Genomic DNA, 72,089 nt, shown 5'->3' on the forward strand with positions numbered 1-72,089 from the left:
CTTTGTGTATTTCCCCCTCTCAGTTCCAATTCTGTTTAACTCTTATAAATCTGCATTTCAATGAGTGCCTGTTGAGGTACAAATATGGACACCAGGAAAAGAAATAATCAAAGGATGAAGAAACAAACCTGGAATTGTATCTAGAAAAATACTTTCAAAAGGTTCTCACACATGCATACACCACACCCACAGGAAAACCTTTCAATACGCACGGCAAGACTGCCAGATTAAACATGCATATAGGATGCACTCAAACAAAACCACAAAGATGGCACGGTCACGGGTATAGTTACCAAGATGTGCAAATTGCAACAGAGATCTCACCTCGCTTTGTTTTTACTTAAATTTCTTCACCTCTAGTTGCTAACTTAGGTTTAATGTGTTCACCTTAACCAACAAGCTCTCTCCTGTTTACATGATGCCTTTAATGGAAACCTTAAACATTTGAAATGGCCACTGAAACCATGAGATTCAGATGTTTAGATTCAGTACAATTCAAGTGGGAAAATCCTATCACTTGTCATCCTGCCATTCAAACCTGGTATGCATGTTTTTGCTTGTGTGTCCTGCTATGATATATATATATATATATATATATATATATATATATATATATATATATATGAGAGATTGGCACATTAAGTGCACATCTGCTGGTGACACTAGCATTGTTCCCTAAACTTGTAAGTAATCTAAAACTATCTTACTTTTACTAGTGCTCTTTACTTACATGAAACTGTTAGAGGCAGAGGCAATGATTACATTTATTACACTGAGCCAAGGTTTCTGAACTTCACATCAAAAGAAAATGTAATGATATATCCACCTCTGCACCTATAGCACCAGATTCAAAGATGACCTGGACAGCAACTACAGGCTGCCGATACCTAAGGTGCCATTTTTCCCCATAATATGCCTAAGACCATGGTCAGGATAAGTTAATATATTTGCTATGTCTTCATCCTTTGCCATACATGTTATCTGGCATTGGTTCAATTATTCTGTTCATTTTCAGAAGAATGCAAGGTTGTCCTTTGGAATAGCCAAAATCAGTATCATTCACACCACTATAATTTTGAAGCAAGGAAACTGGAAACTGACACTCTTGATAAACTGGACCATTCTGTTTAAAAGGGGCTCCATCAGGACAGTTTGTGAGATTCTTCTGTTCTTCTACAGAATATGGCTCTAGGAAGCTCTTCAGGTCTTCAGTGAATTTTTCATAAGTAGGTGGCTTATACATGCTGTATATATATTCTGAGGCAGTCAGTAGTTTTGGAAAAACCATAAGTCCTGGACTAGGAATCTGGTCTCAGTATTTTGGAACATCATCATTCAGGGTCTGTAGCACGATCCACATTGTGAATGTGATTAGTGCAGCCAAGAACCCATAAACAACTAGGTAGAAAAGCAAGATCAGACCCCAGCTCTTGGTGGTGCACCCGAGGAACTCTCCACTGGTCAGGTTGTAGATGAACAGCTTCCACTCGGCCAGGCTCTGATGGAAGAGCTTCTCAGTCTTTGTCATGGTGGGCATGCAGAAGGCCAGGAGATGGAGGCCGCAGGACTGGAGATGAAGAGGAGCTAGAGAAGAAGGGCTGGGTGGTGCATTTCAGGGGCTGCAGTGGAGGACCGTAGGGCCAGGAGCAACTCTCTGTTACCAGCAAATTGTGTCTATGAAGAACTTGTGTAACTGTGATCCTGATTATTAGTGGATTACTTATATGTTATAGGCTTGTGCTCCCTGAATATGTACCCTTTCTAACAGCAAGACTTAGAGAGCACTTGTCTAGTTTCCTCTAAGATAAAATTGTTGGTCATGCATCATACTTCCAAGCTCATATTTGGTGCTCATAAATGAAGAATAACTCATATTTGAAGAAAGATAATTTAACATCCATAATGCTAGATATCCATGAAATATGACTCTGACATTTCAAAGATTTGAGCATTGGTGGTTCAGGAAGTATAACTGTGAAGAAATATATTCTAACAAAACAACAAAATCTGCCTTGTTTTTGAAGAACTTGTTTTATTTTTATGATGAAAAAGTGAAAACATAATGGCACACTGAGATTGGTAGCATTTATGTCCTTTAATATTTTGCATCTGAATAAAATAAATTTACTATGGGTGGCAATATACTGAAAATTCATCTATTCTTTACTGTAGGTGGAGATTTACATAATTTTGGAGAGACAACAAGATTTTGATGTTTTAAAATTTCATGATCAAGATATACCATATGAAATTTTATTGCAATTAAAAAAGAAAATAATTGAAAATCTGAGAACATTTACCATAATTTGAGAATAATTTTGCCATTTAGTCTGCAAAGGAAATATATGATGTCTATTGGATGTTTGACTCATGTTTCAGTGTGCCATTTTTTCCTGAAGGTGTAACCATCCTTTAGGACTGAAAATATTTTAAAGAGACACTTAAACCCATTCTTTGGACATTAGGCTATTTAAGCAATAGATTCAAAAAGCGCTGAAATTTCTCTAGATATCTTATACTAGAAGAAAAGGCTGAGGACCTGCATACTGAAGGGATAGCTCAGTGCAAAGAGTACCTAATACTCTTGCAGAAAATCTGACTTTTATTACCAGTACACACATCAGGTAGTTTACAACTGACAATATTCCAGTTCTAGGAGACTGATTCTCTTTGACTTCTGCAGGAACTTGCATATATGTAGTACACATAAATAGGCATATACATGTGCACATGGATTAAATTCTTTTTTCAAAAAATTAAAGAATGTTGTTGCATTTATCAATATTTTATTTCTGCTTAGTATAACCTTAGATGTATGTGAAAGAAACACTACCAGCTGACACATTTATATGTCAATGCATAATTTTTCCAAGAATTTGTTTACTTTAAATTAAGTCAATATGGGCACTGTGGCTTCTGGCAGGAGTCAACCCACCCAGAGACTGCCAGCATCCTAGTCTCTTTCTCTGCCCACAGGACTAGATAGTCCTAGGCCGGTCTCTAGCCTGCTTTCCAGCATCCTGCAGGCAACCAGCTGTGACCTGGGGACTGTACACTGCGCATCCCATCCCGACAGGAGTCAGCCCACCCAGAGACTGCCAGCATCCAAGTCCAATTCTCCACCCACAGGACAGGAAAGATAAGCATGGACCTGGTTCTGGCCTGCCTTCTGGTGCCCTGAGCAGAACCACCAGAGACCTGGGGACTGCACACTGCGGATCCCATCCATACAGGATCCAGCCAAACCAAAGACTGCCAGAGCCCTGGTACTAGGACAGTCTCCATCCACGAAAGAGGAGAGCCACCAGAGCATTAGACCTGCTTGCACCCACCGAAAGGGAACCCTGGTCATATACCCACCAGGAGAGGAAGAGACTCCTTCTGCACCCACTGGAAGAAGCGATGGGAAACAGACAATATAAAAACACACTCAGTAACAGAAAAACCTATATGATATGCCAGAGTCTAGGGACTCTATAACAGCAATAACTGAACAGCCCATTGCAGATGAAGCATAAGAAAATAACCTTAAAAACAACTTCATGAAAATGGTAGAGGCCCTCAAAGAGGATGTGAGAAAATCCCTTAAAGCAATGGAAGAGAAAACAAACCAAAAAAAAATGTAAGAAATGGAAGAAAAAGAAAAACGATGCAAGAAAGGGCAGAAAAGACAAAGCGACATTTGCAGTAAACAATTCAAACAGGTCAAGGGTTGAAAGCTGAAATAGAGACAATAAAAAAAAAACACAGACTGAAGGAATGCTGAAATAGAAAAGCTGGACAAATGGCCAGGTACTACAGATGCAAGCATAAAAAAACAGAATACAAGAGATAGAAGAGAGAATTTTAGGTGTTGAAGATATACTAGGAGAAATAAATTTATCAACCAAAGAAAATCTTAAGTCTAACAAATCCCTAACACAAAATATCCAGGAAATATGGGACACTGTGAAAAGACTAAACCTAAGAATAATAGGTATAGAAGAAGCTGAAGAAAACCACCTCAAAGGGGAAGAAAACATATTCAACAAAATCATTGAAGAAAACTTTCCCAACCTAAAGAAAGACATGCCAATGAAGGTACAAGAAGCTTACAGAACACCAAATAGAGTAGAGCACAAAAGTAAATCCCCTTGCCACATAATAATCAAGACCCCAAACATATAGAATAAATAAAGAATATTAAGAGCAGCTAAGGAAAAAGGTCAAGTAACATACAAAGACAAACCTATCAGAATCACATCTGACTTCACCATGGAAACTCTGAAAGCCAGAAAATCCTGGATAGATGTTCTACAAACACTAAGAGACCACAGATGCAGGACCAGACGACTATACCCAGAAAAGCTTTCAATTACTATAGATGGAGAAAACTAGAAATTCCATGACAAAACCAGATTTAAACAATACATATCCACTAATCCAGCCCTACAGAAAATTCTGGAAGAAAAACTCCAACCCAAGGAAGTTAACTACAACCAGAAAAACACAGGCAGTAGATAATCCCACTTTACCAACAGCCAAAAGTAAAAAGGGGTAATAATCCACACAAAATTTCACCACCAACAACAACTCCAAAGCAAACAAAAATGAGCAATCAATAGTCATTAATATCCCTCAATATTAATGGTCTTACTTCACCCATAAAAAGACACAGGCTAACAGAATGGATTCGAGGACAAAATCCATCCTTCCACTGCATAAGAAATACACCTCAGCTTCAAAGACAGACATTACCGTCAAAGTTAAGGGTTGGGAAAAGATTTTCCAATCCAATGGACCCAAGAAACAATCAGGGGTAGCAATCTTAATATCTAACAAATTAGAAACAAGCTTGTTTTACATGTCAATCTCAGCCATACAACCAGCCATGGAGTAGGAAGGAAAAAAATATCTATAGAATAAAGAAAGTTTAAAAACACAGAGTCAAAAATGTAGTCAATGAAACACAGGATAATTTATGTTAGAAAAGCTGGCTAGAAACAAGCCAAGCTAAGACTAGGCCTTCATAAGTTTCATAAGCAAGAATAAGCCTCTATGTATTTCTTTGAGAGTTGAACGACAGGCTCCCAAAGATCAAAAAACAAAAAAGACAAAAAAAACCCTGTTTCAATGTGAGGCCCAAATTTCCACATTGGATCTGGTCTCTTGGTGGTTTTGGGGTTGAGTCTGGACACAACAGTTTCTATATAAATCACTCAGGAATCATTAGAAGTAATCTGGCTACATTCAAAAAATGCTAAAAAGGGGACCTGAGATGAAATAAATAATTTGTATCATTTCTGATTTCTAGATAATAACTCTGATGTCAGCCATCACAGGGCTTTCAGCCATTCTGCATCTACTAATTGCTATTTGCTCTTGCATCATTGTTGCCCTAACTAAATGATAATTCCTGTCTGGGAACTGTTAGGTTTATGGTTATTAGATCCCAATATAATAAGGTACCCATCACAGAGTTAAGTATTTGACTCAGAATACAACTCAAGGGGGAGGGGGTGTGTGAGAACTGAAGTCACATATCAAATTTTATTTACTGTGCTATAGAGATCCATGAAACAAAAAAACCTCTGATCTGCAAGCCCCTTTCCAAGGACAGATAGTTACTGAAATGAAGGAGAGTATTGCTTATGAGATATAACAAGCCATAGATTTTCACTTCCCTACACAAGTTTCTTTGACCCATCTTCACTGGATATGCTTGATCACATGTGGACAGCAGGCTCACAGGCAGGAAACAAGCCAGGATGTTTCCTGGCTTGATCACATGTGGACAGCAGGCTCACAGGCAGGAAACAAGCTTGCTCATCATTAAATGTAGGCTGGAGAAACATCAGGATGTATGCTTGCCCATGACTGGACTTAGTGGGAAATACTTAAGCCCCTGCAAAACTTGACTAGGGCCATTTCCTGGGAAACTGGGTACAGTCCTGGCCAGAGTCCATCAACCTGGCCAGTATTTAATTAAAGCTGGCTTCAAATCTGACTTTAAATTGTGGTAGCAGTCTTATTCTCAACCAGTGGGATTAACATAAGCAGGCACTTGGCTCTCACCAGAGAAAATACCTTGCTCCATGCTTCTAACCAGTATTCTAACCAGCACAGCTGCTATCTAAAGAAGTCTTTAGGACCCAGCTCACTCTGGGATAGATGGAGTACAGAACTTTTTCCTTTAATGCTGGCTCTAAATACATAGCATGCCAGCCTCCACAAAAAATAGTGTTGAGGACTAGGTAAGCTTCCACAACACTTAAATATAACAGACAATAGACTGAGCTACCAAGTTTTCTTATTTCAGAGCTTCAAATGGAGTATAAGTTTGGGAAGTAATAGCAAAATAAAAGAAACAGGAAAGTATAGAAAAATAGCTTAAAAACAAAACAAAACAACAACAACAAAAATTCTGTTAATCAATAGACATCTATTTGACTGACAACACTACTTTCATTTGTGGTTATGAACAAGCATTTCTGAGAAATGAGCTTTGACTAAGAAATGAAACTTAATGTGTCTGTTCAGTAGAAGGGCATGGGCGACTTAAACGATAAGAGGAACTATTAACTGAAGTTTCTAGTGGAAGGCAGGGTAGGGGGAGGCTGCACCTATATTAAGTTTTCTTCAAGGCAGATTGGTTAGAACTCCAGTTACTTTGGAGAGTTGGAATGCAATATGTCATGTTATCTTGGGCTATCTTAGCCCTTAAACAGTCGTTCATGTCTACCTCTGTGTTTCACCTAGCAATCTTGTAACTATGAGATAAGTATTTCAGAAATTGCAAGCAAACCTCTAGCTTCTATCAACTCAAAGGTTAAAAAATGTCACCAGATAGGATCTGAAGCCCAAGGCAGAGATTTCCTCACTTTGATGTAGTCTGCCAATGTGTTGAAAAGTGAATTGATTCATGATTTTCCTTGTTCTATGACTGTGAAAACTTCATTGAACAGCTACCATATTGGAACACAATATTTGAAAGAAGCTGAATCATCCCTGGGCCATGGTCACTCGTGTTTAGGTACACAATAAATTATCTGCATCCCTTGAGGTAAGAGCGTTTGTTTTGTTTTTAGTGTGGTTCTGTTTTTTGTTTGCTTTGCATCAGCAGAGCTGTACTGTGGAAATAAGTCTTTGTCTGCTTCATAAAGCAGGATACCAGGGTCCCCAGAGAGTGTTGTCTCATTCTCTGAAATCTGAGGCGTATAAAACAGATCCTAACTCTTTTTGGATCATAGTATTTGATGACTAAAGCACAGAAGCACTAATGTAAGACTTGGCAGAAAGCAGAAAGATAAAACATTCAGAAAAGGAAAGAACATGCGATATTTTCTCCTTTATTCTCTGAAGTTTCACTAGAATTATCTGGAAAGTGTAAATAGAAAAAAAAAGCTCTGTGTGTGTGTGTGTGTGTGTGTGTGTGTGTGTGTGTGTGTGTGTGTGTGTGTGCAAATGAATGAATGAACTACAGCCTGGGTTTTAAATGTTGTTCCTTGTCCTGAAAGAGTCCATTTCAAAAGCAACTTTGGATTCCATTTTGATAATGGAAGGTGCTTGCACTACTAGGAGGACTAAACAACACTGGTGTGACTAGTATAAAGTTTCAGACTTCCTGACAAATGGCCAGCTGGGGTGCCTGTTTAACATATCAAAGCAGACATGGCTGCCAGGTTCTCTCAGCATACCCCAGGATCACAACTACCTGCTGCTGAGTCCAGGCTCTTCTCAATCCCATCCCCTACTATGAATCTCTCCAATTCCTGATCTGGGCCTCTGCTTTCCTTTGCCCAGTTTCTCTTCCCTGTCTAATCTAAGCCATTTTGGACAAGCACAGTCTTTTTGCCCTTTGCTCTCTATGTTCACAGATGTGCTCTTTCCTCCCTCTCTCTTCTCTTCCTCTCTTGCCAACCTCCATAGCCCAGTTTAGCATGGACACTTCTTGGTGCTTCTGTCTGTTTTCTCCCTCAAATCTACAATAAACCTTCTCCTCCACGTAATTTGGAGGATCATGTCCTCATTGTTTTTTAATTCAATTTTTTTTTAATTCAATGAGCCATCTGCACATGTTTTCTGGGAGTGGGAAAGGTATCACTATATATATATATATATATATATCAAAATGTAGTTATTAAGAGTTGGGGTATCCTCTTGGGGTTCTTTATCTCTTTAATAAAATAATTTAAGAATGGAATCAAAAAGAAGGTCATTTTATTTGAATTGAAAAGAATAATCACAGGGTAGACAAGCTGTAAATCTTGGAGCAGAGAGGAAAAAAAATCCCTTACAGTTTTGTGGCTTGGAGGTCAGCAACCACATGGTCAATAAACAACCACATGGCAGGAAGGGCAGCTTTAGAAAACAAGGGAAACCAAAAGTATCACGAAAAGCACACAGGTGCACACAGACACACAGACACACACACACACACACACACACACACACACACAGAGAGAGAGAGAGAGAGAGAGAGAGAGAGAGAGAGAGAGAGAGAGAGAGAGAGAGAGAGAGAGAGAGGAAAAAGCAATGGAAGAGTTACAGTAAAGATAACAGACTGGTGGAACTGTATAGCTTTGGATCTGTTATCTACTGCACTAGGAGTTGGAATTCTAGGAAGAAAAGAACATTATCTCACTAAAGGGATAATCAAATTATTCTTATTATCTCTTAAATGTAGCTTAATGTAGCTCCACTTCCCTGGGATGGGGGGAGGGTGCACTGGCCAGGTAGTTGGCTAGCCCCATAGGACTAACCTTTAAATGAGCAAATTGACATGTTTGTACCCATAGGGAGATGTCATTCTTTACTTTTAAGTGGGCACGTGTTTTTATTAAATTCTTACTACAGAAACCAGTCCAAGAACTTTCCAAAGAAAGGAAAGTGTATAACTCTTTCACCGTAAAGCAGCAGAAACTCAGCACTATGATGGCTGTGGCCTCCAAACCAGCTTATCATTCCAACAACTGCTGTGTGCATCAGAGACCAACAAGCAGAGAATTTCTGACTGTTTCTGGTGCTTGAGTTTGGCTTGATCCCCTGCTGCTGATGTTGCCCAATCACATGCCCACCTGATGGGCCTGAACACACCATTTCCTGTTCCTTTCCCCTTGCAGCTGGACTTCTATCCAGAAGCCTGACTCTGGACCATGACTTCCCCTTGGCTTGTTTTGGGTTCCTTGCCTTTTCAGTACAGATGCTGTTTGTAGTTCTCTCAGCTCATTTCTCAAACCTCTTGCTCTCCACTGTAACCTCTTTAACAAAACTTCATTATGTAAGCTGTATATATGTAAGGATATGTATTATGTGCTGTGAGATGTGTGATATAAGAATTAATATTCATTAATTAAAATTCAGATAAAAGAAGCTGCATTTGCAACTACCAGGTGACCAAAATAGGTGACATTATCTGGTAAATTGTAGTCACTGAAATTGGGGAGCCTTATGGATATTTGTTATTAATAAATTCTGACACTATGGAAAAGACACAGATGTGTTTTTCTATTTCTGGCATGGTATGCTCCTGACCTGGAACTTGCTGTCTTCCTGAGAAAGATTGTTAAGTGTTATAGGTTGTTAAGTGTTATACTTAGTCAGGATTCTGTAAAAGAACGGAAAAAACAGAATGAATATATATTAAAGGGTAGTTTACATGATACAGTCTGGCTAGTCCAATAATGGCTGTCTCAGACCAAAGAGGCTGAGTAAATATATCAGTCCATAAGGATGAATGTCTCAAAAGATCCAACCCTGCTGATTTCAGTTTATGTTAGAATCCTGCAAAAGCTGGTTCTCATATAAGCAAAATAATGCTTCAATGACACAAGCAGAAAAGACAAACTTCCAGCTTGAAGACAGGCATCAGAAAGCAAAACTTTACCTCTCCCATGCCTTTTTTTATGCGTGCTGCCATCATAAGGTTGTTGAGCATAGCTAGAGAAGGTCTTAACAGTCCAAATTACCTGTTTAGGAGAGTCCCTCAGGACAGTTCCCAGTGGCTTGCCTTGCAGGTGATCTTACAGGATAAACTGTAGCTGAGACAATGGTAGGCACTGGGCCACACCTTGGCCATACTGCATCTCTTTTGAAAACTTACTTCCTGTAAGGACAACAAAGATGAACATGAGGGAGGGTGAGATGTCTCTGAATCTCTTTATGCTTCTTCCCTATGTGCCCACCTTGAGTAAAATATTTTTCTGTTTTTTGCTATTAATTTGGCCCTTTTATTTGACTTGTCATGGATAGGTGGCAGAACCTGGCTTGTTGGGGCACAGGATGTAACTACAAGACTGTTAACACTATTGGGGAGGTTGTCTTCTTTTTTTTTAAACAAGCTCTGATTCTGAAAGTATGGCCCTCTTCCTCTTACCAAGCCCCCCTCCTCTTGGCAGCTACTAAGATTGACACCCTGAATGCCTTGTTTTTTCGCTAAAACTCCAATAAATCTGTCCTTAAATTTCTTCCTCAGACCATTTTTAAGTTTTCTATTACAAGCTCTTACACAAGGGACCCTGATCTCATGACACAAGTACAAATATAAGCAAGAAAGGAACAAAACCTCTGAACAGGAAGGAAAAGGGAGGTGCCTGGTCCTCAAGGGAATTCAACCCTTGTCCTTCTACAGCCCTATCTGAGCCTCAGCTGATGGTTAGCTGTCTGACAGCCTTGAGAAAGGGGGCACAACCTTTTCTCACTTCTCTCTGGAGTAAAACCTGAAGTCAGGAACTGGGCTTCAAGGAGACAAGTAAGTGGAAAATGGGAATTGGGCAGATAGATAAGTACAATAGACACAGAAACTAGAGTAGAATGACAAATGATGAAAATGGAGGCACACAGGGGATTGTGACATGCTAAAGACATACATGGGCATTTAACATTGCCATGTTACCAGAACCTAAGGCTCATAGCAAAACCAGACATTGGTCCATGGCACCTCTAAGAACTAACAATAAAACAGAAATTGAATCTTTAAACCGTGCTGTACTCAGAAAACTGGGAGTGAAAATCTGCCACCCTTTCTGGCTCTTTCAATTTCTCTTTACAAGTTATGTCACTGGTTGGGATGGGTCATGGTCTCATTGACCATGGTTTTCCTTGGAAGCACTGAAAGTATTTCCTTTTGTGATGGTCCTCATCAAGTGGAGTGTGCACAGGTCACAGCCCACACTTTGAATCTCTCTCCTTGTCCTTTATGATCAGGAAGACAGCTCATTTATTGAAGTTATAAGACACTCTTAGAGGAGCTTCCTCCCCTGCTCCCTTAGTAATCTGTAGACTGGAGCAATGGCCAACATATTGGTTTTCCTTTTAACCTCAATGACCTCATTATTTGAGCCTCTAACTGTGGTTATTGAGTACCCAGACGGTTAATTACAACAGTATTATGGAATGAATATAGTTAGTTGTATAGCATTAAGACAAAGCTTGACAAATAATTTTAAACAAATCTTTATACTTTTCAGACTTAGTTTCTTTACTAGAAAGTGTTCACAGTTATTCTAAGACAACATCTTTTCTCTTTAAGCAAGTTTTTATAAATCAATACTTTCATATTTACTTGTGGTGTGTGTATGTGTGTGTGTGTGTGTGCACATGTGCGTGTGTATGTATTTGTTAGGGTTTTGTGTGCCATAACATACATGTGGAAGTTCATAGGATAACTTGTGAAAGTCCAGTTCTCCTTCTAGCATGTGAATTCTGAGGATCAAACTCAGGTTTTTGGGTGCCTTTACCCACTGAGCCAATTCATTGACACAGTATGCCATTTCCAAATTTTCACTTTTATAAAACATTTTTTGATACATGATAACTTTCAATTTTATCCTGTCTCTTTTTAGTTTTACTTTAGAACAGTCTTCCATCTTACAATAAAATCTACAATAAAACCCTCTCCCATATAAAAATCATGTTTTTAATCTTGTCACTGAGATATGTTTTGCATTCATAACATTTTGCATCTTTCATTCTACATTATATTCCTTATAGTGTTATATATATATTTGAGCAGGCAAAAATTAGAAAACTCTTGATTCTTAACAAGATATCTGTATTTCAAATGGAGGCACAGGAAGGTACATTTGAAACTCAAGCAAAACCCGTTAGCAGTCTTGGAGACTATTTTTTATATCCTTGTGTCTTTATGGTCTTAAAATAACCAAGGAAAGAGAATTGGAGAGAAAGCTGTTTTGTCTAGTTTCTTTTAAGAGGGGAGAGCACAGCAAATAGTTCTTACATATTAATGGCACAATTGTTAGTTAAAATTTATTGCTAATATATTATTTTAGCGTCACTAAATGAATAGCTTTTTAAAAGAAGTGTATGAAGTAAGCTTACCTACATTATTAATGCTAATAATGTCGGGTTGTCTCTGATGAAATTTCAATTATAAAAAAGGAAAGGCAACATAAACATATTTAACAAAAGTTTATGAAGATGTGTTTATCATTTTGCATGTATCTCAACTTTGATGTAAATCTTAGATTTATCATTTGTACATGGGATTATTTTGTAAAACAAATTCATGCCAATTATTTTAAACAAAGGATTTATATGTATATCAAAGATACTGGAATAACATGAAATATTTTGAGTTTTGGTTTTTATTATCCTTGAATATTTTTTAAATTTATTTAATTAATTAATTAATTTATGTATTACTTTTATGAACATGCTTAGGACTATTAAGATTTATGCAGTCTTAAGTTGATAGCTTAATGAAAAATTATTTTATGAATTAAGGATTATTGTGCTAAAGGAACTAATTTTAGATATTTATTAGAGCTTAAAAATTTGCTTTATGGGATCAGATATCATATAAGGTTGTACTTAAGCCGTTTTAGTAATTTGTGAAATAGACTTTAAAATATCCCTTTTCTGGGTTTGTAGATATTAAAAGTACCTAAGGAATATAGAGGTATTAGATTTAGCAGTAGATGTATAGATGTCATCTGTGATTTTTTTAAAATCCCATGTTTTTTCTTTGAGTTCATTGTTTAAAGAAGTAGGTATATATCAAGATTTTTTAAATATGTATGGATGTGGATATGGATATTCCCAGGGCCATATGCTGGTTACAAACTATCTTTTCCTCTGTGATAATGTCTTTGCTCCTTGGTCTAAGGTTTTTTAATTCTATTTATGTGGTACACTTCTGGAGCCTATTGCTTTCAAGTGTTTTTAATAGTCTCCATCAATACCATATGTCATTGATAAATGTATCTTTTTACTAAGCTTTGAGATGTCAGTACTCTTATTTTTCTCCCTTAATATTGTATACTGGTTGTTCTGTACCTTTTGTTACTTCATATAAACTTTTATTGGTTTATTATCAGAAAACAACTTGGGAGGGGTTTGGTTAAGACTATAGTGAATCTATAATGATCAAGCTGTAAAGAGCTAGTCTGATAGTTGACCTGAAGTGACAACATAACTAGGTAGAGGAACTTGTGCAATGCATCTCTATGGCCATGAAGGCATTTTCAGATAGCACTGACATGCCAAGCAGTGAATAGTCATGAAGCACCTGCCCTGTGTAACACAATAAATGAAAAACCCAGAGACTGATATTGGGTTCAAGTTGAAGATCAGAAAAGCAAAGCAGCTTGTCACTAGTTCTTACTCCACCTCAGAATGAAAGATGATCCTGGCTCCATCAAAAATCAACTGTAACCTCTACTCAGCCTGACTGGAGAATCCTGAGACTGTAATATCTTCATATTCTCAATGTGGCTGGAGAATGAATGCCTCCTACTGACTGCTAAAGACCCTGCTCCTAATTCTCTTTGGCACTCCCCATGCTTTCAATGGCATTATGAAGGTCACTGCTTGCCACTCCCTTCCTGGGGCCTCTTTGGATCCACTGTGTCAATAATATACTATCTATGCCCTAAGACATCACCATTTATGCACAATGATGTTCCCAATTTAACTTCCCAGTTCCCATAGACTGAAGAACTAGGCATATTTGTCTGAGCTGTTTCTCTTTAAGACTGAATAAATCTTGTGTAGATCTGGGTGGCCTTAGACACACAGATATCATTCTACTGCTTAATCCTGAGTACTAGGATTAAAGGTGTGTGACCTCAATAGCTCGAGGCTGACTTTGCTTTCTGAATTCTCAGACAAGCTTTAATAAATCATAAATAATATACCACCACAGCCCTGATTAAGGGAAATATTATCTGTAGGGTAAACTTTTCCAATGAAGAAGTGGGATAAAGGCAACATATAGGGTGTCAAGTCTTACTTGTTTCTATTGCTGTTGCCACCTGCTGACATCAGAGTCCAGCTATTCAACCTGGACTCAATTCCAGCAACTCTCCAAGGCTTTCAACATTCTGTTGATTCCCTTCATTTAGGGATCCATAGGGCAATGAGAATTTTAACAGCATCAATTAAGGTGTATGTCCTCATTAATTTACAAACTCTTTAATCTGTTCCATCAGAATTTACAGTCTTCTTCATATGAGTCTGCACATATTGTGTTATGTTTACATTTAAAGGTTTTCCTTGGTATTCATGTAAATAATAATAATATGCTTTTAACTTGAAATACCACTTGCTTATTCTTTATTGATATGAAAAGAACATTTTCTTTTATTTTAACCTTATAATGGGAGATTTTCTTATATTCACATTAGTTTAAGACTGGTTTTTTGTTCGCTCCAGGATTTTCTACATACTAAGTCATAATATCTTTTCATTTACTACTTTCCTGTATATACATTTTATTTACTTTTCTTATCTATTACCTAAGACTTCAGGTTGGCTATTAAATAAGAGTGATGGGAATTTGATCCTTGCTTTGTTCCTGATCATAACTCAAAAGCAGCTGGTATTTCAATATTAAATATGACGTTACCTATATGTTTTTATACATGCTTTTTACAAAATTGAAGTATTTCTCCTCTTTCCCTATATGATGACATGACAATGATTGATTGTAGTTATTTGATCAAAATGACTTTTCTCTCTTTTTTTATTTAGAAACAATCATTTTACCTATCAATTAGCCTTGTTGCCTATAGTTCCCATCGTCCCATGCCCCCTACCAACCCCCAGCCCCCCCCCACCTGCTCCTCAAGGATAGTGGAGCCTTCCATTGTGGATCATCAAATTCTGTCACATCATTTGTGGAAGGGTGTAGACCCTCCATGTATCTGGGCTGAGATAGTATCCCTCCATTGGATACAAAATCCATTTGTGCACTAGGGGATACATACTGGTTCCACTGTTAGAGGTCCCATAGAGTGCCCAGGCCTCCTACCTGGCACTCACATTCATAGGGCTTTTTTTCAGTCCAATGCTGGTTCTCCAACATGACAACTGGGGTGCCTGCGCTCTCACTAGGTCAGGTTAGCAGTTTCTGTAGTTTTTTCCAGAATGTTCTTGACTCTTTTGCTCATCCCTCCTCCCTCTCTACAACTGGATTCCAGGAGTATGACTCAGTGCTTAGTTGTGGGTGCCTGCTTCTGCTTCCATCAGCTACTGGATGAATACTCTACTATGGCAATTAAGGTAGTCATCAATCTCATTAAAGTGGAAGGGCATCAAAGGCTGCCTCTCCACTACTGCCTAGATTCTTAGTTGGGGTCATCATTGTGAATCTCTGAACATTCATTCCCCTAGTGCCAGATTTCTCTTTAAACCTAAACTGGCTCCCTTTATTAAGGTATCTCTTTTCTTGCTCTCCTCTTTTCCTCCCCTGATACAGTCTTCCGATCCCTCTTGTTTTCCTACCCCCTCTTCTTCTACCATTCTCTTTTTCCTAACTCGCTACTGTCTCACACCCCCATTCCCCCCCCTCGCTCCCAATTTGCTCAGGAGTTCTTGTCTCTTTCCCCTTCTTTGGGGAATCATGTATTTCTGTTAGGGTCCTCCTTGTTCCCTAGCTTCTCTGGCAGTGTGGATTTTAGGCTGGCAGTCCATTGCTGTAGGTCTAATATCCATATATGAATGAGTACATACCATGCTTGTCTTTCTGTGACTGGGTAACCTCACTCAGGATGGTTTCTTCTAGTTCCATCCAATTGGTTGCAATTTTCAAAATTTCATTTTTTTCCACTGAGTAATACTCCATTGTGTAAATGTACCACATTTTCTCCATCCATTCTTCAGTTGAGGGGCATCCATTCTTAAGTTTCTGGCTATTACAAACAATGCTGTTATGAACATAGTTGAACACATGTCTCTGTTGTATGAATGTTCATCCTTTGGGTACATGCTCAAGAGTACAATTACTAGATCATGGGATAGACTGATTCCCATTTTTTTTTTGGTTTTACGAGACAGGGTTTCTCTGTATTGTTTTTTTTTTTTTTTTTTTAATCATTTTTTATTTTAATTTTAAATAGCTTGTTTCACATGTCAATCCCAGTTCCCTCTCCCTCCCCTCCTCCCGCACTCCCCTTCCACCCTCCCTCCCACCCTATTGCCAAATCCCTCCACATAGGGGATGTCTAGAGTCTATCATTTCACTCTTGGTAGGGTCAAGGCACTCCCCTAAGAGTCCAGGCTGAGAGAGCATCTCTCTTTGTGCCATAGGCACATGAAGACAGATTGTATACCAGGGATAGACACTGATCCACAGCTTAGAGCCCCATAGGTTGCCCAGGCCTTCTCACTGACACTCACATTTGGGGGGTCCAGATCAGTCCCATTCTGGCCTCCCCACTGTCGGTCTGGGGTCCAAGAGCACTCCCCTGTTCAGATCAGCCGTCTCTGCTGGTTTTGCCAGCCCATTCCTTGCCAATTTGCTCATCACTCCTCTCTCTCTGTCACTGGGTTCCTTGGGTTCAGTTCAGTGCTTAGTTGTGTGTTTGCCTCTGCTTCCATCAGTCCCAGGATGAAGGCTCCCGGATAGTTATAGACATCAAGTTCATTATCAGGAATGGGCATTCGAGGTGGTCCTTCCACTATTGCTTAGCTTGCCAATTGATGTTATACCTTTAGATCACTCGAGGTCACTCTGGTGCCTGATCTGTCTTCGATCCTATGATTCCCTCTTCCCCTATTTTACCCCCACCCCCTCAACTTCCTGTTCCCCCATGACCAACTCCCTTCCTCTTTACCCCCTCTACTCTTCCCAGGTCCCACTACCCCCCCCTCGCCCTGTTCCCCATCCATTCAGAGGATCTTGTCTCCATCCTCTTCTCTTGGGTACTATGCATATATGCATATCTTTTAGGTTCTTTCCTGTTTCCCAGACTCTCTATCTGTGGAAGTGCAGACTGGCACTATCCTGATCCATATTTAAAATCCATATATGAGTGAGTACATACCATGTTTGTCTTTTTGCGACTGGGTTACCTCACTCAGGATGGTTTCTTCCAGTGCTATCCATTTCCCTGCGAATTTCAAGATTCCATTGTTTTTTTCTGCTGAGTAATACTCCATTGTGTAAATGTACCACATTTTCTCTATCCACTCTTCAGTTGAGGGGCATCTAGGTTGCTTCCAGGTTCTGGCTATTACAAACAATGCTGCTATGAACATAGTGGAGCAGATGCCCTTGTTGTATGAACCTGCCTCATTTGGATAAATGCCTAAGAGTGGAATTGCTGGGTCTAGTGGTAGATTAATTCCCATTTTCCTGAGGAATCTCCATACTGATTTCCAAAGAGGCTGTATGAGTCGGCATTCCCACCAGCAATGGAGGAGTGATCCTCTCTCTCCACATCCTCTCCAGCATAAATTGTCTTCGGTGTTTTTGATTCTAGCCATTCTGACAGGAGTAAGATGGTATCTCAGAGTTGTTTTGATTTGCATTTCCCTGATGGCTAAGGATGTTGAGCACTTTCTTAAGTGTCTCTTGGCCATTTTAGCCTCCTCTACTGAGAATTCTCTATTTAGCTCTGTACCCCACCTTTCAAGTGGATCCTTTGGTGTTTTGGAGACTTGTTTCTTGAGTTCTTTGTAAATTTTGGAGATTAGCCCTCTGTCAGATGTAGGGTTAGTGAATATCTTTTCCCATTCTGTGGCCTGCCTTTTTGTCTTTTTGATTGTGTCCTTTGCCTTACAAAAGCTTTTTAGTTTCAGAAGGTCCCATTTGTTAATTGTTGATCTCAGTGCCTGTGCCACTGGTGTTATGTTTAGGAAGTGGTCTCCTGTACCAACTCGTTGAAGAGTATCTCCCACTTTCTCTTCTAAAAGTTTCAGTGTGGCTGGATGTATGTTGAGATCTTTGATCCATTTGGACTTAAGTTTTGTACAAGGCGATAAACATGGATCTATCTGCAGTCTTCTGCATACCATTACCCAGTTATGCCAGCACCATTTGTTGAAGATGCTTTCTTTTTTCCACTGTACAGTTTTAGCTTCTTTGTCAAAAATCAGGTGTTCATAGGTGTGTGGGTTAAAATTAGGGCTTTCGATTCGGTTCCATTGGTCTACCTGCCTATTTTTGTGCCAATACCAAGCTGTTTTCAGGACTATAGCTCTATAATAGAGCTTGAAATCAGGTATGGTGATGCCTCCTGAAGTTCCTTTATTGTATAGGGATGTTTTGGCTATCCTGGGCCTTTTGTTTTTCCATATAAAGTTGATTAATGATCTTTCCAGGTCCTTGAAGAATTGTGATGGAATTTTGATAGGGATTGCATTGAATCTATAGACTGCTTTTGGCAAGATTGCCATTTTTATTATGTTGATCCTACCAATCCAAGAGCATGGGAGATCTTTCCATTTTCTGGTATCTTCTTTGATTTCTTTCTTCAAAGACACAAAGTTTTTGATATACAGGTCTTTCACTTCCTTGGTTAACATTATCCCCAGATATTTGATGCTGTTTTTGGCTATTGTAAAAGGTGATGTTTCTCTGATTTCTTTCTCAGTCACTTCATCATCTGTATATAATAGGGCCACTGATTTTTTTGAGTTTACCTTGTATCCTGCCACTTTGCTGAAGCTGTTTATCAGCTCTAGGAGTAACCTTGCGGAGTTTTTTGGGTCACTTATGTAAACTATCATATCATCTGCAAATAATGAAAGTTTGACTTCTTCTTTTCCTATTTGTATCCCCTTTATCTCCTTTTGTTGTCTTATTGCTGTAGCTAGAACTTCAAGTACAATATTGAAGAGATATGGAGAGAGTGGACAGCCTTGTCTTGTTCCTGATTTTAGAGGAATTGCTTTGAGTTTCTCTCCATTTAGTTTGATGTTAGCTGTTGGTTTACTGTATATTGCTTTTATTATATTCAGGTACGTTCCTGTTATCCCTGATCTCTCTAGGACCTTTATCATGAAGGGGTGCTGGATTTTGTCAAAGGCTTTTTCAGCATCTAGTGAGATGATCATGTGGTTTTTCTTTCGCAGATTGTTAATATGGTGGATTACATTGATAGATTTTCTAATGTTGAACCATCCCTGCATTCCTGGAATGAAGCCTACTTGATCATGGTGGATGATTTTTCTGATGTGTTCTTGAATCCGGTTTGCAAGTATTTTATTGAGTATTTTTGCATCAATGTTCATGAGGGAAATTGGTCTATAGTTCTCTTTCTTAGTTGTGTCTTTGTGTGGCTTGGGTATCAAGGTAATTGTAGCCTCGTAGAAAGAGTTTGGCAGTGAGCCTCCTGCTTCTATAGTGTGGAATACTTTGACGAGTATTGGAATGAGCTCTTCTTTGAATTTCTGGTAGAATTCTGCACTGAAGCCATCTGGGCCTGGGCTTTTTTTGTTTGGGAGACTTTTGATGACTGCTTCTATTTCATTAGGGGTTATAGGTCTGTTTAGATTATTTATCTGTTCTTGATTTAGTTTTGGCAAGTGATATCTATCCAGGAAATTGTCCATTTCCTTTAAATTTTCAAATTTTGTGGAGTACAGATTTTCAAAGTATGCCCTGATGATTCTCTTGATTTCCTCAGAGTCCGTTGTTATGTCCCCTTTCTCATCCCTGATTTTGTTAATTAGCATGTTCTCTCTCTGTCTTTTGGTTAGTTTGGACAGAGGTTTGTCTATTTTGTTGATTTTCTCAAAGAACCAACTCTTTGTTTCATTGATTCTTCTCAATGTTTTCCTGGTTTCTACTTGATTGATTTCAGCCCTCAATTTGATTATTTCCTGGCGTCTGCTCCTCCTGGGGGAGTTTGCTTCTTTTTGTTCTAGAACATTCAGCTGTGCTATTAATTCTCTAGTATGACTGTTCTCCAGTTTTTTCATGTGGGCACTTAGTGCTATAAACTTTCCTCTCAGCACTGCTTTCAAAGTGTCCCATAAGTTTGTGTATGTTGTGTCTTCATTCTCATTGAAATCGAGGAAGTCTTTAATTTCTTTTTTTATTTGTTCCTTTACCCAGGGATGGTGCAATTGTGCATTGTTCAATCTCCATGAGTTTGTAGGGTTTCTGCGATTTGTGTTATTGTTGAATTCTAATGTTAATGCATGGTGGTCTGATAAGATGCAGGGGGTTATTCCAATTTTTTTGTATCTGTGGAGATTTGCTATGTTTCCTATTATGTGGTCAATTTTAGAGAAGGTTCCATGTGGTGCCGAGAAGAAGGTATATCCCTTTGTATTTGGGTGGAATGTTCTATAGATGTCTGTTAAACCCAGTTGGGTCATAACTTCTATTAATTCTTTTGTTTCTTTGTTAAGTTTCTGTCTGGAGGTCCTATCTAGCGGTGAGAGCGGAGTGTTGAAGTCTCCTACTATTAGTGTGTGAGATTTTATGTGCATTTTGAGCTTTAGTAATGTTTCTTTCACGAATGTAGGTGCCTTTGTATTTGGGGCGTAGATATTTAAAATCGAGACTTCGTCTTGATGTATTTTTCCTTTGATGAATATGAAGTGCCCTTCTTCATCTCTTTTGATTGATTTTAATTTGAAGTCTAATTTGTTAGATATTAGGATTGCTACGCCCGCTTGTTTCTTGGGGCCGTTTGATTGGAAGATCTTTTCCCAGCCCTTTACTCTGAGATAACGTCTGTCTTTGGTGTTGAGATGTGTTTCTTGTATGCAGCAGAAGGAAGGGTTCTGTCTTCGTATCCATTCTGCTAGTCTGTGTCTTTTTATAGGTAAGTTGAGGCCATTGACATTGAGGGATATTAATGACCATTGATTGGTGATCCTTGTTTGCGCTTGCGCTTGATTTATTGTTAGTGAAGTTATTTTGTGTAGTTTCTCCTCCCTTTTTCTTTTAGTGTTTTGTAAAGTATGATTCTATATTGCCTGTGTCTTTGTGAATGTAGTTATCTTCCTTGGCTCTAGGTTTTCCTTCTAGCATTTTCTGTAGAGCTGGATTCATGGATACGTATTGTTTAAATCTGGCTTTGTCATGGAATATTTTGTTTTCTCCATCTATGGTAATTGAGAGCTTTGCTGGATATAGTAGTCTGGGCTGGCATCCTTGTTCCCTTAGCGTTTGTAGGACATCTGACCAGGATCTTCTGGCTTTCATCGTTTCCATTGAGAAGTCAGGTGTAATTCGGATAGGTCTGCCTTTGTATGTTACTTGGCCTTTTTCTTTAGCTGCTCTTAATATTTTCTCTTTGCTCTGTAGGTTTGATGTTTTGATTATTATATGGCGAGGTGACTTCTTCTTCTGGTCAAGCCTATTTGGTGTTCTGTAAGATTCTTGTACTTTCATAGGCATATCTTTCTTTAGGTTAGGGAAGTTTTCTTCTATGATTTTGTTGAATATGTTTTCTGTACCTTTAAGTTGAAGTTCTTCACCTTCTTCTATACCTATTATTCTCAGGTTTGGCTTCTTCACGGTGTCCCATATTTCCTGGATATTTTGTGTTAAGGATTTGTTGGTTTTGAGATTTTCTTTGGTTGACGATGCTATGTCCTCTAATGAGTCTTCAACACCTGAGATCTCTCTTCTATCTCTTGTATTCTATTGGTGATGCTTGCATCTGTGATTCCAGACCGTTTACCGAGCTTTTCTATTTCCAGCATCCCTTCATTCTGTGTTTTCTTTATCGTTTCTATTTCAGCTTTCAATCCTTCAACTGTTTGAGCTGTTTCCTTAATTTTCTTGGTTGTTTTTTCTTGGTGCTCTTTGGATTCTTTGAGAGATTTGTTTATTTCTTGAATTTTTCCCCCCATTTCATGGATTTTTTGGTTTGTTTTTTCTTCTATTTCTTTAAGGGATTTCCTCGTTTCTTCCTTGAGGCTCTCCATCATCTTCATGAAATAATTTTTAAGGTCTGTCTCCTCTTCTTCATCTATGTAGTGCTTTTCAGGTCTTGCTGGTGTTGGATCCCTGGATTCTGGTGGGGTCGTGTTGGTGTTTCTATTGCTGAGTGATCTCTTATTCTGTCTTCTTCCCATCTCTTCTTCCAGTGGGTGCTGGTGGGGGCTTTCTGTCTCCACTGGTCTCCTTCTTTACTGCAGCTGAAGCTGAAGCTGGCCTCGCTGGGGTTGGGGTCTTGGAGGGGCTGATCTCTTTCCTGTGTGGGCGGCTCTTCTGAAGCTGGGCTCGCTGGGTTGGGGTCTTGGAGGAGCTGATCTCTTTCCTGTGTGGGCGGCTCTTCTGGAAGCCGGGAGCGGCCCCGAAGATGGAGGGGGATGGGTGATGGGCGGGTGGTCCCAGCCAGAGACCCAATCTCACCTGAAGCTGGGCTCGCTGGGTTGGGGTCTTGGAGGAGCTGATCTCTTTCCTGTGTGGGCGGCTCTTCTGGAAGCCGGGAGCGGCCCCGAAGATGGAGGGGGATGGGTGATGGGCGGGTGGTCCCAGCCGGGGACCCAATCTCACCTGAAGCTGGGCTCGCTGGGTTGGGGTCTTGGAGGAGCTGATCTCTTTCCTGTGTGGGCGGCTCTTCTGGAAGCCGGGAGCGGCCCCGAAGATGGAGGGGGATGGGTGATGGGCGGGTGGTCCCAGCCAGAGACCCAATCTCACCTGAAGCTGGACTCGCTGGGTTGGGGTCTTGGGGAGCTGATCTCTTTCCTGTGTGGGCGGCTCTTCTGGAAGCCGGGAGCGGCCCCGAAGATGGAGGGGATGGGTGATGGGCGGGTGGTCCCAGCCGGGGACCCAATCTCACCTGAAGCTGGGCTCGCTGGGTTGGGGTCTTGGAGGAGCTGATCTCTTTCCTGTGTGGGCGGCTCTTCTGGAAGCCGGGAGCGGCCCCGAAGATGGCGGGGGATGGGTGATGGGCGGGTGGTCCCAGCCAGAGACCCAATCTCACCTGAAGCTGGACTCGCTGGGTTGGGGTCTTGGGGAGCTGATCTCTTTCCTGTGTGGGCGGCTCTTCTGGAAGCCCGGAGCGGCCCCGAAGATGGAGGGGGATGGGTGATGGGCGGGTGGTCCCAGCCAGAGACCCAATCTCACCTGAAGCTGGACTCGCTGGGTTGGGGTCTTGGGGAGCTGATCTCTTTCCTGTGTGGGCGGCTCTTCTGGAAGCCGGGAGCGGCCCCGAAGATGGAGGGGATAGGTGATGGGCGGGTGGTCCCAGCCGGGGACCCAATCTCACCTGAAGATGGGCTCGCTGGGTTGGGGTCTTGGAGGAGCTGATCTCTTTCCTGTGTGGGCGGCTCTTCTGGAAGCCCGGAGCGGCCCCGAAGATGGAGGGGGATGGGTGATGGGCGGGTGGTCCCAGCCGGGGACCCAATCTCACCTGAAGCTGGGCTCGCTGGGTTGGGGTCTTGGAGGAGCTGATCTCTTTCCTGTGTGGGCGGCTCTTCTGGAAGCCGGGAGCGGCCCCGAAGATGGCGGGGGATGGGTGATGGGCGGGTGGTCCCAGCCAGAGACCCAATCTCACCTGAAGCTGGACTCGCTGGGTTGGGGTCTTGGGGAGCTGATCTCTTTCCTGTGTGGGCGGCTCTTCTGGAAGCCCGGAGCGGCCCCGAAGATGGAGGGGGATGGGTGATGGGCGGGTGGTCCCAGCCAGAGACCCAATCTCACCTGAAGCTGGACTCGCTGGGTTGGGGTCTTGGGGAGCTGATCTCTTTCCTGTGTGGGCGGCTCTTCTGGAAGCCGGGAGCGGCCCCGAAGATGGAGGGGGATGGGTGATGGGCGGGTGGTCCCAGCCGGGGACCCAATCTCACCTGAAGCTGGGCTCGCTGGGTTGGGGTCTTGGAGGAGCTGATCTCTTTCCTGTGTGGGCGGCTCTTCTGGAAGCCGGGAGCGGCCCCGAAGATGGCGGGGGATGGGTGATGGGCGGGTGGTCCCAGCCAGAGACCCAATCTCACCTGAAGCTGGACTCGCTGGGTTGGGGTCTTGGGGAGCTGATCTCTTTCCTGTGTGGGCGGCTCTTCTGGAAGCCCGGAGCGGCCCCGAAGATGGAGGGGATGGGTGATGGGCGGGTGGTCCCAGCCAGAGACCCAATCTCACCTGAAGCTGGACTCGCTGGGTTGGGGTCTTGGGGAGCTGATCTCTTTCCTGTGTGGGCGGCTCTTCTGGAAGCCGGGAGCGGCCCCGAAGATGGAGGGGGATAGGTGATGGGCGGGTGGTCCCAGCCGGGGACCCAATCTCACCTGAAGATGGGCTCGCTGGGTTGGGGTCTTGGAGGAGCTGATCTCTTTCCTGTGTGGGCGGCTCTTCTGGAAGCCCGGAGCGGCCCCGAAGATGGAGGGGGATGGGTGATGGGCGGGTGGTCCCAGCCGGGGACCCAATCTCACCTGAAGCTGGGCTCGCTGGGTTGGGGTCTTGGAGGAGCTGATCTCTTTCCTGTGTGGGCGGCTCTTCTGGAAGCCGGGAGCGGCCCCGAAGATGGAGGGGGATGGGTGATGGGCGGGTGGTCCCAGCCAGAGACCCAATCTCACCTGAAGCTGGGCTCGCTGGGTTGGGGTCTTGGAGGAGCTGATCTCTTTCCTCTCTCTGTATTGTTTTTGAGGCTGTCGGTCCAGCCCGGCCTCGAACTCACAGAGATCCGCCTGCCTCTGCCTCCCGAGTGCTGGGATTAAAGGTGCGTGCCACCAACACCCGGCCGACTGATTCCCATTTTTTTGAGGATCACCCATACTGATTTCCAAAGTGGATGTAAGAGTTTGCACTCTGCTACCAGCATGGATGAGTGTTCCCCTTTCTCCACATCCTCTCCAACATAGACTGTCATTGGTGGTTTTTTTTTATTTTGATTTTTCTGGCCGTATAAGATATCTCAGAGTTGTTTGTAGTTGCATTTCCCTGATTGCTAAGGATGTTGAGCACATTCATAAGTGTCTTTCAGCCATTTTAGATTCCTCTATTGAGAATTCTGTATTTATTTCTGAACCCCATTTTTTATTTTTTAATTTAAATTAGAAACAATCTTGTTTTACATATCAATCCCAGTTCCCTCCATCTCCCCACCTCCCCTGTCCCCGATCAACCCCTTATCCTACCCCCTTTCTGCTCCCCAGGGAGGGTGAGGCTTTCCATGGGGGATGTTCAAAGTCTGTCATATCATTTGGAGCAGGGCCCAGGCCCTCCTCCATGTGTCTAGACTGAGAGAGTATCCCTCTATGTGGAGGATTGTGAACCCCACTTTTTAATTGGATTGTTAGGTGTTATGGTGACTAGCTTCTTGAGTTCTTTGTATAATTTGGAAATCAGCCCTCTGTCAGAAGTAAGGTTAGTGAAGATCTTTTCCCATTCTGTGCACTGCCATTTTATCTTGTTGACTGTGTCCTTTGTCTTCCAGAAGCTTCAGTTTCAGGAGGTCCCACTTATTAATTGTCGATCTCAGTGTCTGTGCTAGTAGAGTTATGTTCATGAAGTGACCTCCTATACCAACTCATTCAAGGATACCACCCACTTTCTCTTTTAAGAGGTTCAGTGTGGCTGGATTTATGTTGCAGTCTTTGATCCATTTGTGCTTAAGTTTTTTAAATTAATTAATTTATTTTTATTACATGTAGTGTTTATTTGCATATACACCTGTATGCCAGAAGGGAGCACCAGACCTCATTATAGATGGTTGTGAGCCACCACATGGTTGCTGGGAATTGAACTCAGACCTCTGAAAAAGCAGCCAGTGCTCTTTTTCCAGCCCTGCACTTAAATTTTGTTCATGGTGATAGATAAGGATCTGTTGGCCACCTTCTACATGTCATCATCTAATTAAATCAGCACCATTTGTTGAAGGAAGATGCTTTCCTTTTTCCATTGTATAACTTTAGCTTCTTTGTCAAAAATCAGGGTATCATAGTTGTGGGGGTTAATATATGGATCTTCAATTTGATTCCATTGGTCTACCTGCCTATTTTTTTTTTCATGGATAGTGATGCCTCTGGAAGTTCCTTTATTGTACAGGGTGGTTTTGGCTATCCTGGGTCTTTGTTTTTCCATATAAAGTTGAGTATTATTCTTTCAAGGTCTGTGAAGAATTGTATTTGGATTTTAATGGGGATTGCAGTGAATCTGTAGATTGCTTTTGGCAAGATTGCCATTTTTACTATATTGATCCTACCTATCCAAAGTATGGGAGATCTTTCCACTTTCTGCTACTTTTGTGCCAATACCAAACTGTTTTCAGGACTATTCCTCTAAAATAAAAGTTGAGCCGGGAGTTGGTGGTGCATGCCTTTAATCCCAGCACTCGGGAGGCAGAGGCAGGCGGATCTCTGTGAGTTCAAGACCAGCCTGGACTACCAAGTGAGTTCCAGGACAGCCTCCAAAGCCACAGAGAAACCTTGTCTCGAAAAACCAAAAAAAAAAATTTTTAAAAAAAATAAAAGTTGAAGTCAGGGAAGGTGATGCCTCCTGAAGGTCTTTTATTGTATAATGCTGTTTTCATTACCCTGGATCTATTTTTTTTTAACTAAAGTTGCTGTTATCACTGATATCTCCAAGACCTTTATCATGAAAGGGTGTTGGATTTCGTTAAAGTCTTTTTCAGCATCTAGTGAGATGATAATGTGTTTTTTTCTTTTTCAGTTTGTTTATATGATGAATTACATTGAGGGATTCTCATATATTGAACCATCCCTGCATTCCCTGGGATGAAGTCTACTTGATTGATCATTGTGGATGATTTTTTCTGATGTGTTCATGGATACAATTTGTCACTATTTTATTGAGTATTTTTGCATCAATATTCATGAGGGAGATTGGTCTATAGATCTCTTTCTTAGTTGAGACTTTGTGTGGCTTGGATACCAAGGTAATTGCAGCCTCGTAAAAAGAGTTTGGCAATGTCCTTTCTGCATCTATTGTGTGGAACAGCTTGAGGAGTATTGGTATTAGCTTGTTTTTTAATTTCTGGTAGAATTCTGCCTTGAATCCATCTGGCCCTGGGTTTTTTTTTTTTTTTTTTTTGGTTGGAAGACTTTTGATGATTGTTTCTATTTCATTAGGCGGTTTGGTCTGTTTAAATTGCTTATCTGTTCTTGATTTAATTTGGTAAGTGATATCTATCCAGAAAATTGTCCATTTTCTTTAAATTTTTGAATTTTGTGGAGTACAGGTTTTCAAAGAATGTTATGATGATTCTCTGGCTTTCTTCAGTGTTCATTGTTATGTCCTGCCTTTCATTTCTGGTTTTGTTCACTTGAATGCTCTCTCTATGCCTTTTTGTTAGTTTGGATAAAGGTTTGCCTATCATGTTGATTTTCTTGAAGAACCAACTCTTGTTTCATTGATTCTTTGTATTTTTTCATTGTTTCTACTTTATTGATTTCATCCCTCGATTTGATTATTTCCTGGCTTCTATTCCTGTGGGGTGAGTTTGCTTCTTTTTATTCTAGGGCTTTCAGTTATGCTGTTAATTCTCTAGTGTGACTATTCTCCAGTTTCTTCATGTGGGCACTTAGTGCAATGAACTTTCCTCTTAGCACTGCTTTCAGAGTATACCATAAGTTTGGGTATGTTTTGTTTCATTCTCACTGAATTCTAGGAAGTCTTTAATTTCTTTCTTTATTTCTGCCTTCATCCAGGAACGGTGTAATTGCTCATAGTTCAGTTTCCATGGGTTTGTAGGGTCTGCAATTTGCATTGTTGTTGAATTCTAACTTTAAACCATGGTAATCCAATAAGATACAGGGGGTTATTCCAATTTTTTGTATCTGTTGAGGTTTGCTATATTGCCAAATATGTCGTTGATTTTTAGAGAAGGTTTCATGTGGCGATGAGAAGAAGGTATATTCTTTTTTATTTGGATGGAATGTTCTATAAACGTCTGTGAAACCCAATTGGGACATAACTTCTGTTAGTTCCTTTGTTTCTTTAAGTTTCTGTCTAGTGTTCCTGTCTAGTGTTGATAGTGGGGTGTTGAAGTCTCCCGCTGTGTTTAGGGTTTAATGTATGATTTAAGTTATAGTAATGTTTCTTTTACGTATGTGGGTGGCTTTTTATTTAGAGCATATATATTCAGTATTGAGACTTCATCTTAATGGACTTTTTCTGTGATGAATATGAAAAGGCCTTCTTCATCTCTTTTGATTGATTTTAGTGTGGAGTCTAATTTTTTAGATAATAGGATTGTGACACCAGCTTGTTTTTTGGGTTAATTTAATTGGAAAATCTTTTCCCAACCCTTTACTCTAAGGTAACTTCTGTCTTTGAATTTGAGGTGTGTTTCTTGTATGCAGCAGAAGGTTGGATTCTGTCTTCATATCCATTCTGTTAGCCTGTATCTTTTTATAGGCTATTTAAAACCATTGATATTGAGAGACATTAATGACCATTTATTGTTAATTCTTGTTTGTTTGGATTTGTTAGTGGTGTTGGTATTATGTGTGGATTCCTGCCCAACACATTTTTTGGTGAGAGGTAAAGTGGGATTATCTATTGCCTATGTTTTTGTGAGTGTAGTTTACTTCTTTGGCTTGGAATCTTCCTTCCAGTACTTTCTGTAGGACTTGATTTAGGGATATGTATTGTTTAAATATAGTTTTGCCATGGAATACCTTGTTTTCTCTGTCTATAATGATTGAAAGCTTTCCTGGGTATAGAAGTCTGGGTTGGAATTCATGGTCCCTTAGTGTTATACAACATCTCTTCAGGAACTTCTGGCATTCAGAGTTTCCAATGAGAAGTCAGGTGTGATTCTGATATGTTACTTGATGTTTTTTCCTTTGGTGCTTTTAATATTTTTTCTTTACTCTGTAAGTTTAGTATTTTGATTATTATGTGGCAAGGGGACTTCTTTTTGTGGTCCAGTCTATTTGGTGTTTGGTAAGTTTCTTGTACTCTCATAGGCATGTCCTTCTTTAGGTTGGGAAAGTTTTCTTCCGTAATTTATTGAATATGTTTTCTATATCCTGGAGCTGTATTTCTTTGCCTTCTATACCTATTATTCTTGTGTTTGGTCTTTTCATGGTGTCTCGTATTTCCTGGATATTTTGTGTTAGGGATTTGTTGGGTTTAAGATTTTCTTTGGTTGATGACTCTATTTCTTCTAATGAGTCTTCAATACCTGAAATTCTCTTTTCCATCTCTTTTATTCTTTTGGTTATACTTACATATGTACTTCTTTTTTATATTTTTTGTTTTTGGTTTTTATGAGACAGGGTTTCTCTGTATTGTTTTGGAGGCTGTCGGTCCAGCCTGGCCTTAAACTCACAGAGATCTGCCTGCCTCTGCCTCCCGAGTGCTGGGATTAAAGTCATGTGCCACCACCGCCCAGCCCATATGTACTTCTTGATTGCTTACCCAGCTTTTCTATTTCCAGCATTACCTCATTCTGTGTTTATTGTTTTTATTTCAGATTTCAAATCTTGAACTGTTTGAATTGTTTCTTTCACTTGTTTGGTTGTTTGTTCTTGGCTTTCCTTACTTTCTTTTTTATTTATTTTTATTTTAATTTTATAGCTTGTTTTACATGTCAATCCCAGTTCCCTCTCCCTCACCTCCTCCCGCATCCCCACACCATCCCCCCCATCCTCCCACCTTATTGCCAATTCCTTCCACATAGGGGATATCTAGAGTCTATCATTTCACTCAGGGTAGGGTCCAGGCACTTCCCTAAGAGTCCAGGCAGAGAAAGCAACCCTCTTTGTGTTATGGATACACAATGTCTGTTAGTATTCGACGGATAAACACTGCTCAGGACCCCATAGGTAGCCCAGGCCTCCTCATTGACTCTCACATTCAGGGGGTCTGGATTGGTCCCATGCTGGCCTCCCAGCTGTCGGTCTGGGGTCCAAGAGCTCTCCCCTGTTCGGATTAGCTGTCTCTGCTGGTTTTTCTTACTTTCTTTAAGAAATTTGTTCATTTCTTGAATTTTTGGTTTGTCTTTTCCTCATTTCCTGTATTTGTTGATTTTCCATTTCTTTAAGGGATTTTCTCATTTCCTTTTTGAGGGTCTCTATCATCTTCATAAAGTTGTTTCTAAGATCCTTCTTTTGTGCTTCATCTGCATTGGGATGTTCAGCTCTTGTTGGTAAAGAGTCCCTAGATTCTGGTGGTATCATATTGGTCTTTCTGTTGTCTAATATGTTCTTATACTGTTTTCTTCCCATCCCTTCTTTCAGTGGGTGTAGTTGGGGTCTCTTCCTCTCTTCTTGTCTCCAGGTGGGTGTCGGTGGGCCAAGACTTCAATGTCAGCAACTCTGGATGGTCTGGCCCCTCCTGGTGTTCTCCTAACACAGAGGGCATGGGGGGGGCAAGAATCAAGCAGAGGGCATAGAGGGGCCAAGACAGCAATGTGGGCTGATTCTGGATGGTTTGGCCTGCCAGGGCAGATTTACTACATGCCAAGCAGTCACAGGAAGTTCCAGGAAAAGGATGGGGGGAGTTGGGCCTGGGCAGAACCCCTACTCACCTCAAGCTGAGGGCATAGGTGGTGAAAATGACTTTTTTCTGATGGATATAGTCATGCAGTTTTCATCTTTAGTGATCTATTATGGTGCATCGTCATTGTTCATTGTTACTACTAAGCCAGTTTGCCACATCTAGAAAAATTTCAGTATGCCGTGGTTAATATTCTATTATATGTATTGTTGGATTTCATATAATAACAATTGTTTCTGAGAGATAAGGGATCTTTGTCTGAAGTTCTGTTTTCTTTCTGTAATATCTCAATCAGGATTTGGAAGCAAGGCAATGGTGGCCTCAGAATCAATTAGGGAGTAAGATATGGTTTCATTTTTTAGAAAGAAATCATTTAAAATCTGGGATCATATCTTCTTAAATACTTCACATAATTCACTGCTATAAACTAGGCCAAGTGTTTCCATTTTTGAAAGCTCAGTCATCATTGATTAATATAAAACACCATATTGGTGAATTCAGAGAACAATTTCATATTTTTTCATTTTTGTTTATTATGGGGATTAAACCTGGACCTTCATGCATGGTAAGCACATGCTCTAATGCTTAGCTCATTGCAGACTATATCTAATCTTTCTTGTATGAGTTTTGTCCTATTCATCTATACTGACAATAGAGTGATGTTATTTACCTCTTCATAAGATTGGTCGTACCTCTGACTTCCAACACCTCATTCCTCATTTCTACTTGATGTTTTACAGGGCTGCATACAGAACACATTTGTCTACCAATATTTGAAGCAAGACAACTCACTTTATCTCCTAGAACTTACAGATATTCTCATAGTTCTTTTCTTAGTCAGGGTCCTCACCAAAACTGCCCATAGCATTCTATTTGTTGTAATGTGGGCTTGATCCCCCAAGTTCTTCTAATTTATTTTCAACAGTTATTTACCATGCTGTTTCCACATCATCAAGTGTTTCTCATAACACTTCAGTTCCCTGCAACAATTTTGATCTTCTTCATTTTGATCTATAACAGGCTCCCTGAGACTAAATTTTACAATGTCCACAATCTTGAGCTTATAGTTCTGGATACCGGAAAATCTATGATTAATACACAGGAACCTAGAGTGAGCCTTCCTGCATCTTTACCACACATAGACAGAAGGTTAAAGAGGCAAAATACAGGTGAACTCATCATTTGATAATGATGTTAGTCTCATCTTTTGAGATAAGGATTTATTGGTGAGCAGAGAGAAGTAAGAGACAAAATGTAACTTAAAGCATGCAATCTCTAGGCATGGGATCAGCAATCACAAAACTGAGTCTCATAAGGAAACTAAACCAAAAACATGCCTACCATTCTAAGTTACATTTTGATATGACAAATAAATGGTTTATTTAAATCACCCTAATCAAAAATAACCTACAATCAAATATATAACCTCACTCAGTATCATGTGGAATTGATAAAAAGCACACAATTTAAAAGCCTGTATAATTTAACTCCTCCTCCTTCAGGAGCTCCCAGTCACTCTCTACTATATAACTTTGAGGACAAATCCTGCTTTGCTTGGTGCTCAGTGTTTGTCCCGTATGTCTGAATTCTCTTCTCATGGAGAGGAGAATTAGGAAACACTGGTAGAAGACTCTCTGTCTGGTCTTTCTCTCCTTAATATGTCCAAAGCAGCACATATAGGGACAATATATGGATAAAGCAACTTTACCAAGTATGACATACACATCCTAGTTATGCTGAATTATAATTGATTTTAAAATGAATCTTGAAGGGGACAGAAAAGGAATAAACATCAGATGTGATGCCTGTTTTAGCCATTATAATAATGCATATGAAGGGAAAATATAAGGAAGAAATCATAGGGCTAACAAGAAAACAAGGTTAAAAAGAGATTAGAGAAGTCATTTGAAAGTCACAGGTGTGCATCAGCTGTGTTTGTGGGGCTGTAATTGGAGACCTGCCCTGCCCACAGTTCTTACCTGAAAGGGGGAATATAAACCAAGAAAGGCTAACTATGGGTGTTAAGAGACAGGAATAGTGTTAGGAGGGCCATTCAGTCTGTCTAAACTCTGAGTCAGTTTATTCTTTTTTTTTTTTTTTTTTTTAATCATTTTTTATTTTAATTTTAAATAGCTTGTTTCACATGTCAATCCCAGTTCCCTCTCCCTCCCCTCCTCCCGCACTCCCCTTCCACCCTCCCTCCCACCCTATTGCCAAATCCCTCCACATAGGGGATGTCTAGAGTCTATCATTTCACTCTTGGTAGGGTCAAGGCACTCCCCTAAGAGTCCAGGCTGAGAGAGCATCTCTCTTTGTGCCATAGGCACATGAAGACAGATTGTATACCAGGGATAGACACTGATCCACAGCTTAGAGCCCCATAGGTTGCCCAGGCCTTCTCACTGACACTCACATTTGGGGGGGTCCAGATCAGTCCCATTCTGGCCTCCCCACTGTCGGTCTGGGGTCCAAGAGCACTCCCCTGTTCAGATCAGCCGTCTCTGCTGGTTTTGCCAGCCCATTCCTTGCCAATTTGCTCATCACTCCTCTCTCTCTGTCACTGGGTTCCTTGGGTTCAGTTCAGTGCTTAGTTGTGTGTTTGCCTCTGCTTCCATCAGTCCCAGGATGAAGGCTCCCGGATAGTTATAGACATCAAGTTCATTATCAGGAATGGGCATTCGAGGTGGTCCTTCCACTATTGCTTAGCTTGCCAATTGATGTTATACCTTTAGATCACTCGAGGTCACTCTGGTGCCTGATCTGTCTTCGATCCTATGATTCCCTCTTCCCCCTATTTTACCCCCACCTTATTCTTTCACATACTTAAGTACCCAACCAAGAGTGAGGACAATGGCAGAAGACTTCTATTATCATCTATAAAGGGTAAACAGACTTACTTCCCTTAATCCTACAGGTATTTGGTAGTCACACCTGCCATGCCACCTTCAGGGTCAAGAGTAAACACACCTGAGCCCAAGTCTGTTGTTTAGATAAAGACATCCTCTATCAAGGCCAAAATATCCTGCAGCTGCCAAGCTATAGATTATAGGTATAAGGACAGTTTTGAACTCTCTGACCTTTAGTCAAGATGGAGTGGAGCCATCTTTATGGGTCCCGACATATGGGGTACTAAATTTATATTAAGTAGAAGACAGATAAATATAATTGTTAGACAATATGAGGGTGCCTCTGAATAGGACAGGAGAACCAAGTACAACCTCATTTGTGTAGTGGGTAAAAAGCCTGAGGTGTGTGTGTGTGTGTGTGTGTGTGTGTGTGTGTGTGTGTGTGTGTGTGTGGCTGGCACCAGTTCATTGGAAGGTGTTAGAAGAAAGATACTATATCAAAGAGCAAAATGAGAAGCCACAAATGAACAATCATCAACCAAGGTAGATGTGACTTTGGGAGCATGAGAGGCAAAATCAATATTGAATGATTTAAGATGAAGTGACAAAATTAGGAATGGAAAGAGTATACATAAGTTTCACAAGAACTAATATAGAAAAGCTAAAGAACTGATGGAAAAAGTCTTCTTTTGGAAATGAAAATTAACTAACTTTTTTTTTTGAATTTGAACCATTGCTTTAATCCTTATCATACCCTGGAGTTTATGGAGGAGGAAGTGTTATAAAACAGTCTATTACATTGCACCTCACAATAACAACTAGATACGTAAGCCACGTTTAGTACAAATGTGGATAATAATGTGACAAAGATACTAATGAAAATACAAACTGCACAATTAAATGCAAGAATGAGAAGTTCCTACAGACTTAAATACTTGGAACATTCATTCTATTAGCCAAGAAACTAAAACTTCCAAAGGATCAGACACACACTAACTAAGTGCCTATCCTTCACACAGCCATGAACACAGCAAATAAGTTTCCTGAAAAACCTCAGCCCAGACTCAAAATACAGCAAGATCTCCAGGAGGTGCTGACAGAAGTGGGGCTGTCTGCTGACTACTGGCTGCCTAAGCTTCAGAAAGACCTGGGTGTGACCTGTGCCCAGGCCTTACAACACTTAGACAAAAAAGACCTCCAGAAGCTGAAGTCCCAGACACAACACACATGGGAGAAAAAGGCCCTAGACAAGCTGCTTGACTTCTCACAGCCAGACAATGTTGCACACTTCCAGGAGACTCCAAGACAGATGATAAAGAACAGGCAGAGGCAGGCAGGACAGGCACTGCAGGAACTGAGGGCCTTGCAGTCACAAGGGAAGCACAGACAGGAAGAGGCAGTGAGGAGGAAAGAAGCAGAGCTGAGACAAGCAATGGAGATCCCTGAAGAGTACTGGCCTGGACCCGAAGTGCCCCTAAAAGACGTCACTGAAACAATGGAGAGACATCTCAAGGATGTGGAGCAGAAACTCCCCTACAGTGGAAATCTCTCAGATAGAGAGCTGGTAAGATGGTTATCTGGAGGGTTGGCTCTTCAGGGAATTTATAAGACAAGAAAGCAAAGGGACCTGGTAGCGAGGAGGGAGGAGCTACTCAGGGTCCCCAAAGAATTCTCCCTTTTTGGATCTGAGCAAGGAAAAAGAATAGAAACAAAAGAATTCACATCTTCTGAAGAAGAGTCCATGTTCACTAAAACTGTGGAGAAGCTTGGATTTGGAGCAATGATATCAGCCAAGGGTGGATGCTGGGGATTTTGTCTGGAAGATGGTATAGATCAAAGCAAATATTCAGAATCTAAGGACACTCACCACTCATATTCAGAGGATTCTTATTTCTGTTCAACCAAGTTCAGCTATGTGCCCTGGCCTCCTTCCACTTTCGAACTGATCAGCTGCAACTCTCCACTGCCACTCTCAAGGAACTGAAAATCATTGAAGAGCAACTGGAACACACTGATGGACCAGACAGATTCCTCTTACTGAGGAACAGGACTGAAAACTTCTTCAACAGATTTGGCTCTCATGCTAATCAAGGCCCTCTGCACCTTGGAGGAATCTACTGCTGGAAGGCCATTTCAGAGAGTTTCAGAAGTGGCCAGCTGAACTGTGTGAAGCAGGAGACAGCAGCTGCTTTGCTGAGTTACATAAGAAGGAGCTCCAGTGGTTTTGGGATTGACATTGTTGGAAGGACAGCAGCATCACACTCACATTATGTAAGATCCTGCCAGAATACAACTAATGCAAAACTCCAATTAAGTGTCCAATTATCTGTGGCCCAGATAGGTGGGCCAGCAGAAACAAATGGAATTGTTCACTGGACAGCTGGCCTTCTTGCCAGCAACAAAACCGGGTCAATCATTGACCAGGAATTTCAGTTGGTACCTATTTGGGACATTATCCTCTATAGCCACAAAAGTGATTTTAAGGAGCCACTTCATGTGGCTAACTGCCTGAAAGACAACTACACTGTACTGACTGGCCTTGCTGTTCAAATCCAGGATGAGGAATATTTCCACCGTAGTGGTCAAGACATTAAACTTTTTCAAAAAAATATGAATTTCCAAGAGGTTTCTAATTATGAAGGGAAACTTAAGAGACTGATGGATTCCACGAAATCATTGAGTGAAAAAATTAAAAGTTATGACATTTGGACTCATATGTTTTTCACAGATTGGCAGCTGCAGAATTTTCTAATTAGCACAATCAACTTCCTTAAAGAAGCAGCTACTTATTTAACTCAGTTTATTAATGCTCAGGTGTGGAGACTTCTAGAACCCCATGTCTACAAAGTGTCCAACTTCCTAAGGGCATCATCTCCCATAGAGTGTATCTACCAGTCAGATTCAGAAGAAAAAGTCACAATCACCTCATTTTCTGAATTCCTTAAGACATTACAGGAAATTAAAAGAAAATTAGTAGATGTAAATATGAAAAATAAATCCTTACAAACAGTGGAAGAGATTCAAAGAAAGGCTATATATGACATGACCACAGCTCTGAGCTCCTTCTTGAGCTTCCTCAGAGAGTCTGAGCAGCCAGACATGCAGCTGCTACTACTCTACATTGCAGCTGGTGCAGGCTATCAGCTGGAAAGCAATGTTTTTCAGTCTTTCCTGGGGTGTGCTGAGTTAAATTTCCTCCTGGGTGAAATACAAACAGTTCAACATAAATACCAGCAGCTCAAAAATATTTGTAGTTACAGAGCCCAGGCATTTCTGGTCCTAACAGCACTGACAGCCACAGTTGGAACCACAGATATTTCTATAGGTAAGAAAAGGCAACGTTTGGCATTATTAAGACAACATATAGGACAACTCTTGTCTGAAGAAGTTGTAAGCATTGTCATGAAACATAGAGCACATCCTGATTGGGAAAATCTTGAGAATGATTTGAGATTACTTGTTTCTGGGGACTACATAGCCACTAATGCTTCTTTGCATATGGACATAGTGAAAAAAAAGTTGAAAAGTCTCCGTAACGAAATTAAAGAGTCTTACAAACAACTAAGCATTGAAAACAGCAAAAAGAGAGTGATGGACAAGAACCTTTCACACACTTACTCCAACGTCTAGGCCTGGATCATCACTATCCAAAAAAGATGAGCAGAGCTAATTTCCATCTGATCTACAAGAACTCTGTACACAAATCCCAGCCAAGATGTGAACAGGAACTTCCTTTCTATTTCCTGCAAAAACTACTGATGTTGGATTGCAGGTTGAGACAGCTGACTGTCAAAGATGATGGAAAAACAGAATACCAGGTCTCTGAATGTTCATATAACCAGGTTAATGAGGTTTTGATCCATATGCAGAGTTATTTGAAGAAAGTGAAGATATCTCCAAATCATCAGCCAAAATGTCCCAGCTGCACATTCACCCAATGGACATCCAGATGGCCATTTGTCACTGTGCAGATGATCTTGCCAGGCAATATATTTTGTCCAAACTTTCCATTTGTCAATTTGCACTCCCCCTTGTGGTGCCAAATCCCAACACTTCTCAGATTGAGTTTTCTCTCTGGTCTCTCAGACAAGTTCGGAGAAGTTGGCAAGAGGCAAGTAGATCACCACAGAACAAGAGCTACAGTCACCAGAATCAGCAGATGTGTTGTGTCTCTACCCCCATTGTGTCCTTCATTAGGGTTGGAAATGGCCTCTCTGCTTCCAAATCTCAGATTATGAACTCTCTCCTCAGTAAACGCAAACATGATGTGTTTTTTCATAGACACTGTAGAGGAAGCAGCAAACACTGTCTCCTTATGGAAGGAGTAGTGGAGATCTCCTGGTTCTGTCCTGGGGGCCAAGGTGAGGACACATTTGATAAGTGTGTGGCCTTCACCAATCTTCATGGGGATGCCAAAGAACATAGGCAACAACTCAGCTTCCTGAAGGATATCTCTTCCCTCATCGTGATCCTTATGTCAGCTTCTGAGGACAATAAAGAAAACCAGAATCTTGTCAGACACTTGTGTCAGTCATCAATACCTCTAGTGTGCTTGCTGGATGATAAAAAACATGTCTTGGCTAATAATTCTGGTAGAAGAGTGAGAATTGGTATCAGGAATAGAAACGAAGCAGAGTTAACTGAGGAACTCACAAATGCCATTAAACATTTACTAGAACTGTCTGACACTTCTCTAAGCATAGAAGACTGTTCACATACAGCTGGAAGACAAGGATTCCTGGTTGATGAAGACCAGAGAGGCTGCAAGGATGCCAAAGAAAAGGCTGAGATTATAATGGCCCTACTGGCAAAACAGACATTATCAAAGATAAAGGAAAACTTATTACCTCTTCAGGGACAACTCTGGCATACTTGGTGTAAGAAGGACAAAGAACTCTATCATCTGAGAGAAAAGGGAAATCGGAGCATTGAGCAGCATAAAAGTGACATAAATACTCAGAAACAAAAACTTCGTTATCAACAATTAGAGAAAGCCTTTCCTCTCAATGATGTAATGCATTCTTTCCTTAAAATAATTCAAGAACACAAGGAAGCTGCTTCTAATCATTACATCTTATACTAGTTGAGTCTTTTTTTACACAATTTGACCAAAGGACATTTGGAAAAATTACAGCAGAAGCAAAGATTATTGTGGTCAATGGTACAAACAGAAAAACATAAGAAATATGAAAGCAACTCCCTGACACTCTGGCAGAATCAGATAGAAGCCATCTCCATGGAGATTCATGACTGTACTTTTGGAATTGAGCACCTTCTACGAGAAGTTGGTCAGATCTATGAAGCTCTGGAAGAAACTTCTGCTGCTAGAGATAAAAGTTTTCTCTCTCTCCCTCAGATTGCTGCAGACCTGATGATATCTGGTGTTCCCATTGAGCTGATGGATGGGGATGCCTCATATGTGCCTCTAAAATGGGTGACAGCAGTTTTTGACAAGATCACAGAGAAACTTGGTGACAAAAGGCTGTTTGTTCTCTCCATTCTTGGTCTGCAGAGCTCAGGGAAGTCCACACTGCTGAATGCCCTATTTGGGTTACAGTTTACTGTCAGTGTGGGTCGTTGCACCAGGGGGGTATATATGCAGCTTCTGAAGGTAGATGAGACACTCACAAAAGAACTTGGCTTTGATTATATGCTAACACTAGATACAGAAGGACTTCGGGCTCCAGAACTCAAAGGCAAATGCCAGAATCGGGACAATGAGTTGGCAACATTTGTCATTGGCCTTGGAAACTTGACTCTCATCAATATCTTTGGGGAGAATCCATCAGAGATGCAGGATATCCTACAGATATCTGTCCAGGCCTTTCTGAGAATGAAACAAGTGAAAATCTCTCCCAGTTGCCTGTTTGTCCATCAGAATGTAGGAGAAGTTACAGCAAAAGACCAAACAATGGAAGGACGAAGGAGACTGGAGCAGAGACTGGATGAAATGACTGCATTAGCTGCTGAACAGGAAGAGTGCTCAAATATAAGATGCTTCAGCGATGTCATTAAATTTGATGCCAGTACTCATGTCTGTTGGGGAAGTCCTGTTATTTGTCTGTGCATTTGTCAATAAAGTACTGTCTGGCCAATAGAAAACCTAGATAGGAGGAGCTAGGAATCCAGGAGGATTCTGGGTAGGAGAAACACAGGAGAGTCAACATGTAACGCCATTGGGGGTAGGAAGCCTGGAACTATTCTCCGGTAAGAGACATACTTAGATTAACAATTATGGGGTAATTACTTAAAGCAGAGCTAGCCAGTAAGAGACAAGCAAGGCCAACAGCTTCATAATGAATGTAGCCTCCTGTGTGTTTATTTGGGACTGATGCGGATCTAGAACCAGGCTGGCTCGGCAGAGCCCAGGCGACTGGCGGGGGATAAACCAAAGCAGCTAGCAAAGAAAAAGCTTCTCTTAACACATGTCTATTACTTTGCACACCTCTGGGATGGCAATCCCCCAATGGCCCCCCCTAATCCTCACTATAGCCACAATGTCCAGGAGTTAAAAACTGGGATTCTTAGGACTGTCCAGCAGGAATCCAGGGGAAGGATCATGAAGATCTCAGATGTAAAATTTCGAGTTCAAGATTTGTGGAAAGCCCTGGTCAGTGAGAACTTCATTTTCAGTTTCAGGAACACCAAAGAGGTCATAGCCATGAGTAAACTGGAAACCAAGTATAACCACTGGACCTGGGAGCTGAGGAGTCATGTGCTGGAATTACAGAATCAGCCGAACAATCAGATTCAGAATGGGAAAATCTTCACACTCACAACTAATGCCCTGGAGAGTCCAGTTAACAAGAAATATGAAACCATCAAGCAAGAATTTGACAAGTATTTTGAAGAAGACCAAGACAGTGAAACATTGGTTCAATGGAAAGCAAATTTTGAACATAAACTACTAATTCTTAAAGATGCACTTATTTCAGACACCAGAAGTAAAGGCAATGAACTCATCAGTCTTAAACAAAACCAAGAAAGACTAGATAACCAAATGTCACAATATGAAAATGAATTTTTAGAGAGGAGCCGAAAGTTGGCTTTAAGTGTGAAAGGTAAAGAATTAAATGATGAAAAGTTGCATGAGAAATTCAATCAACTTTGGACAAATTGTATCGACAGTATGTCTTTGACTGTACCTCCTGTCAAGGAGCCTCACATTGATTTGGATTCTGAAAATATCCTTCTGGAGTACTTCAAGAAAGAGAAAAATATTGTGGAAAGACTCAAAGTGAAATCAGGAGACATGTTTGAAATCAATTATTCCAAACATGTCCAAATGAAAAAAATATATATGGTATTTTCAAAGAATTTAGAAACCTGTCATCAGGAGTCCATTAATAGGACCACTAATAACATTTATTCAAGAAATAATGAAATAATAAAAAACATTTGGAAGCAAAAGCGTGATTACAATCAGAATGATTTTCATGAAATCCTGAGGATAATAGAAAATGAACTGAAATCTGTTCCCCCAGAGGAAGACTATACATTTACCAGAGACTACACCATTGACTTATCCTTATGCTTATTCCAAAGAGCATCTAAGAGTTTCAAGGAAATGCACAAGGCATTCAAGAGAGCAAATGATCCACTGAGCTATCTGGAGAGAAAGAAAGATCATTTCTTCTTGAGTTTTAAGATCTCCTGCCAAGGGGCCACCTCCATCACATCCTTTGTCGACTTCCTGTGGCTCAAGCTCACTCCTGCTATCTCTGCCAACATATCGGAAATAAGGGGTCCTAAAGTAGCTGGGGACATGCGTGCTACCTGCCCTGCATTCAGTGGAAATAGGGCTAACCTGGAGAATCATATTCTCCATTCTCTAGCTGAAGAAGAAAACTTTGATAAGTATTGGCAATACATTCATCACCCAGAATCCTTTTTCAGGGATTTCATTAGTGGACACATTAGAAGATACTGTTCAGAAGAAGAAGGTGAAAAAATAAAGACCTCTTTAAAAATAAGTTTAAGTGACATCAAGAATGCAATCCTCATTGCCATTCATGAGTCCACAGCAGAAGATAAAGATAAAGCCGGAACTGTTTCTGGCTGGTTGGATTTGTTCTGTGATCACCTAGGGAGCAACCTGATCTTTCCAAGAAGAGACCTGATAAGCATCGAGCACCAGGAGATAAAGGATAGTGATTTTCTCAAAGAAGCCATGAGTGCAGCTTTGGATCCTGAAATGAGGAAAGTAGAAGAGGACTGCTCAGGAAGGCCCATAGATGAAATGGTTCCTGAAATTGAGAAAATTCTCTCTGAACATCTCTGTGGCTGCTGGAAACAGTGTCCTTTGTGTAATGCAATTTGTACAAACACCATTCTCCAGCATGAAGGAGACCACAGTGTGCCATTCCACCGTCCTCAGGCTGTCAACGGATGGCATAAGCATAAAACAGACTACTTTGTCACTGGGTGCTGTACGACTTCTGTAGCAAGTGATCGTTCATTTATTTTAGATGAATTCCAGAAATTCCCGTACAAGAAATATCGAGAAGCAGGAGGTAATTTTGCCACATGGAGTATCACCCCAGACTCATTTACTCAGCCATATTGGAAGTGGTTTATCTGTCGCTTCAAATCAGAGCTAGAAGAGAAATATGGAAAAAAATTTAAAAAGTGGGGTACTATTCCAGTTTCATGGACCAAAATCACAAAACAAGAAGTACTTGATGACCTGAAAAATACTATTTACAAATAAAACACTACCCATTATAGTTTCAAATTATCCAAAGCAAGTCTCTTATCAATTTACATCATATCTTCATGCTTCTAAATTCAATGAATTGAATAAGTAAAAAATAAATAAACTGAATGAATAACAATAAAACAGTTAGTATTTCAAGATTTGAAGATTTTCTGCTAAAACGACTTCATTTCTCTCAGACCTGATATATCCTGTTTTATACATGATGTACTAAGTATGTTAAGGTTTTGACTTGTTTATTTTGATTTTTATTTTTTGGATTGGGGCTGTTGTGGTTCTCATGTATTTCTTATTTTTCTGTTTTTTATTGCTTGTTTGAGGAGAGAAAAAATTAAAAATTGTGTGGCTAGGGAGATGGTGAGGACCTGCAAAAATTGGGGAAGTTAGAAAAAGTAATACAGTGCATGAACAAGATTTTCAACAAAATAAAGAGTATAAAAATAAAAAATCTGGTGTTGCATGTAGGCCTGAGAAGGAATCATTCCTAGAATTACATTATTGTTATCATGTAATCAAGACTGATGTTTAACAATGATTCTCAGTTTGACTTGATCTAGAATCACCTAGGAGACAAGACTCCAGGTCATTAGTGAAATCTGTTTTTTTAATAATTTAGTCTATGCCTAGAGAAGATGTTAAAGAATAGATTAATGGAAGTGGGAAGACCTTCCCGAAAGCTACCTGAGCACTGACCATTCATTGTTCTCTGTTTGTTGACCAGTGTTGAGGTAAGACCATCTGTCTCAAGTTCTAGCCTGTGTAATTTCCCATACTCTGAACTCAAACTGAGCTGGAAATCTGAGTTGATTTTGTTCCAGTGATGTGTAGTGTTACCTAACTGTATGAGGTTAATTTCCTGCTCTTGGGATAAAAATACCACAACCAAAAACTGCTTGCAGGAGAAAATGATTGTTTTGGCCAAGGTTCCAGAAGTCTAAGTTTCATCACAATGGGGGAGCACAGAAACTAAAAGCAGGAGCAAGAAGCTGAGAGATCACATCTCAACTGCACACAGGAAACAAAAGCAAACTGTGAGCCAATGGGGTTATGAACTCTCAAGCCTGACTCCAGTGCTATCCTTCCTACAGCAAAGGTACATCATAGGTTGATAAGAAATGTGGTATGACTTAGAATTTTCACATCTCTCCCAAACAGTGGCACCAAGTAGGTACCAAATGTTCAAATACATAAGTCTATTGGACATTTCTCATTCAAATCACAGTTTTCTACAACTGATCCTAGAAGCTTATGGCTATGTCATAAATAATGTAAAACCCATTTAGTTCAACCCTAAAATTCCCATAGTATTTAATAGTCTTAACATTGATTAAACTACAAAGTCTAAGTAAATTCCGAGTCTTCAGAAAAACTCTTAACTTTATCCCCAATGAACAATAATAAAAATAAATAAAAATTTATTAAAGAACTATATATATCCAACAGTGACACAGAATGTATGTTCAAAATGAGGTATGAGGGGGTTATAGTGAGGAAAAAGTAGAGGAAAGCAAGACAGAAACCCGTAAGGGAAAAACACCAAATCTTGCAACTCTGACTCTGGTGTATGAAGCTTCAGTCTCAAAGGAATTTCTTGACTCCAGCCCTCTGACTCTACTGCATATAAAAATAGATCACACTTATGCCATTTCTACTCTCTGTATGCCTCATGTCTCGGACATCTCCAACATCTTAGGATCATGTGATATATTTGTTTCTATTGTTTTGAGGAAGATTCACATTAATTCCTATAGTGACTCCAAAAGTTTGTCCTCCCATTCATAACAAAAAAGTGTTGTTTCCCAAATTCTCACCAGCATTTTTTGTGATTTGTATTTTTGAAATTGGCCATTTTGGTTATTTTACAGTGAAATCCAAAGTAGTTTTATTTTGCATTTTCCTGATGGTTAAGGATACTGAACATTTTAATGGTTATTTGCATTTTTTCTTCTGAGAACTCTGTTTTGTTCCATGTCCCATTTATGCTGGGGTTGTTTTCTTGGTGTTCAGTTTTTAAGTGCTTTATATATTCTAGATAGAAATCCTCTGCCAGAAGTATATCTTGTAAAGATTTCCCCCATTCTTCTTCTTTACCATCATGATGGTATTCTTTGCTATATAGAAACTTTTTAGTCTTATATGGTCTCATTTGACAATTTTGGTCTTAATGTGTATGACAACAGAGTCCTTGTTCAGAAAGTTCTGTCTTGTGCCTATAAGTTGAATAGTATTTCCTACTTTCTCCTCTATTAGATTCAGAGTATCAGATTCTACTGGTTAACTATCATCTACTTGACACAAACTTGGGTCTTATTGGAGGAAGGAATCTCAATTTGGGAATTATCTCTATCAGATTGACCTATGGGTGTGTTTTTGTGGGGCAGTTTCTTGAATAATGATTGATATAGAAATGCCAACCCCATGGTTACCTTTGCCACACCTGGACGGGTAACTCTAGGTTGTATAAGAACACAAAATTAGCAAGTCAATTAGCAGCAGTGCTCCATGGTTCTTTCCTCTAGGCTCCTGCTTAATTTGCTCAGTGATGGACTATGAGCAGAAATCAAAAGACAATTTAGTTACTCTCCAGGCTGATTTCATTCAGTGTTTTATCACAGCAAGAGAGAAGAAATTAGGACATAGAATTTATGCTGAGGTTCTTGAACCATGTATGACTGAGTTTTGTGCAGGGGTGAGATAATTAGTTAGTTTCATTCTTCTATATGGAGCTATGACTAGCACCATTTGTTGAAGATGCTATCTTGTCTACAACATTTACTTTTTGTAAATGGAGTTTTAACTGGTCTACATAATAAAAAAACCTGGAGTCATATAGAGAAAAATGCTGAGAGATCAGAGAGAAGGAGAAAGCCACCGCCACACGTTACCTCTTTAGTGACTTAGCAGACAAGAGCATGAGTTCCTGTTTCTCCCTGCTTATATCCTGTTTCTGTCCAGCTACCTCACCTTAGTACACATAGTGATGCAATGTAATCAGGAATTATAAGCCAAATAAATTATTTTTCCCTTAGTTAGTTTTGGTCAGTATTTGGTCTGCTTAATAGACACAGTAATAAACTGATCCAGGACCTCTTATATTTGTACTAATATATTAATACATCTCTCACCCTCAACAGAGAAGATTCTAGTTGATAGATATTAATTTGGAGACCCAGAAACAGTCAATATGCAGTGAATGAAAGAATGAGAAGTGCTCATTTCTAAATGGTGCATTTATATTCACCTCCTGCCCATAAGGCTCAGGAATATTGTGAAAGGAGTGAAAAAGGTACTGTAAGAGCCAGAGAAGGCTGAAGTGTCACAGTATTTGGTGGATACAACAGTGCATTTGCACATATGAAGTCACAATTGCTGGGACTACATGTGCCAGCCCTTGACAAAATCAAGCCGGTCAAACTCTCAGTGTAGACGAGTAGGGGCTGGTGACATCCTACTTCCTTAGAGAAGCTATTAGAACTTGGTGGCTGCTGTGGGAGAGTCACTTTTTGTCAGCTTTGTGAGCTCTGAGAGGGCACCCATGGTCCCACATCAGTGCATATAAAGTCAGAACTAAATGGACTCTGTCTTAAAAAATACACCAATTTTTTATTTATATTTATTTATATTGTTATTATATTAAAAATAAGTCAATACATGAAGGCAAGAGGAAAAGTAAAAAGGGGTTGAGGAATTGGAGAGGAGAGAATGGTGGACTGGGTCTGATCAAAGCATATTATATATACATATGAATATCAATAATATGATTTTAATTGATTATTTCAGCATGTGAGATCTGTCTTTTAGGTTCATTATCTTATTTAACACTTGAAAATTTGGAGTTTGAGGTACTTAATTTTGTAATTTTCCTATATATCATCAATATAAATCATATATATGAAGTATCTCTGACAAGAAGACTTTTCTCAATTCTGTGGGTTGTCTTTCATTCTGGTGTTTATTTTCTTTTCAAAGCAAAAATGTTTTAATTTCATGTTATCTCATTTGTTGGTTTTTCAGGTTATTTCCAGGGTTAACCCAAGTGTTTTTCTAGAGGTTCTTTCTTAAAACATTACCTGCATTTACATGCCTATTTACGTCTATACATGTGTACATTATAGATCATTATCTGCATGTGAGGGAGAGTTTTCTGGTTTCTCTCCCAGAAATGCTTCAGGTTTCTCAGGAAAACAGTCTCATAGCAAAGTCAGACCCTACTGAGACCTTGACCATCTCCCTAAAATATTGCCATCAGCACTGCCATTTGGAGGCTGTGTTGTGAAGAACTAACAACTCTATGTCTACTGCCAAACCTGGACTGAAGCTGAATACTAAGTTATCTTGAAGAGATTTGGAAGAATGCCTTTAACTTTAATATATCAAGGCAAGGACAGACATTTAAGCTTGGAAAATGAAAATAAAGTTAAATAGAAACAAGAATGCTTGGGTGGTGGGAACAGTTTATAAGAACATTCATTAATCAAGTAAAAACCTAGTTTACTCATGGTAAGAATAAACATTCCAGGAGCTGGAATAAGTATAAGTCTTGTAGACAAAACTACAGCATAGAGGTGGGAGTTGGGCACAAAAATCTCATTGTTAGGTGAGAAGCCATTAATTTCTGATAACTTCTGGGAGAGGGAGAGATATGATCCCTACTAGATCTACCACACTCAGTGCAGGCCCTACTCCCAGGAGTAGTTAGGCAACACAAACTAGACTGAATGGGAAAAAAGAAGAACTAGAAGGAAGAGGAACAGGAGCAGGAAGAGGAAGAGGAAATCTAAGTGGGTGGGTTAAGAAGTGAGGATGGAGAAGTTGGACATGAGGGCTATTGGGAGTAGAGAATGTGAACAAAATATATTGTGTTAAATTCTCCAAGAATTAATAAAAATATAAATTTTTGAGTGAAATTTATAGGTATGTAAGAGAATAATTTGTATTGTTTTAAACTACTGTTTATAATAATTCATAACAACAGGAACAAGAAAACAATATATACTTAAGGGAGTTACTCAATTAATGGGAAAGGCAGTGGGGATTGAACCTAGGGCACAAGAACTCCAGGTCATTGATCTACCACTAAGCTTCATCTTCTCCTCCTTTTCTTTTCTTTTTATTTTAAAAATACTTCTCTTTTATGAGCACATAAAAATGAGCCATAAAAATGACTGTCAATCTAAACATTCAATTTGGAAGAGATTAACTTGGAAACTACTCTCTCTAAGCTTTGCATTGAAAGATTGCATATTTGTGGACACAAACACACTTAACATACAAACAAGCCTCTGGTAATTAGGCACACAACTACACTGAGTTCTTTACAAATATCAAGGAGGCTTTTTCTTTGTGTGTAGAATTCAGAAACCTTGGCTTAGTAGGACACATACATTATGTGATTCTGCCTTTAACAAGTACATGGTTGGGACCAGCTGTTGCAGCAGGACTAGGTAAAACAGGCCCTGCATTTGGGCCTGTGTTCCAGTGCCTGGGGATTGCCTGGGAACTGCACGGAGCTTCCAATCCTGGCAGGAGCCAAGCACCCCAGACTCCAGGACTTCTCTTCCACTAACAAGACCAGGGAACCAAAAGATCCAGGAGACCAGGGGACCAGCTGTTCCAGCAGGACCAGGTAAAACAGGCCCTGCATCCAGGCCTGTGTTCCAGTGCCTGGGGATTGCCTGGGAACTGCACAGAGCTTTCAATCCTGGCGGGAGCCAAGCACCCCAGATTCTAAGTCTTCTCTTCCACTAACAAGACCAGGAAACCAGCAGATCCAGCAAAGGGACCAGGGGACCAGGTGGGAGGCCAAGCACCCCAGATTCCTGGTCTTCTTCTCCACCCATGGGACCAGAACGAGGATGAGGAATAGAAGAACTACCAGATTATTGGACTTTCTAGCACCCACCAAAAAGGAACTCTGGTCCCCTAACCACCAGAGCAGTAAGGGGCTCTTTCTGCATCCACTAGTAGAAGGGATGGGAAAGAGACAATACAAAAACACACTCAGCAACAGAAAAATATGACACCACCGGATTCTAGAGACTCCATACCAGCAAGACTCCAACATTCCAATGCAAATGAAGAGAATGACCTTAAAACCACTTTCATGAAAATGATAGAGGCCCTAGAAGAGGATATAGGAAAATCCCTCAAAGAAATGGAAGAAAATACAAACCAAAAAATGCAAGAAATGGAAGAAAAAACAAACCAAAAATGCAAGAAATAGAAGAAAAAACAAAACAAAAAAGGCAGGAAATGGAAGAAAAAACAAACCAAAAAATACAAGAACTGGAAGAAAAGACAAACCAAAAAAATGCAAGAAATGGAATAAAAAGCTAATCAAAAAATGCAAGAAATGGAAGAAAAAGCAAACCAAAAAATTCAAGAAATACAAAAAATGGACAAAAAGATAAACCGAATATTGCAAGAAACAATGCAAACTGTGCAACAGTTGAAAACTAAAATAGAGACAATAAATAAAACACAATCTGAAGAAAGGCTGGAAATAGAAAAGCTAGGCAAACGGCCAGGTACTACCGATACAAGCATTACCAACAGAATACAAGATGGAAGAGAGAATCTCAGGTGTTGAAGATACACTAGGAGAAACGGATTCATCAACCAAAGAAAATCTTAAGTCCAACAAATCCTTAACACAAAACATCCTGGAAATATGGGACACCATGAAAAGACCAAACCTAAGAATAATAGGTATAGAAGAAGGAGAAGAAAACCACCCCAAAGGGGCAGAAAACATATTCAACAAAATCACAGAAGAAAACTTTCCCAACCATAAGAAAGACATGCCAATGAAGGTACAAGAAGCTTACAGAACACCAAATAGAGTGGATCACAAAAACAGTCCCCTCGCCACATAATAATCAAGACCCCAAATATACAGAATAAAGAAAGAATATTAAGAGCAGCTAAGTAAAAAGGCCAAGTAACATATAAAGGCAGACCTATCAGAATTACACCTGACTTCTCTCTCCATGGAAACCAAGAAAACCAGAAGGTCCGGGATAGATATTCTACCAACACTAAGAGACCATGGATGTCAGCCCAGACTACAATACCCGGCAAAGCTCTCAATCACTATAGATGGAGAAAAGAAGATATTCCATGACAAAACTAGATTCAAGCAATACGTATCCACTAACCCAGCCCTACAGAAAGTTTTGGAAGGAAAACTCCAACCAGAGGAAGTTAACTACAACCAGAAAAACATAGGCATTAGAGAATCCCTCTCTACCAACAGCCAAAAGAACACAGGGGTGAAATTCCACACATAATTCCACCAACAACAAACATTGCAAATCGAAGAAGAATGAGCAATCAATGGTCATTAATATCCCTCAACATTAATGGCCTTAACTCACCCATAAAAAGACACAGGCTAGCTGAATGGATTCGATGACCAAACCCTTCCTTCTGCTGCATACAAGAAACACACCTCACCCTCAAAGACAGACATTACCTGAGAGTTAAAGGTTGGGAAAATTTTTTCAATCAAATGGATCCAAGAAACAAGCAGGGGTAGCAATCCTAATATCTAACAAACTAGACTTTAAAATAAAATCAATCAAAAGAGATGAAGGAGGTCATTACATACTCATCACAGGTGAAACCCACCAAGATGAACTGTCTATCCTGAACATCTATGCCCCAAATACAAAGGCATCCACATTCGTAAAAGAAACATTATTAGAACTTAAATCGCATCTAAAGCCCCATACAGTTATAGTGGGAGATTTCAACACACCACTCTCACCACTAGACAGGAATACCAACTGAAACTCAACAAAGAAGCAAAGGGTCTAATAGAAGTAATGACCCAACTGGGATTAACAGACATCTATAGAATATTTCATCCACATAAAAAAGAATATACCTTCTTCTCACCAACACATGGAACCTTCTCAAAAATCAACCACATACTTGGCAACATATCAAACCACAGCAGCTACAAAAAAATTGGAATAACTCCATGCATCTTATCAGACCACCATGCTTTAAAATTAGAATTCAACAACAACACAAATTGCAGAAAACCTACAAACTCATGGAAATTGAATAATGCTCAACTACACCATCACTGGGTCAAAGAAGAAATAAAAAAAGAAATTAAAGACTTCTTCGAATTCAACGAGAATGAAGACACAACATACCCAAACCTATGGGACACTTTGAAAGCAGTGCTACGGGGGAAGTTCATAGCACTAAGTGCCCACATGAAGAAACTGGAGAACACTTATACTAGAGAATTAACAGCACAGCTGAAAGCTCTAGAACACAAAGAAGCAAACTCCCCCAGGAGGAGTAGATGCCAGGAAATAAACAAGTTGAGGGCTGAAATCAATAAAGTAGAAACTAGGAAAACAATACAAAGAATCAATGCAATGAAGAGTTGGTTCTTTGAGAAAATCAACAAGATAGACAAACCTTTGTCCAAAATTACCAAACAGCAGAGAGTGAACATGCAAATTAACAAAATCAGAAATGAAAAGGGGGACATAACAACGGACTCTGAGAAAATCCAGAGATTCATCAGGTCATACTTTGAAAACCTCTACTCCACAAAATTCGAAAATTTAAAGGAAATGGATGACTTCCTGGATAGCTATCACTTGCCAAAACTAAATCAAGAACAGATAAGCAATTTGAATAGACCTATAACCCCTATGGAAATAGAAGCAGTCATCAAAAGTCTCCCAACCAAAAAAAGTCCAGGTCCAGATGGCCTCAGTGCAGAATTCTACCAGAAATTCAAAGAACAGCTTATACCAATTCTTCTCAAAGTATTCCACACAATAGAAGTAAAAGGGTCTTTGCCAAACTCTTTCTATGAGGCTTCAATAACCTTGATCACCAAGCCACACAAAGATACAACTAAGAAAGAACTTCAGACCAATATCCCTCATGAACATTGATGCAAAAATACTCAATAAAATACTGGCAAATCGGATCCAAGAACACATCAAAACAATCATTCACCACGATCAAGTAGGTTTCATCCCAGGGATGCAGGGATGGTTCAACATACAAAAAATCCATCAATGTAATCCACCATATAAACAAGCTGAAAAACAAAAATTACATGATCATCTCACTAGATGCTGAAAAAGCCTTTGACAAATCCAACACCCCTTCATGATAAAGGTCTTGGAGAGATCTGGGATAACAGGAACATACTTAAACGTAATAAAAGCTATATACAGGAAACCAACAGCCAACATCAAACTAAATGGACAGAAACTCAATGCAATTCCTCTAAAATCAGGAACAAAACAAGGCTGTCCACTCTCTCCATACCTTTTCAACATTGTACTTGAAGTTCTAGCCATTGCCATATGACAACAAAAGGGATTAAGGGGATACAAAATGGAAAGGAAGAGGTCAAACTTTCACTGTTTGCAGATGATATGTTAGTTTACATCAATGACCCAAAGAACTCTACCAGGGAACTCTTACAGCTGATTAACACCTTCAGCAAAGTGGCAGGCTACAAGATCAACTCAAGAAAATCAGTAGCTCAACTATATACAGATGATAAAAGGGCTGAGAAAGAAATCAGAGAAACATCACCCTTTACAATTGCCACAAACATCATTAAATACCTTGGGGTAACGCTAACCAACAAGTGAAAGACCTGTATTGCAAGAAAATCTTTAAAGAAAGAAATTAAAGAAGCCCTCAGAAAATGGAAAGATCTCCCATTCTCTTGGATAGGTAGGTCAATGTAGTAAAAATGGCAATCCTACCAAAAGCAATCTACAGATTCAATGCAATCTCCATTAAAATCCCAGCACAATTCTTCACAGACCTTGAAAGAACAATAATCAATTTTGTATGGAAAAACAAAAGACCCAGGATAGCCAAAACAACCCTGTTTAACAAGGCAACGTCCGGAGGCATCACCATCCCTGACTTCAAGCTCTATTATAGAGATATAGTCCTGAAAACAGCTTAGTATTGGCACAAAAACAGACAGGTAGACCAATGGAATCGAATTGAAAACCTGGATATTAACCCACACACATATGAACATCTGATATTTGACAAAGAAGCTAAAAATACACAATGGAATAAAGAAAGCATCTTCAACAAATGATGCTGGCATAACTGGAGGCTGGCATGTAGAAGACTGCGGATCGATCCATGTTTATCACCATGCACAAAACTTAAATCCAAATGGATCAAAGACCTCAACATAAATCCAGCCACACTGAACCTCTTAGAATACAAAGTGGGTGGTACCATTGAATGAATTGGTATAGGAGACAGCTTCCTGAACATATCACCACTAGCACAGACAGTGAGATCAACAATTAATAAATGGGACCTACTGAAACTGAGAAGCTTCTGTAAGGCAAAGGACACAGTCAGCAAGACAAAAAGGCAGCCCACAGAATGGGAAAACATATTCACTAACCCCACATCTGACAGAGGGTTGATCTCCAAAATTTACAAAAAACTCAAGAAGCACGTCTCCAAAACACCAACGGATCCAATTAAAAAGTGGGCTGCAGAACTAAATAGAGAATTTTCAATAGAGGAGTCTAAAATGGCTGAGAGGCACTGAGAAAGTGCTCAACATCCTTAGCCATCCAGGAAATGCAAATCAAAACAACTCTGAGATACCATCTCACTCCTGTCAGAATGGCTAAAATCAAAAACACCTAATACAATTTATGCTGCAGAGGATGCGGTGAAAGGGGAACACTCCTCAATTGCTGGTGGGAGTGCCAACTGGTTCAGCCACTTTGGAAATCAGTATGGAGATTCCTCAAAAAAATGGGAATAAACCTACCACAAGACCCAGCAACTACACTCTTAGGCATATATCCAAACGATGCCCATTTATACAACAAGGATGTCTGTTCTACTATGTTCATAGCAGCATTATTTGTAATAGCCAGAACTTGGAGGCAACCCAGATACCCCTCAACCGAAGAGTGGATAGAGAAAATGTGGTACATTTACACAATGGAGTACTATTTAGCAGAAAATAAAACAATGGAATCCTGAGATTTGCAGGCAAATGGATGGCACTAGAAGAAACCATCCTGCGTGAGGTAACCCAGTCACAAAAAGAGAAACATGGCATGTACTCTCTCATATATGGATTTTAGACATAGATCTGGGGAGTGCCAGCCTATAATCCCATGGCCAGAGAGTCTGGGAAACAGAACCTTCATTCAGTGGCTGATGGAAGAAGAGGCAGACTCCCATGGCTAACCACTGAGCTGAACAAAAAAAAGCCAGTAACAGAAAGGTAGGACTGATGACCAAAGGGATTACGACTGGGCTGGTTTAACCCCCAGCAACAGCTGACCTGACAAGGATTAGCTCTTGAATCCCAGGCTGATGCCTGGGAATCCAGCATGGGACTGATCAAGACCCCCTGAATGTGGGTGTCAGTGAGGAGGCCTAGGTAATCTATTGAGCCTTGGGCAGTAGATCAGTATTTATCCCAGGTATACAAATGGACTTTGGACTCCCATCCAACAATGTGAGTGCACTCTCACCCTGAACTCTTGGGGGAGGGTCTAGCCCCTTCCCTGGATGAAATGGGAGACTATGGACACCCCCATGGAGGGCCTCACTGTAAGCGTTTCAGGATGGGTCAGGACAGGATGGAACAGGCGTGGGTTAGGTGTTCTGGCCCTCGAGAGTCACAGAATACTGAGTGTTACACAGCTCAGGTGGAAAGGTATCCTGGAGCTCGCGAGCCAAGGACTACCACAGGTTGCAGTAAGCTTGGCAGCTTACAGCCTTGCCTCAGAGAAAGGCTTCTCCGGTGTATCAGCTCCGCTCTGGCAGGACAGGGTCTTCCAGCTGGGGATGTTCACCTAGTGTAGCAGTTTTGCTAGGCAGGAGGTTTCTAGGGCGAAGTTGCTACAGTTCACCTCTGCTCCTGGAGAGCAGAGAGCTCTGCCCTGCCCTGCCCTGCCCTGCCCTGCCCTGCCCTGCCCTGCCCTGCCCTGCCCTGCCCTGCCCTGCCCAGGGTCGCCTCTGCTTGCTCTGCTCTGCTCTGCCCAGTGTCACCTCTGTTCTGTCGCCGCAAAAGAAGATCTTCACCCAAAGCTCATCCAAAGGGGTTTATTGGAAGGCAGCTGGACCAGCCAAGCTGAACATACACAGGGTTTATATAATGATTCCTGGGGTTGGGGAAGTTTTTCCAGAGTAGGGATTGGTCCAATTTCAGTGCTGAGCTCAGATTGGCTAGAGCTCTGCTCCGGGATTGGTTACTTTTTTACACAGGATTAGGGTCAGATTTGGATCTGGTTTCAGGGCCAAAGTGTGTTTCTTTCACTGGTCCTTTTTAGCCTTTTGGCTCCATTTTAAGGCCAGGGTACATTTCTTTTCCTGACTCTGATTCCAGGGGCAAAGTGTGTTCCTTTGGCACTGGTTTTAGGGTCAGGGTACATTTCTTTGGTTCTGGTTGCAGGGCCAAAGTGTGTTTCTTTGGCTCTGCTCAGGGTGTGTTTCTTTGACTGGTCCCTTTTCCCTACATTTCCCCCTTTTTTGTTTAATAAAACTGGGGTTTGGAAAAGGGGCAGTGTTATCATTAGACTACTTCCTGCTGAATGGAGGCTTCGAGGTTCATGGGGTAATCTTCATCTTTGTCCAGATATGTCCAGGTGTTGTAGCTTTCTGGTTCCTCAGCTAGGGGCTGATAACCCTGTAATAACAACTGGTTGAAAGTTTGGTTAGAAATTTTTTGAACTTGTTGTTGAAGGAATCTAGACAAAAAATTTATAAGACAGGGTGCCACTAGTAGAATTAAGAAAACAGAGAGAAGAGGAGTTAGAAAAGGTAGCATCCAGTTCCATATTGGATTATTAGTGATCCACTGGCCAGAGCTATCAAGTTGTTCTTTATATTTTTAAAGGTCTATTTGAAGTTGTTGAATTTTATCCTTTACTATTCCTGACTGGTTAACATAAAAGCAACATTCTTCCCTGAGAAAGAGGCAAAGTACACCTCTTTCTGCTGTTAGTAAATCCAGTCCTCTCCGATTTTGTAGTACTACAGCAGATAGGGAGTCTATCTGACCCTGAAGAGTGAGGATGGTTTGAGCTACCTGTTGGAAATCCTGGATGAATTGTGAGGAAAGCCTATGGTACATCGTTAGGGAAATAGTTAATCCTGCTGTTCCTGTGGCCACACCTGCAGTTATGCCCAGAGCTGCCAGGAGGGGTATGATTTGAATTGCTCGCTTGTCATGTCGTCCTGCTATAAACTTAGTGATGGGAATTGGTAGGGGCTCTTCACCAGGTATCACTCCTAATTTAGGGAAGAGGAACACCAGGGTACATGTCCCAGACCAACTGGCAGGCAGGCAGTGGTATACCTGTGTGCCACAGAGAATTGACGCATTGTGAATGTTTGGACATAGGGGCTGTGTGGTAGTATTAAGCGTTATGGTATTGTTGCAGTCTTTAGAATCTAGAATGCCCACAAGGTGTGTTCCTGCTGGGCTAAAGCAGTCTGAGATACCGAAGAGAGAGATGTGGGAGAGATAAGGGGTGGTAGTAATGTTTGGCTCAGAGTAGTTTAGAAGTGGCAAAGTGGGAAAATCTGTTAAGACAATGGGTGAGACCACAAAGGGTGGTTGTGAATTTGACCCAGGAGGGACACACAACCAGCATTCTTCAAAGCGGTTAGGCAAGACATTATTTAATAGCTGGTATGTAGAGATTAAGGTTTGAAATAAGAGATGGTGTGACAGGTGTAGGAAGGAGCTGCCATCTGTATACCATGTATAGGTGGCCTGGAGTAGAGCTCCCTCATGTATATGTGTAGGATGAGGTAGTAACTCTTCTAGGGTCTCAGTGCAAGAGTGAGATGGGGAGTATTTTGAGACTGGTTGGGGGAGAAGATTTGAAATATTAAGAGGTGGGCATGGCTGAAAGGTAAGTGTTGTATCCTATACTAATGCTACCTGAAGTGAGAGAACTCTGGAGGAGGGTAATGTTCGGAGACCCTTGTATGTTAGAAGATGGGACAGGTGGTGAGGAGAGAGGGCAGTAATAGGAGACCCAAAGGTTAATTTCTTTGATTCTCGTATGAGGAGTTCAGCTGCAACCAGAGCCTGCAGACAAGGTGCCCAACCTTGGATAGTGTGGTCTAATTTTTTTGATAAGTATGCGACTGGTGCAAAGGAAGGTCCCAGCTGGTGACCCAGGACCCCGAGGGCATATCCCTCTTTCTCAGTAACATAGAGAGAGAAGGGACGTGTTAAGTCTGGAAGGTGTAAGGCTGGAGCCTGTAGGAGGGCCTGTTGAAGCTGACGAAATGGCTTGGTAACAGGTGCAAGGAGAGGTTCATGTGATGGGTCAAGGGCTGCCTGAAATAGTGGGCGAGCAAGAAGGGAGAAGGAAGGAATCCAAGAACATAAGAAGCTGGCCATTCCTAGGAAGGATAAGATTTCATCCTTTGTGGTGGGGACTGTAAGTGATTGTATCAGATTTCTTCTATCTAGGGTAATGGCCTTATGAGTTGGAGTAATAGTTAGTCCTAGATAAGTTACCTGAGGAGTGGACAGCTGGACCTTAGAGGATGATACCCTATATCCTCGGCTACAAAGAAAATTTAACAAAGTAGATGTGTCGGCCTGGCTTATTTCTAGGGATGGACTACAAAGGAGAAGGTCATCTATGCACTGTATCAACTTGGATTTTGGGAGACACAAAGAGAATAAATCAGAGGCTAGGGCCTGACTGAATAAATGGGGGCTGTCCCGGAACCCTTGAGGTAGGACTGTCCAAGTAAGTTGTGTAGAAATATGTGTGCTTGGGTCAGTCCAAGTAAAGGCACAGATATTTTGTGACTGGGGGTCCAGAGGAATAGAAAAGAAGGCATGCTTGAGGTCAAGGACAGAGAAATGAGAAGTTTTTGAAGGGATGGTGGAGAGTAGAGTATAAGGATTGGGAACTACAGGATGAAGGGGAACTACTGCTGAATTAGTAAGTCAGAGATCCTGAACCAGGCGGTAGGTTCCATTAGGATTTTTTACTGCAAGTATGGGGGTGTTGAAGGGGGAAGAAGTGGGGTGAAGAAGACTTTTTCTCAGGAGGTCAGAGATGAGAGGTTTAAGTCCCCTGAGACTTTGGAGTGAAAGTGGGTATTGAGCCTTAGTTATATATTTGGCAGGATTTTGTAGTTGGATGATTAGAGGGGTGTGATGTTTGGCTATAGAGGGATTTTGGGTGTTCCATACATGAGGATCTACCTGAGAGGATGGTAAGGGAAGAAGTGTGTCAGACTGTGTGGTTTGGAGGAGGAGGAGAAGGGGAACAGAGGGCAAGCCTGAGGCCAAACGGACAGGAGGAGCAAAAGAAGTGGAGGCTCCCACTTTGGCTAAAAGGTCCCTTCCCAGCAATGGGATGGGACAGGTTAGTATCACTAGGAAGGAATGAGTAAGGGGGATACCCTTAAAGATACAGTTAAGTGGTGGGGTTTGTTGGGCCTGATAGGGCTGTGCTCCTACTCCGACAATAGAGGAACAAGAAAGAGTGGTTGGTCCCCAAAAATTTGTCAAGACTGAAAAAGTAGCTCCAGTGTCCAGGAGGAAGGAGATGGGCCTCCCTTATACTATGATAACTACCCGAGGCTCCCTGTCGGAGATGGTGGTGGTCAGGCCAAGGGAGCCCGGGCCCCGTCAGTCATCAATGGCCAGGCCAAGGAGGTCAGTTGAAGGGCGATCTGGGATTGATGTCCCCATGCTGTCAGGAACATGAGGGCAATCAATGCCCCAGTGTCCCTCTTGATGGCACCTTGGACATGGTCCTGGTGGTTTACGAGGGTTTGGACAGGCCTGGGCCCAGTGGCCTTCCTGACCGCATTTGAAACAAAGACATAGGAACCTTTGTCCTTTGGGAGCCTGGGCTTTTGTTTTGGCTGGCCAAGAGGTTTTAGCCATCATCAGGTATTTTTGTTTTTTGGGCCTTTTCATCCCTTCCATGGTACACCTTGAATGCCACATTTAGGGCTTCTGACTGTGGAGTTAAGGGGCCCTTTTCTAGACGTCTGAGTTTGGCCCTAATATCAGGGTAACTTTGGGAAAAAAGTATATCATAAGGAGTTGGTTTCCATCTTGAGTCTCAGGATCCACATTGGTGTATTGTAAGAGGGCCTTTGTAAGACGGTCTAGGAATTGGAATGGGTTTTCATCCTTGTCCTGGATGACCCTTTGGATCCTTTCATAATTTACTGCTTTAAGAGCAGCCTTACGGAGACCAGCCAGGAGACAAGTTAAAAACCGCTTCCTAGCTAGGATGCCCCCTGGGGTATTGTAATCCCAGTCAGGCTCCTGGTCAGGAACTGCCATAGATCCAACTGGGTAGGTATCATCAGTTTGATGGATGTCATCTGCATAGATTCTAGCCTGTTCCCAAACTCACCGGCATTCCTCAGGGAGGACATTGTTGGTAAGACTCATATAAACATCATGGAAGGTAAGGTTATAGGACTGGGTAATATACTGTAATTCTTTAATAAAGGTGGAAGGGTTGGCACTATAGGACCCCAATCTTTTGTCTATTTGGGAGAGTTCAGTCAATGAGAAGGGGACATGAACTTTGACTAAGCCATCCATCCCGGGAACCTCTCGCAAGGGGAGAACTGGAGCTGGTTTAGGTTGGGAAGGTAAAGGGGGTGGTCCCTTAGTGGAGCGGGACCGAGTAGTGGGAGGACTAGGGACTGCTGGTGGTGAGCTGAAGGAGGGTGCCAGTGAATGCTGACTAGGGTGACTTGTCACTGAAGAGGGAGAAAGGGAAATCGGAGGGGCCAGTACAAGAGGGGGAGCTGAGGGTTTTGTTCGATGGAGAGAAGGCTCATTGGCTGGATCAAAAGTAGTGGAGGGATCATCTTGTTCAGACTTCCTAGCCAAAAGGAGTTGAGTGGGAGAGCATGAGGCACAGAGAGAAGGCTTAGAGCGTAGCAGAGAGAAAGCCTGGACATAGAAAATCTCCTTCCATTTCTCCAATCGCTCACAGTAGTTGTAAAGGTCATGAATAATATTGGGATCAAGGGTGCCATTACGTGGCCATTTGGACTGATTATCTAAATGGTATTTAGGCCAAATTTTATTGCAAAAGTGAATAAGTTTAGAACCCTTTAGTTCAGGTGTCAGGTGTAGAGACTTGAGGTTTTCTAGGAGGCATCCCAAGGGGGAATGGGAGGGTATGGATGACACGGTTCCCATGGATGAGAAGGAAAAGGTCACTGCAGCCTGTAGTCAAGGGCGTCCCCAGGACTCAGGGAGGACCACTGAAAGAGGGCCAAGCCTTTCAGAGGGTCATCACCCAACTCAACGGGGGTCAGGCTTAGCCCGGCTAAGCCAGAAGAGACTCGGCGCCTGGTACAAGGGCTTTTCTAGAGGCCAGAAGGCATAGACGGAAACCGAGCTCTAAGAGGGTCTCATCCACAGGAAAGGGTCAGGAATGGAATCGTAGAAGCCACAAGGGCCTAGAGGAGCTGTTCAACGACAGCCAGCTCCAAGGGAGGAGGTCAGGAAAGGATGCAATGACCCGGTGGGGCCTAAGGAAACTGCAGGATTGCAATTTCAAGGGTGGTAGGATGGGGTAAGGTGAGGAGGGTCAGCTATAGCCTTAAGGGCCTTGGCTGGGGTACCTCCGCCTCTACAAGTATCCCTGACTTAGGGAGCTGAAACACCAAATGAAGGGGAGACTTACCCAATCGTTGATGGTGGATGGAGTGTCAAGCGATTAGTGAGCTGGAAGGAGAGTCTGCTGCAGGCCAACTGGAGATGAGAGATAGGGTCCCAGTGCTACTCAGATCATGAAAGGGAACACAGGCACCAGGAGAGCCTATCCCAGGTTTCGGCATCAAATGTAAGCGTTTCGGGATGGGTTGGGACAGGATGGAACAGGAGTGGGTTAGGTATTCTGGCACCCGGGAGTCACAGAATACTCAGTGTTACACAGCTCAGGTGGAAAGGTATCCTGGAGCTTGGGAGCCAAGGATACTGAGTGTTACACAGCTCAGGTGGAAAGGTATCCTGGAGCTCGTGAGCCAAGGACCATCACAGGTTGCAGTAAGCTTGGCAGCTTACAACCTTGCCTTAGAGAAAGGCTTCTCCGGTGTATCAGCTCCGCTCCGGCAGGACAGGGTCTTCCAGCTGGGGATGTTTGCCTAGTGTAGCAGTTTTGCTAGGCAGGAGGTTTCTTGGGCGAAGTTGCTACAGTTCAGCTCTGCTCCTGGAGAGCAGAGAGCGGAGAGCAGGGGAGCCGGGAGCAGAGTGTAACAACTCTGCTCTGCCAAGGAAGGTTTCCCGGGCAAGTGTTACAGGATCTGGAACTGACTTGTGAAGCAACCTTGTTTCTAATTTAAATTTAAATTTAAAATAAATAATAAAAAAACAAGTACATGGTTAACAATGCTGCTCAATAAGACACATATAACATGTGGCTCTGCCTTTAACAAGTGCAGAGCTGGGAAAATGGAGACAGATTTATACCCACAAATCACTGAGCTTCAGTCTGGGTTAGAAATGCTTCTGTTTGCAGTGAATGCAGAAACTCTGTATAGATCAATGCCATGGGGAAAGTGGCTGGTGAGTGTGTGCTAAGCACCAAACATTTATCACTGTCTCCAAGGCTCAGAGAACATCCTGGGAAAGGGTGGGGAAAGAATTTAAGAGCTAGAAGGTAGGAAATTGTTCTGGATATGACAGTGCAGTTGAACTCAAACTCAGATCGAACAGTGTGGTTACTTGCACAAAATAAGGTTCATGAGGCCCTATCCAGATGGGGAGTCGTATTCCCCAGTGGTGTAGCCACTGGACAGTTGCCTTTGCTCTTGGAAATAACCCACATCCTTGCTCATACAAACAGTCCCAATTAAATGCAGCAGGTCGTGTGTGTTTGTGTGTGTGTGTGTGTGTGTGTGTGTGTGTGTGTGTGTGTGTGTGTGAGAGAGAGAGAGAGAGAGAGAGAGAGAGAGAGAGAGAGAGAGAGAGAGAGAGAGAGAGAGAATAGGAGGGGAGCATGTTGGACAGAAAAAAAGAGTTTACCACATGTACCAAGTGGGTAGGAGATGAGATGTCTGGCTATAGACCTGAATTGTGAATGCAAGTATTCTGTAATCTTTAAAAAATAGTTGGTTAACACCAAATTCATTTTTGGTTTTTATAATCCTTTATTGTTTTAAATTATAAAATTTAATTTATTATATTTTATGGAATTTTAAGGAAGTTTAGGAATCTTAAGATTATTGTAGTCTGTGTTTAAATCAATGGTTTAATGAAAATTATATTATGAGTTAAGATGTGTTGTTCTAAACAAGTTATGCCTTACATACTTTAGATGTTTATAGTCTCTTTAAATATTGCTTTGGGGATCAAATATCATCTAAGGTTGTATTTAGACCATGTTAGTAATTTATGAAATAGACTTTAAAAATACAACCTTCCAGAGTTTATAGACTTTAAGAGTACCTAAGCAGTATAGATGTATTAGATGTAGCAGTAGATAGATAGATGTCATTTGTGGTTTTCCTATTCCATGTTTTTCTCTGAGTTCATATTCTAAAGAATTAGGTATACATCAAGATAATTTAAATATATGTGGATATTAATATGTACATTTCCTGAGCCATATGCTGGAAATCTATTTTTTTCCTCTGTGACTATGTCTTTGCTCCTTGGCTAAACATTATTTAATTCTATTTACGTGGTATATGCTTGGAGTCTATTGTTTTCCATTAATATTTTAAAAGTCTCCATGAACCGTGTATTGATGTAATTTTATTAATCCTTGAGGTGTCAGTATTATAATTTTCTCCTTTATTGCTAAACACTGTTCTGTACCTTTTTTCATATAAACTTTTGGTTTGTTACTCAGTAAGTAACTTGGTGGGGGTCTTGTTAAGATTATAGTGAGTGTATAATGATCATGATGTAAAGCGCTAGTGTGATAATTGATCTGAAGTGAAAACACAACTAGGAAGAAGGTGCCTAGAACTTGTGCAACACATCTGTATGCCTATGAAGACTTTTTCAGATAGGTTAACATGTCAGACAGTAAGGAAGCATCGGCCCTAAATAAGGGTGAGATTATCAATGGGGACTGCTCCAGTAAAGAAATGGAATGAATGCAACATACAGAGTACCAAGTTTTTCTTTTCCCAGAGACTGCTTTTGTTGCCATTGTCACCTGCTGACATTAGAGTCTAGTTCATCAGCTATTCAACATGAACTGAATTCCAGCAAAGCCCCAAGGCTTTTAGCTTTAGACTGAGACTGAAAAGGCATCCTTCCTGGGTTGGGAACCTAGTTCTCAGCCTTTGCAGCACATAGTTGAGCATTGTCCAATGCCTTATTATTATCACATAAGCCAATGTAATGAATATATTTTTATAATTAGTTGTCTGTACATTCTATTGATTCTTTTCATTTAGGGACCACAGAGAATTAGAATTTTAACTGCATGCATTAAAGAGTAGGGCTTCATTAACTTACATACTCTTTAATCTGTTCTATCAGAATTTTACAGTCTTCTCCATATAAGCAAGCCTGACATACTTTGTTATGTTTACATTTAACTGTTTTTTCTTTGTTATTCATATAAATAATAATGTGATTTTAATTTAAAATATCACTCACTTTTTCTTTGTTGATATACAAACAGCATTTTAAAAATTTTAATCTTATAATGAAAAATTTTCTAATAGTCATGTTAGTTCAAGGCAGCTTTTATTGTTCACTATTCAGGATTTTCTACATACTAAGTCATATTATCTGTGAGTAAAGGTGTTTTCTTTCTAGTTACTACTTTCTATATATAATTTTATTAGCATTTTTACCTTGTTTATTACCTAGGACTTCAAGTTGGGTAGTGAATAAGAATAATAAGAAGGGAAATTCTTGCTCTGTTCCTGTTTCTCAATAGTAAAGGTTATTTGACCTTTTTCCTTTGCTGCTCTTAATATTCTTTCTTTATCCTGTGTATTTGGGGTCTTGATTATTATGTAGCAAGGGAAATTTTTGTGGTCTACTCTATTTGGTGTTCTGTAATTTTCTTGTACCTTTATTTCCATGTCTTTCTTTAGGTTAGGAAAGTTTATTTTCTATGACTTTGTTGAATGTTTTCTGCCACTTTGAGGTGGGTTTCTTCACCTTCTTCTGTACCTATTATTCTTAGTTTTGTCGTTTCACAGTGTCCCATATTTCCTGGATATTTTGTTTTAGGGATTTGTTGGACTTAACAATTTCTTTGGTCAATGAATCTATTTTTCCTAGTGTATCTTCAACCCCTGAGATTCTCTCTTCCATCTCTTGTATTCTGTTGGTTATGCTTGCATCTGCAGTACCTGACCGTTTGTCCAGGTTTTCTATTTCCAGGATTCCTTCAGACTGTGTTTTTTTTTATTGTCTCTATTTCAGCTTTCAACCCTTGCACTGTTTGAATTGTTTCCTGCAATTTTTGCTTTGTCTTTTCCTCCCTTTCTTGAATTTGTTGGATTTTTGGTTTGTTTTTTCTTCCATTTATTTAAGGGATTTTCTCATATCCTCTTTGCATGCCTCTATCATTTTCATGAAGTTGTTTTTAAGGTCTTTGTCTTCTGTTTCATCTGCATTGGGTGTTCAGGTCTTGCTGGTGTAAAGTCTCTAGACTCTGGCGGTGGGTGTCATATTGGCTTTTCGGTTGCCGAGTGTGTTTTTATATTGTCTCCTTCCCATCATTTCTTCCAGTGGGTACAGAAGGAGTCTCTTCCTCTCCTGATGAGTATGTGACCACGGTTCCCTTCCAGTGGGTGGGTACAGGTCCAATACTCTGGTGGCTCTCCTCTTGCGTGGATGGAGGCGGTCCTAGTACCAGGCCCTTGGCAATCTTTTGTTAGGCTGGACCCTGTTAGGATGGGATCCACAGTGTGCAGTCCCCAGATCTCTGGTGGTTCTGCTCAGGGCACCAGAAGGCAGGCCGGAAACAGGCCCACCCTTACCTCACCTGTCCCGTGGGTGGGGAATGGGACTTGGGTGCTGAGAGTCTGTGGGCTGACTACTGTCAGGATAGGAGCTGCAATGTGCAGTACTCTGGCCTCAGCTAGTTGTGCGCAGAACCACTGGTTCTGTTTCTAATCATCCAAAAAACCTATCTGATAGTTTTTGGATTTCTCCTCAGACTATTGTCCCCCTCTTGGTGACTTGTGCCTCCCAGAGGTCTTCATAGGGGTATTCAAGACAAGGTGATGTCCTAGGTCCTTGAGCCTGGCCCAAGGTCACCATTAACTAGAGGATTTTCTTCTTCCATTCCAACTGAAATCTCCAACACACACTTAAAATTACTGTTACACCTCAATATTCAAAAATATCCCCTGTGCTCTCTAAAGATAAGAGAAAACAACAACCTTTACAATCCTGTGGGCATAAGGACAGAAACAAGGAGATACAGGTTCCCTGTTTCCCTCTCTGAGACATCCCACACCTCCACCGTCCCTGCCTCCCCTTTCTGAGAGGTCCTATGCCTCTGACTGTCCCTGCCTGCTTTTCTGCCACCCTCTGATCACAACTTCAAACTTTTCCTATGTACTTGCTGGCTAGTCAAACTCCTGCCACAGCTCTGCACGAGCTCTGTGACTTATAGACTGCCGTGGACTCTCTATCTGCACACCCCTGCTGATTGCTCACAGTCACAACTGCAAAATCCCACCAGCAGAGCTGTGCCCTGCCGGCTAGCCCTGTCCTGCCTCCACTGTACAGTCCATGCCATGTTGCAACCAAGGGACAGTCCCCAGCCTGTGCCTCTGGTGGCCTACAACCTCAGCAGACCAGCCCCACCACTCCAGCTGTAGCTGTGTAGTCACTCAAGTCCTTGCCCCAGGAACCAGAACCACAGCTCATGTCCCTCAGGCCCTAGACTTCCTGGCAGCAAGCACCCCCTACCTGTTGTGGATATGTTCCTCAGCTCTCCTTAGCACCAGTAACCCCTTTTCCTACATTTACAAATCAGTATACTACCAGCCTCTGCCTAGGATTCAAACCCACCATTTCTGTACTCTACCTCCTCATCCTACAATACTTCCGATTTAACCTGAAAATATCTTTTGCTTTCTGTCTACTATCCAGTTACAAGTGAGTACATACCATGTTTGTCTTTCCGAGTCTGGGTTAACTCTCTCGGGATGGCTTTTTCTAGATCCATCCACCTGCATGCAAATTTCACGATGTCATTGTTTTTTAATGCTGAGTAATACTCCATGGTATAAATGTACTATATTTTCTTTATATTCTTCCAGTTGAGGGACAGCTAGATCGTTTTCAGGTCCTGGCTATTATGAATAATGCTGCTATAAATACAGTTGAGCAGATGTCGTGGTGGCGTGAGAGTGCATGCTTTGGTTATATGCTCAAGAGTGGTATAGCTGGGTTTGAAGTACATTGATTCCCAATTTTCTGAGAAGCCACCATACTGATATCCAAAGTGGCTGTAAAAGTTTGCACTCCCACCAAAAATGGATGAGTTTTCACTGTATTCTGAATCATCTCCAGCATAAGCTATCATCTGTGTTTTTGATCTTAGCCATTCTGACAGGTGTAAGATGATATCTCAGAGTCATTTTGATTTGCATTTCCCTGATAGCTAAGAATGGCAAGCAATTCTTACATGGCTTTTAGTCATGTAAAATTCTTCTGTTAAGAATTTTCTGTTTATATCTGTAACCCATGTTTTTATTTTTTAATTAATTTATTTAATTTAAAAGCAATTTTATTTCACATATCAATCCCAGTCCCTCTCCCTGACATCCTCCCATGTCCCCCACCGACTCCCCCATCCTAACCTACCCACTTCTGAGGAGAGTGAGGCCTTCCATGGGGGTCATCAAAGTCTGTCACATCTTTTGGGGGAGGACCTAGGCCCTCCTTCATGTATCTGGACTGAGAGAGTATCCCTCCATGGGGAATGGGCTCCCAAAGTCCATTTGTGCGCTAGGCATAAACACTGGTTCTACTATCAGAGGTCACATAGACTATTCAGACTTCTTAATGGCCACCACACAAACTGGAGAAGCCATTTAACATGTGATAATTCACTGTTTAAAATGTTTTGCTTACATGGGGGTTCCAAAAGTGATAAAAGCAGACAATGGTCTGGATATACTAGTAAAGCATCTCTGCAATTTTGTCCTCAATGGAAAATCTATCACAAAACAGGTATTCCTTATAATCCTCAAGGACAAGCAATTGTGGAGCACTTCCTCATGAACATGGAAATCAATCTACTCCTCCAAAGTCCAGCTATACCACTCATGAACATTTACTCAAAAGATGCTTCATCTTTCTGCAGAGACAATTGCTCAATCATATTCATTGCTGCTCTATTCATAACATCCAGATTGGAAAAAAACTAGATGTTCTTCAACAGATAAATGGATAAAAACCAGGTAGCACATGTACACAAGGGACTACTACTCAGCTGTTAAAAAATATATAATTCACAGGTAAATATATGGAATTAGAAAAAAGTCATCTTGAGTGAGGTAATACAGACTCAGAAAAGCAAAAATGTTATGTGTTGACATATATGTAAATATTAGTGATTAAGTATAGTGTAAAGGGACTGGGGAACAGAGGTAGATCTCATTAGGAAAGAGGGATTGATTAGATAGTTATGAATAGATTGTTGGGTCTGAAACAGGAGGACCAAGTCAGGAGGATGAGGAAAGAGGAAGTGTGGGAAATAATATGAGCAGAAACAGTCAAAATTAAAGGCCATTGGAGGGGTAGTATGGAAACCTAATATACTACTAGTCTCCTAAACTATACTAATATTTGAAGGTGACCTAAAAAAATCAGCAAATAATAGGGAGATAAAGAAGCAACTGTTCCTGCACTGTCACCAAAAGAAGCTTGAAGTGCCAGGTTTAGATTACATCTAATTGAGTTGTTGGCCAAAGAGGTTCCAGAGTTATCCCCAAACTATGCAGGCTGTTGTCATGACTAGATATTGATCTTTACAAAATGATGACGAGGCCCAGTTGAAGAAGAAAATCCACACACAGTTCACTGAACATGGAAAATTGAGCTGGTTTCTACATAGTGCCTTCATCACAAGTGTTTTTGGTGAAATATCACTCTGAGTTCTACCAATAGAGAAACATAAACACCAAGGCAGCCACAAACCTATTATTTAAATTTGTTATTGTTACACATATACTCTACATGAATCAACTATATGTAGTATATCTGACAAAGATGTTTTTCTCCGGTTCTGGGAGTTGTCTTTCATTTACAGTGTTTATTTTCCTTCAAGACGAAAAATACTTAATTTCTTTTGATTTCATTTGAAGTTTTTCAGGGTATTTCCTATAGTAATCCATGTTTTTTTTTCAAATGTTCCTTTCTTTTTACTTTACCTCAACTTATGCTTGTTTACATATATACATACATATATTGTAGGTCAAGATCTGTATGTGACAGAGAGAATATTGGTTTTCTCTCCCATGAATTTGTGCTACCTTACGTAACATATTTTTCCATGCCCACTGAGTTATGATGCTGAAATTAATAGCCAGTTTTGTTAACATGGGAACAAAGTCAGGCAGGAGAGACAGGTCAGTCATAGTCAGAGGCATTGAGGTATGACTGCCTCATTTAAGGGCTTTCTAAAAAATGCTTTGGTTTTTGTTTTTTGACAAAACAAGGCCAGAACCTGGTGAGACCTGAGTCATTACCCTAAGATACAGCCGTTGCACTGCTGTTTTGGAGATCTAATATTTCTATAGCCTCATCCTGCTGCTAAACATGGATGGCAGCTGGAAAAGCTAAGGCTCCTTGAAGATATTTGGGAGAACTTTGTTAAACTTCAGTGTATCTAAGAAATTCCAGAGTTTTAAGGTTGCAAAGTGAAAGTAAAATTAAATACATACTAGAAACAAAAATGCCTAGGGAAAAAAGGTTTACAAGGAAATTCAATAGTCAAGCAAACCCTGATTTACTTATGATAAGAATAAGCATTTTCAGGAGTTGGGATAAATATGTCTTATGTAAGCTCAAGCCAGAAATAGTCACAGCATAAAGGTAGGAGTTAGGCACAAAATTGCAGTTAGGTGAGGAGCACTTAGCAAGTTAAAATGTATGCATGTGGCAGTTGATATCTATTCAGACTTCTTAATGGCCACCACACATACAGGAGAAGCCACTTAACATGTAATAATTCACTGTTCAAAATGTTTTGCTTACATGGGGGTTCCAAAAGTGATAAAAGCAGACAATGGGTCTGGATATACTAGTAAAGCATCTCAGCAATTTTGTGCTCAATGGAATTATTCCACTGAAAGACCTGAAGTAAGCGGGCTTCAGGCTGAATACCCCGGTGACGTCCCGAGCTCAATAAAGAGGTTTAATTTTTTACACAGGCGTCTGTGGGCGATTCAGCAGCTTGGCTAACTGAACGCACCAGGCCCTAGGACAGCTTTCTTTTTATATACTTAATTTTGGCAAGCAAAGTAATGGGGGTATTGTAAGGGGGGAAGCTACTGCAGGTGCAGATCTAGGCAAGCAATAGGGGATTGTCAGAAGTGCGGGCATAACTCATCCTCCCTGGAGAAACCACAAGGTTAGATTTACACTTATCTCTACAGCCTGCCAATTTCCTTCATTAGCACTCTGGACCCGATGTTCTTTCTAATCAGACCTGGTTCCCTGCCTAGGGGAAAGGACCTTGGGGAATTTTCCACTGAGGCGACCTTCTGAGTCTCAAAAAGGGGAGGGGGGTGTATTGAGGTTTTTTTCACCCCAAAATAAAAGCAGAAGGAAGAGCATCAAATTCACCCTGATACCCAAACAACACAAAGTTTCAACAAAGAGAAATACAGGCTCATATCCCTTATGAAAACTCATGCAAAAATGCTCAGCAAAACACTTGTTGTCTCTGGGTGGTAGTGACACATGCCTTTAATTCCAGCGCTCAGAAAACTGAGGCAGGAAGATCTCGCAGTTCAAGACCATTCTGGTCTAAAGAGTTAGTTCCAAGGCAGGCAAGGCTACCACAAAGAAACACTGTCCTCAAAAACAAAACAAAACCCTCAAAACTAATCCAAGACATCAAAAACATCATCTACCATATTCAAGTAGACTTTATCACAGAGATGCAGGGATGGGTCAACATACCAAACTCTGTCAATGAAATCTGCCATATAAACAAACTTAAAGAAAATTAAACACATCATCATCTCATTTGGTCCTGAAAAAGTCTTTGTCAAAATTCAGGAGATCAAGGATGCAAGGGACACACCTAAATGGAACAAAGGCAATTTGCATTAAGGCTATAGTGAACATTAATTTAATTTGAGAGAAACTCAAAGCAATTTCTTTAAAATCTGAAACAAGACAAGGCTCTCCATAGTCTCCTTATCTTTTAATATAGTACTCAAAGTTCTAGCTAGACTAATTAGAAACCTACAGGAAATCAAGGGGTTAGTAACTGGAAAGGAAGAAATTAAAGTATCACAATTCACAGATGTTATGATAATATACACAAGCTACCCCAAAAGCTCTACCAGGAACTTGTTCAACTGATAAACATCTTCAGTGAAGTAGCTGGATATAAAATTAAGTTACAAAAAAATCATTGGCCCTTCTATACACAAATGAGAAATGGGCTGAGAAAGAAATCTGGGAAATAGTACCCTTTAAAACTGCTATAAATAATAGAAAATATCTTGGAGCAACTTCAATCAAGCAAGTGAAAGGCCTGTGTGACAATAACTTCAAGTCTTTGAAAAAATAAATTGAAAGCAATGTGTGGTGGTGCATGGATTTAATCCCAGCACTTAGAAGGCAGAGGCAATCAGATATCCATGAGTTTGAGGGCATCCTGGTCTACAAAGCAACTTCTAAGACAGGTAGGGCCATTATAGAGAGAAACCCCAACTTGAAAAAAAAAGGTGGCTATTCCTGCCTTGCCACTCCACCCTCTGGTAAAGAGAAAGGTGAGTTCTAGGGACTCTTCTAGCCCACCTCTCTCTCTTCAAATCCCCTGACCTTCTGCTTCTAGACCCTTCCTGCCACTGAATCCCACAGAGGGACCTGGAAGCAGAAGAAAGCCAGCATCATCAGCTGCCATTCCTGTCTTGCCCCTTCACCCTCTGGTAGAGAGAGGAGAGAGAGAAAGAGAAAGAGAAAGAGAAAAAGTGAGAGATAAAGAGAGAGAGGGACCTGGAGGCAGAACAAAATATTGGCTGCATTCCTGTCTTGCCCCTGCACCATCCGGGAAAGAGGAGAGTATAAATGCTTGAACACATACCCATCATGAGAGGGAGAGACCCCATCTATACACACTGGAAGAAGAAATGGGAAGATGACAGTATAAGAACATATCCAACAGCAGAAAGACGTATGTGACAATACCAGAGTCTATGGACTCTACACCACCAAGACGTGAACATCCCAATGCAGATTAAAACTTCATGAAAATAATAGAGGCCCTCAAAGAGGCTATGAGAAAATCTATTTAAAAAATGGAAGAAAAACACCCCCCAAAACTGTAAGAACTCAACAAATCTCTTAAAGAAAGCAAGGAAAGCCAAGAAAAACAAAATCAAATTGAAACAAGGAAAGCTGGTTTTTTGAGAAATTCAACAAGATTGTCAAACCTTTATCCAAACTAACCAAAAGGGTGAGAGAGAAAAAGCAAATTAACAAAATCAGAAATGAAAGGGATACATAACAACAGACACTGGTGAAATCCAGAAAATCATCAGGTCATACTTTGAAAACCTGTACTCCACAAAATTTGAAAACTTAAAGGAAATGGATGGTTTTCTAGATAGATATCACTTATCAAAATTAAATCAAGAACAAGTAAGCAATTTGTTTTTTTTATTTTTTAATTTAAATTAGAAACAAGCTTGCTTCAAATGTCAATGCCAGCTCCCTCTCCCTCTCCTCCTCCCCTGACCCCCACCAGTCCCTGTAACCTACCAATCAACCCCCAATCCACTATCCAGGGAGGGTGAGGCCCCTCATGGGGGAATCTTCAAAGTCTGTCATATCATCTAGAGCAGGGCCTAGGAACTCCCCCATGTATCCAGAATGAGAGAGCATCTCTCCATGTGGAATGGGCTCCCATAGTCCATTTGGTGCCAGGAATAAATACTGATCTAGTATCCAAGGCCCCAAGGATTGTCAAGGCCTCCTCACTGACACCTACATTCAGGGGGTCTGGATCAGTCCCATGCTGGACTCTCAGCCATCAGTCTGGGGTCCATGAGCTCTCCCTTGTTCAAGTCAACTGTTTCCGTGGGTTTTAACCTGCCAGATTTTGACCCCTTTGCTCATCACTCCTCCCTCTCTAAAACTGGTTTCCAGGAGTTTACTTCAGTGTTTAGCTGTGAGTTTCTGCCTCTGCTTCCATCAACCACTGGATGAAGGCTCTGGGAAAAAGAAAACCCACATGGTCATCTCACTAGATGTTGAAAAAGCCTTTGACAAAATTCAACACCCCTTCATGATAAAGATCTTGGAGAGATCAGGGATAAGAGGAGAATACCTAAGCATAATAAAAGCAATATACAGCGAACTGACAGCCAACATCAAACTAAGTAGAGAGAAACTCTAAAATTAGGAACAAGACAAGGCTATCCATTATCTACACATCTTTTCAATATTGTACTTGAAGTTCTAGCTAGAGAATAAGACAACAAAAGGAGATCAAGGGGATACAAATTGGACAGGAAGAAGTCAAACATTCACTATTTGCAAATGACATGATAGTTTACAAAAGTGATCAGCAGAATTCTACCAGGGAATTCCTACATCTGATAAACACCTTCAGCAAAATGGTGGGATACAAGATTAGCTAAAAAAAAATCAGTAACTATACTATATATAAACAAAAAAGGGGCTGAGCAAGAAATCAGAGAAACATCACCCTTTTTTTTCTTTTTTTTTATTAATATTTTTTATTTTCCATTTTAAATT

At 40.8% G+C, this 72,089-nt stretch overlaps 1 protein-coding gene and 1 pseudogene across 1 annotated transcript; one reads left to right on the plus strand and one right to left on the minus strand.

Moving 5' to 3' along the window:
- Window positions 1–793: 793 nt before the first annotated feature.
- On the minus strand, window positions 794–1,528 carry LOC101827061 (annotated as a pseudogene).
- Window positions 1,529–10,588: 9,060 nt separating this feature from the next.
- On the plus strand, window positions 10,589–47,049 carry LOC101827335 (interferon-induced very large GTPase 1-like). The gene is given in 6 exon segments (XM_040756844.1): window positions 10,589–10,729; window positions 34,446–35,345; window positions 35,348–37,024; window positions 37,027–37,275; window positions 37,278–39,458; window positions 39,852–47,049. Coding segments are annotated over 5 exon segments (7,290 nt in total). The 5' UTR covers window positions 10,589–10,729; window positions 34,446–34,447; the 3' UTR covers window positions 42,137–47,049.
- Window positions 47,050–72,089: the final 25,040 nt, after the last annotated feature.

The sequence above is a fragment of the Mesocricetus auratus genome, unplaced genomic scaffold (genome assembly GCF_017639785.1).
Source record: "Mesocricetus auratus isolate SY011 unplaced genomic scaffold, BCM_Maur_2.0 Super-Scaffold_4256, whole genome shotgun sequence".
Classification (NCBI taxonomy): domain Eukaryota; kingdom Metazoa; phylum Chordata; class Mammalia; order Rodentia; family Cricetidae; genus Mesocricetus; species Mesocricetus auratus.